This window comes from Chiloscyllium punctatum, chromosome 29 (genome assembly GCF_047496795.1).
Source record: "Chiloscyllium punctatum isolate Juve2018m chromosome 29, sChiPun1.3, whole genome shotgun sequence".
Taxonomy (NCBI): Eukaryota; Metazoa; Chordata; class Chondrichthyes; order Orectolobiformes; family Hemiscylliidae; genus Chiloscyllium; species Chiloscyllium punctatum.
In genome coordinates, this window is record NC_092767.1 from 9,733,048 (window position 1) to 9,805,136 (window position 72,089).

The following is a 72,089-nucleotide window of genomic DNA, read 5'->3' on the forward strand; positions in this document are numbered from 1 at the left end:
GATGCTGCACTTACATATCCGATAGTGTTGGGGCTTGAAGCAGCACTTACATATCCGATAGTGTTGGGGCTTGAAGCAGCACTTACATATCCAATAGTGCTGATGCTCGAAGCAGAACTTCCATATCCGAGACTGGTGGGACTTGAAGAAGCACTTACATATCCGATAGTGTTGGGGCTTGAAGCAGCACTTACATATCCGATAGTGTTGGGGCTTGAAGCAGCACTTACATATCCAATAGTGCTGGGGCTTGAAGCAGCCCTTACATATCCGATAGTGTTGGTGTTTGAAGCAGCACGTACATATCCGATCGTGCTGGTGCTCAAAGCAGCACTTACATATCCGATAGTGTTGGGGCTTGAAGCAGCACTTACATATCAGATCGTGTTGGGGCTTGAAGCAGCACATACATATCCGATAGTGCTGGGGCTCGAAGCAGCACTTACATATCCGATATTGTTTGGGCTTCAAGCAGCACTTACATATCCGATAGTGCTGGGGCTCGAGGCAGCACTAAACTATCCGATAGTGTTGGGGCTCGAAGCAGCACTTACATATCCGATAGTGTTGGGGCTAGATGCAGCACTTACATATCCGATAGTGCTGGGGTTCGAAGCAGCACTTACATATCCGATAGTGTTGGGGCTTGAAGCAGCACTTTCATTTCCGATAGTGCTGGTGCTCGAAGCAGAACTTCCATATCCGATAGTGGTGGGACTTGAAGCAGCACTTACATATCCGATAGTGTTGGGGCTTGAAGCAGCACTTATATATCCGATAGTGCTGGCGCTCGAGGCAGCACTAAACTATCCGATAGTATTGGGGCTCGAAGCAGCACTTACATATCCGATAGTGTTGGTGCTCGAAGCAGCACTTACGTATCCGATACTGCTGGGGTTCGAAGCAGCACTTACATATCCGATAGTGCTGGGAGTCGAAGCAGCACTTACATATCTGATAGTGGTGGGACTCGAAGCAGCACTTACTTATACGATAATGCTGGGGCTCGAAGCAGCACTTACTTATCCGATAGTGTAGGGGCTTGAAGCAGCAGTTACATATCCGATAATGTTGGGGCTTGAAGCAGCACTTACACATCCGATAGTGCTGGGGCTTGAAGCAGCACTTACATATCCGATCGTGTTGGGGCTTGAAGCAGCACATACATGTCCGATAGTGCTGGGGCTCGAAGCAGCACTTACATATCCGATCGTGTTGGGGCTTGAAGCAGCACATGCATATCCGATAGTGCTGGGGCTCGAAGCAGGACTTCCACATCCAATAGTGCTGGGGCTTGAAGCAGCACTTACGAATCCGATAGTGCTGCAGCTTGAAGCAGCACGTACATATCTGATAGTGTTGGGGCTCGAAGCAGCACTTACATATCCGATAGTGTTGGGGCTCGAAGCAGCACTTACATATCCGATAGTGTTGGGGCTCGAAGCAGCACTTACATATCCGATAGTGTTGGGGCTGGAAACAGCAATTACATATCCGATAGTGTTGGGGCTTGAAGCAGCACTTTCATATCCGATAGTGTTGTGGCATGAAGCAGCACTTACATATCCGATAGTGCTGGGGCTCGAAGCAGCACTTACATATCCGATATTGTTTGGGCTTGAAGCAGCACTGACATATCCGATAGTGCTGGGGCTCGAGGCAGCACTAAACTATCCGATAGTGTTGGGGCTCGAAGCAGCACTTACATATCCGATAGTGTTGGGGCTTGAAGCAGCACTTACATATCCGATATTGCTGGGGTTCGAAGCAGCACTTACATATCCGATAGTGTTGGGGCTTGAAGCAGCACTTTCATATCCGATAGTGCTGGTGCTCGAAGCAGAACTTCCATATCCGATAGTGGTGGGACTTGAAGCAGCACTTACATATCCGATAGTGCTGGCGCTCGAGGCAGCACTAAACTATCCGATAGTGTTGGGGCTCGAATCAGCACTTACATATCCGATAGTGTTGGTGCTCGAAGCAGCACTTACGAATCCAATACTGCTGGGGTTCGAAGCAGCACTTACATATACGATCGTGCTGGGGCTCAAAACAGCACGAACATATCCGATAGTGCTGGGGCTCGAAGCAGTACTTACTTATCCGATAGTGTTGGGGCTTGAAGCAGCAGTTACATATCCGATAATGTTGGGGCTTGAAGCAGCACTTACATATCCGATAGTGTTGGGGCTTGAAGCAGCACTTACATATCAGATCGTGTTGGGGCTTGAAGCAGCACATACATATCCGATAGTGCTGGGGCTCGAAGCAGCACTTACATATCCGATATTGTTTGGGCTTCAAGCAGCACTTACATATCCGATAGTGCTGGGGCTCGAGGCAGCACTAAACTATCCGATAGTGTTGGGGCTCGAAGCAGCACTTACATATCCGATAGTGTTGGGGCTAGATGCAGCACTTACATATCCGATAGTGCTGGGGTTCGAAGCAGCACTTACATATCCGATAGTGTTGGGGCTTGAAGCAGCACTTTCATTTCCGATAGTGCTGGTGCTCGAAGCAGAACTTCCATATCCGATAGTGGTGGGACTTGAAGCAGCACTTACATATCCGATAGTGTTGGGGCTTGAAGCAGCACTTATATATCCGATAGTGCTGGCGCTCGAGGCAGCACTAAACTATCCGATAGTATTGGGGCTCGAAGCAGCACTTACATATCCGATAGTGTTGGTGCTCGAAGCAGCACTTACGTATCCGATACTGCTGGGGTTCGAAGCAGCACTTACATATCCGATAGTGCTGGGAGTCGAAGCAGCACTTACATATCTGATAGTGGTGGGACTCGAAGCAGCACTTACTTATACGATAATGCTGGGGCTCGAAGCAGCACTTACTTATCTGATAGTGTTGGGGCTTGAAGCAGCAGTTACATATCCGATAATGTTGGGGCTTGAAGCAGCACTTACACATCCGATAGTGCTGGGGCTTGAAGCAGCACTAACATATCCGATCGTGTTGGGGCTTGAAGCAGCACATACATGTCCGATAGTGCTGGGGCTCGAAGCAGCACTTACATATCCGATCGTGTTGGGGCTTGAAGCAGCACATGCATATCCGATAGTGCTGGGGCTCGAAGCAGGACTTCCACATCCAATAGTGCTGGGGCTTGAAGCAGCACTTACGAATCCGATAGTGCTGCAGCTTGAAGCAGCACGTACATATCTGATAGTGTTGGGGCTCGAAGCAGCACTTACATATCCGATAGTGTTGGGGCTCGAAGCAGCACTTACATATCCGATAGTGTTGGGGCTCGAAGCAGCACTTACATATCCGATAGTGTTGGGGCTGGAAACAGCAATTACATATCCGATAGTGTTGGGGCTTGAAGCAGCACTTTCATATCCGATAGTGTTGTGGCATGAAGCAGCACTTACATATCCGATAGTGCTGGGGCTCGAAGCAGCACTTACATATCCGATATTGTTTGGGCTTGAAGCAGCACTGACATATCCGATAGTGCTGGGGCTCGAGGCAGCACTAAACTATCCGATAGTGTTGGGGCTCGAAGCAGCACTTACATATCCGATAGTGTTGGGGCTTGAAGCAGCACTTACATATCCGATATTGCTGGGGTTCGAAGCAGCACTTACATATCCGATAGTGTTGAGGCTTGAAGCAGCACTTTCATATCCGATAGTGCTGGTGCTCGAAGCAGAACTTCCATATCCGATAGTGGTGGGACTTGAAGCAGCACTTACATATCCGATAGTGCTGGCGCTCGAGGCAGCACTAAACTATCCGATAGTGTTGGGGCTCGAATCAGCACTTACATATCCGATAGTGTTGGTGCTCGAAGCAGCACTTACGAATCCAATACTGCTGGGGTTCGAAGCAGCACTTACATATACGATCGTGCTGGGGCTCAAAACAGCACGAACATATCCGATAGTGCTGGGGCTCGAAGCAGTACTTACTTATCCGATAGTGTTGGGGCTTGAAGCAGCAGTTACATATCCGATAATGTTGGGGCTTGAAGCAGCAGTTGCACATCCGATAGTGCTGGGGCTTGAAGCAGCACTTACATATCCATTCGTGTTGGGGCTTGAAGCAGCACGTACATATCCGATCATGCTGGGGCTCAAAGCAGCACTTACATATCCGATAGTGCTGGGGCTCGAAGCAGCACTTACATATCCGATCGTGTTGGGGCTTGAAGCAGCACATACATATCCGATAGTGCTGTGCCTCGAAGCAGGACTTCCATATCCAATAGAGCTGGGGCTTGAAGCAGTACTTACGAATCCGATAGTGCTGCAGCTTGAAGCAGCACTTACATATCTGATAGTGGTGGGACTCGAAGCAGCACTTACATATCCGATAGTGCTGGGGCTCGAAGCAGAACTTACACATCCGATAGTGCTGGGACTTGAAGCAGCACTTACATATCCGATAGTGTTGGGGTACGAAGCAGCAGTTACATATCCGATAGTGTTGGGGCTCGAACCAGCACTTATGTATCCGATCGTGTTGGGCCTGGAAGCAGCACTTACATATCCGATAGTGTTGGGGCTCGAAACAGCACTTACATATCCGATAGTGTTGGGGCTCGAAGCAGCACTTACATATCCGATAGTGCTGGGGCTTGAAGCAGCGCTTTCATATCCGATAGTGTTGGGGCATGAAGCAGCACTTACATATCCGATAGTGTTGGGGCTTGAAGCAGCACTTACATATCCGATAGTGTTGGGGCTTGAAGCAGTACTTACATATCCGATATTGTTGGGGTTTGAAGCAGCACTTACAAATCCAATAGTGCTGGGGCTTGAAGCAGCACTTTCATATCCGATAGTGTTGGGTCATGAAGCAGCACTTACATATCCGATAGTGTTGGGGCTTGACGCAGCCCTTACATATCCGACAGTGTTGGGGTTTGAAGCAGCACGTACATATCCGATCGTGCTGGGGCTCAAAGCAGCACTTACATATCCGATAGTGTTGGGGCTTGAAGCAGCACTTACGTATCCGATAGTGCTGGGGCTTGAAGCAGCACTTACATATCCGATAGTGCTGGTGCTTGAAGCAGCACTTACATATCCGATAGTGGTGGGACTCGAAGCAGCACTTACATATCCGATAGTGCTGGGGCTCGAAGCAGCACTTACATATCCGATAGTGCTGAGGCTTGAAGCAGCACTTACATATCCGATAGTGGTGGGACACGATGTAGCACTTATATATCCGATAGTGTTGGGGCTTGAAGCAGCACTTTCATATCCGATAGTGTTGGGTCATGAAGCAGCACTTACATTTCCGATAGTGTTGGGGCTTGAAGCAGCCCTTACATATCCGATAGTGTTGGGGTTTGAAGCAGCACTTACAAATCCGATCGTGCTGGGGCACAAAGCAGCACTTACATATCCGATCGTGCTGGGGCTTGAAGCAGCACTTACATATCAGATAGTGTTGGGGCTCGAAGCAGCACTTACATATCCGATAGTGTTGGGGCATGAAGCAGCACTTACATATCCGATAGAGTTGGGGCTCAAAGCAGCACTTACATATCCGATAGTGTCGGGGCTCGAAGCAGCACTTACATATCCGATAGTGTTGGGGCTTGAAGCAGCACTTACATATCCGATAGTGTTGCGGCTTGAAGCAGCACTTACATATCCGATAGTGTTGGGGTTTGAAGCAGCACTTACATATCCGATCGTGCTGGGGCTCAAAGCAGCACTTACATATCCGATCGTGTTGGGGCTTGAAGCAGCACATACATATCCGATAGTGCTGGGGCTTGAAGCAGCACTTAAATATCCAATAGTGGTGGGACTTGAAGCAGCACTTACATATCCGATAGTGGTGGGACACGAAGTAGCACTTACATATCCGATAGTGTTGGGGCTTGAAGCAGCACTTACATATCCAATAGCGCTGGGGCTTGAAGCAGCACTTTCATATCCGATAGTGTTGGGGCATGAAGCAGCACTTACTTATCCGATAGTGTTGGGACTTGAAGCAGCAGTTACATATCCGATAATGTTGGGTTACGAAGCAGCACTTACACATCCGATAGTGTTGGGGCTTGAAGCAGCACTGATATATCCGATAGTGTTGCGGCTTGAAGCAGCACTTACATATCCAATAGTGCTGGGGCTCGAGGCAGCACTTACTTATCCGATAGTGTTGGGGCTTGAAGCAGCAGTTACATATCCGATAATGTTGGGTTTCGAAGCAGCACTTACACATTCGATAGTGCTAGGGCTTGAAGCAGCACTATCATATCCGATAGTGTTGGGGCTGGAAGCAGCACTTACATATCCAATAGTGCTAGGGCTTGAAGCAGCACTATCATATCCGATAGTGTTGGGGCTGGAAGCAGCACTTACATATCCGATAGTGTTGGGGCTTGAAGCAGCCCTTACATATCCGATAGTGTTGGGGTTTGAAGCAGCACTTACATATCCAATAGTGCTAGGGCTTGAAGCAGCACTATCATATCCGATAGTGTTGGGGCTGGAAGCAGCACTTACATATCCGATAGTGTTGGGGCTTGAAGCAGCCCTTACATATCCGATAGTGTTGGGGTTTGAAGCAGCACGTACATATCCTATCGTGCTGGGGCTCAAAGCAGCACTTACATATCCGATAGTGTTGGGGCTTGAAGCAGCACATACATATCCGATCGTGTTGGGCCTTGAAGCAGCACATACATATCCGATAGTGCTGGGGCTTGAAGCAGCACTTACATATCCGATAGTGCTGTGGCTTGAAGCAGCACTGACATATCCGATAGTGGTGGGACTCGAAGCAGCACTTACATATCCGATAGTGCTGGGGCTCGAAGCAGCACTTACATATCCGATAGTGCTGGGGCTTGAAGCAGCACTTACATATCAGATAGTGTTGGGGCTCGAAGCAGCACTTACATATCCGATAGTGGTGGGACACGAAGTAGCACTTACATATCCGATAGTGTTGGGGCTTGAAGCAGCACTTACATATCCAATAGTGCTGGGGCTTGAAGCAGCACTTACATATCCGATAGTGTTGGGTCATGAAGCAGCACTTACAAATCCGATAGTGTTGGGGCTTGAAGCAGCACTTACATATCCGATAGTGTTGGGGTTTGAAGCAGCACTTACATATCCGATCGTGCTGGGGCTCAAAGCAGCACTTACATATCCGATAGTGTTGGGGATTGAGCAGCACTTACATATCCGATAGTGCTGGGGCTCAAAGCAGCACTTACATATCCGATCGTGCTGGGGCTTGAAGCAGCACTTACATATCCGACAGTGTTGGGGCTCGAAGCAGCACTTACATATCCGATAGTGTCGGGGCTCGAAGCAGCACTTACATATCCGATAGTGTTGGGGCTTGAAGCAGCACTTACATATCCGATAGTGTTGCGGCTTGAAGCAGCACTTACATATCCGATAGTGTTGCGGTTTGAAGCAGCACTTACATATCCGATCGTGCTGGGGCTCAAAGCAGCACTTACATATCCGATCGTGTTGGGGCTTGAAGCAGCACATACATATCCGATAGTGCTGGGGCTTGAAGCAGCACTTACATATCCGATAGTGCTGGGGCTTGAAGCAGAACTTAAATATCCAATAGTGGTGGGACTTGAAGCAGCACTTACATATCCGATAGTGTTGGGGCTTGAAGCAGCACTTACTTATCCGATAGTGTTGGGACTTGAAGCAGCAGTTACATATCCGATAATGTTGGGTTACGAAGCAGCACTTACACATCCGATAGTGTTGGGGCTTGAAGCAGCACTGATATATCCGATAGTGTTGCGGCTTGAAGCAGCACTTACATATCCAATAGTGCTGGGGCTCGAGGCAGCACTTACTTATCCGATAGTGTTGGGGCTGGAAGCAGCACTTACATATCCGATAGTGTTGGGGCTTGAAGCAGCCCTGACATATCCGATAGTGTTGGGGTTTGAAGCAGCACTTACATATCCAATAGTGCTAGGGCTTGAAGCAGCACTATCATATCCGATAGTGTTGGGGCTGGAAGCAGCACTTACATATCCGATAGTGTTGGGGCTTGAAGCAGCCCTTACATATCCGATAGTGTTGAGGTTTGAAGCAGCACGTACATATCCTATCGTGCTGGGGCTCAAAGCAGCCCTTACATATCTGATAGTGTTGGGGCTTGAAGCAGCACTTACATATCCGATCGTGTTGGGGCTTGAAGCAGCACATACATATCCGATAGTGCTGGGGCTTGAAGCAGCACTTACATATCCGAGAGTGCTGTGGCTTGAAGCAGCACTTACATATCCGATAGTAGTGGGACTCGAAGCAGCACTTACATATCCGATAGTGCTGGGGCTTGATGCAGCACTTACATATCAGATAGTGTTGGGGCTCGAAGCAGCACTTACATATCCGATAGTGGTGGGACACGAAGTAGCACTTACATATCCGATAGTGTTGGGGCTTGAAGCAACACTTACATATCCAATAGTGCTGGGGCTTGAAGCAGCACTTACATATCCGATAGTGTTGGGTCATGAAGCAGCACTTACATATCCGATAGTGTTGGGGCTTGAAGCAGCCCTTACATATCCGATAGTGTTGGGGTTTGAAGCAGCACTTACATATCCGATCGTGCTGGGGCTCAAAGCAGCACTTACATATCCGATAGTGTTGGGGATTGAGCAGCACTTACATATCCGATAGTGCTGGGGCTCAAAGCAGCACTTACATATCCGATCGTGCTGGGGCTTGAAGCAGCACTTACATATCCAATAGTGTTGGGGCTCGAAGCAGCACTTACATATCCGATAGTGTTGGGGCTCAAAGCAGCACTTACATATCCGATAGTGTCGGGGCTCGAAGCAGCACTTACATATCCGATAGTGTTGGGGACCGAAGCAGCACTTACATATCCGATAGTGTTGGGGCTTGAAGCTGCACTTACATATCCAATAATGCTGGGGCTCGAAGCAGCACTTACATATCCGATATTGCTTGGGCTTGAAACAGCATTTACATATCCGATAGTGCTGGGGCTTGAAGCTGCACTTACATATCCAATAATGCTGGGGCTCGAAGCAGCACTTACATATCCGATATTGCTTGGGCTTGAAACAGCATTTACATATCCGATAGTGCTGGGGCTCGAGGCAGCACTAAACTATCCGATAGTGTTGGTGCTTGAAGCAGCACTTACGTTTCCGATAGTGCTGGGGTTCGAAGCAGCACTTACATATCTGATAGTGCTGGGACTTGAAGCAGCACTAACATATCCGATAGTGTTGGGGCTCGAAGCAGCACTTACATATCCGATAGTGTTGGGGCTTGAGCAGCACTTCCATATCCGATAGTGTTGGGGCATGAAGCAGCACTTACATATCCGATAGTGTTGGGGCTTGAAGCTGCACTTACATATCAGATAGTGTTGGGGCTTGAAGCAGCACTTACATATCCGATAGTGTTGGGGTTTGAAGCAGCACTTACATATCCGATACTGCTGGGGCTCAAAGCAGCACTTACATATCCGATAGTGCTGGGGCTTGAAGCAGCACTTATATATCCGATCGTGTTGGGCCTGGAAGCAGCACTTACATATCCGATAGTGTTGCGGCTTGAAGCAGCACTTACATATCCAATAGTGCTGGGGCTCGAGGCAGCACTTACTTATCCGATAGTGTTGGGGCTTGAAGCAGCAGTTACATATCCGATAATGTTGGGTTTCGAAGCAGCACTTACACATCCGAAAGTGTTGGGGCTTGAAGCAGCACTTACATATCCGATAGTGTTGGGGCTCGAAGCAGCACTTACATATTCGATAGTGTTGGGGCTTGAAGCAGCACTTCCATATCAGATAGTGTTGGGGCATGAAGCAGCACTTACATATCCGATAGTGTTGGGGCATGAAGCAGCACTTACATATCCGATAGTGTTGGGGCTTCAAGCAGCACTTACATATCAGATAGTGTTGGGGCTTGAAGCAGCACTTACATATCCGATAGTGTTGGGGTTTGAAGCAGCACTTACATATCCGATAGTGTTGGGGCTTGAAGCAGCCCTTACATATCCGATAGTGTTGGGGTTTGAAGCAGCACTTACATATCCGATCGTGCTGGGGCTCAAAGCAGCACTTACATATCCGATAGTGTTGGGGATTGAGCAGCACTTACATATCCGATAGTGCTGGGGCTCAAAGCAGCACTTACATATCCGATCGTGCTGGGGCTTGAAGCAGCACTTACATATCCGATAGTGTTGGGGCTCGAAGCAGCACTTACATATCCGATAGTGTTGGGGCTCAAAGCAGCACTTACATATCCGATAGTGTCGGGGCTCGAAGCAGCACTTACATATCCGATAGTGTTGTGGACCGAAGCAGCACTTACATATCCGATAGTGTTGGGGCTTGAAGCTGCACTTACATATCCAATAATGCTGGGGCTCGAAGCAGCACTTACATATCCGATATTGCTTGGGCGTGAACCAGCATTTACATATCCGATAGTGCTGGGGCTTGAAGCTGCACTTACATATCCAATAATGCTGGGGCTCGAAGCAGCACTTACATATCCGATATTGCTTGGGCTTGAAACAGCATTTACATATCCGATAGTGCTGGGGCTCGAGGCAGCACTAAACTATCCGATAGTGTTGGTGCTTGAAGCAGCACTTACGTTTCCGATAGTGCTGGGGTTCGAAGCAGCACTTTCATATCTGATAGTGCTGGGACTTGAAGCAGCACTAACATATCCGATAGTGTTGGGGCTCGAAGCAGCACTTACATATCCGATAGTGTTGGGGCTTGAGCAGCACTTCCATATCCGATAGTGCTGGGGCATGAAGCAGCACTTACATATCCGATAGCGTTGGGGCTTGAAGCAGCACTTACATATCAGATAGTGTTGGGGCTTGAAGCAGCACTTACATATCCGATAGTGTTGGGGTTTGAAGCAGCACTTACATATCCGATACTGCTGGGGCTCCAAGCAGCACTTACATATCCGATAGTGCTGGGGCTTGAAGCAGCACTTACATATCCGATAGTGCTGTGGCTTGAAGCAGCACTTACATATCCGATAGTGGTGGGACTCGAAGCAGCACTTACATATCCGATAGTGCTGGGGCTCGAAGCAGCACTTACATATCCGATAGTGCTGGGGCTTGAAGCAGCACTTACATATCAGATAGTGTTGGGGCTCGAAGCAGCACTTACATATCCGATAGTGCTGATGCTCAATGCAGAACTTCCATATCCGATACTGGTGGGACTTGAAGATGCACTTACATATCCGATAGTGTTGGGGCTTGAAGCAGCACTTACGTTTCCGATAGTGCTGGGGTTCGAAGCAGCACTTACATATCTGATAGTGCTGGGACTTGAAGCAGCACTAACATATCCGATAGTGTTGGGGCTCGAAGCAGCACTTACATATCCGATAGTGTTGGGGCTTGAGCAGCACTTCCATATCCGATAGTGCTGGGGCATGAAGCAGCACTTACATATCCGATAGTGTTGGGGCTTGAAGCAGCACTTACATATCAGATAGTGTTGGGGCTTGAAGCAGCACTTACATATCCGATAGTGTTGGGGTTTGAAGCAGCACTTACATATCCGATACTGCTGGGGCTCCAAGCAGCGCTTACATATCCGATAGTGCTGGGGCTTGAAGCAGCACTTATATATCCGATCGTGTTGGGCCTGGAAGCAGCACTTACATATCCGATAGTGTTGGGGCTCGAAACAGCACTTACATATCCGATAGTGTTGGGGCTCGAAGCAGCACTTACATATCCGATAGTGTTGGGGCTTGAAGCAGCACTTTCATATCCGATAGGGTTGGGGCATGAAGCAGCACTTACATATCCGATAGTGTTGGGGCTTGAAGCAGCACTTTCATATCCGATAATGTTGGGGCTCGAAGCAGCAAATAGATATCCGATAGTGCTGGGTCTCAAAGCAGCACTTACATATCCGATAGTGTGGGGGCTTGAAGCAGCACTTACATATCCGATAGTGCTGGGGATTGAAGGAGCACTTACATATCCGATAGTGGTGGGACTCGAAGCTGCACTTACATATCCGATAGTGCTGATGCTCAATGCAGAACTTCCATATCCGATACTGGTGGGACTTGAAGATGCACTTACATATCCGATAGTGTTGGGGCTTGAAGCAGCACTTACATATACCATAGTGTTGGGGCTTGAAGCATCACTTACATATCCAATAGTGCTGGGGCTTGAAGCAGCACTATCATATCCGATAGTGCTGGGGCTTGAAGCAGCACTTACATATCAGATAGTGTTGGGGCTCGAAGCAGCACTTACATATCCGATAGTGGTGGGACACGAAGTAGCACTTACATATCCGATAGTGTTGGGGCTTGAAGCAGCACTTACACATCCAATAGTGCTGGGGCTTGAAGCAGCACTTACATATCCGATAGTGTTGGGTCATGAAGCAGCACTTACATATCCGATAGTGTTGGGGATTGAGCAGCACTTACATATCCGATAGTGCTGGGGCTTGAAGCAGCACTTACATATCCGATCGTGTTGGGGCTTGAAGCAGCACTTACATATCCGATACTGCTGGGGCTCCAAGCAGCACTTACATATCCGATAGTGCTGGGGCTTGAAGCAGCACTTATATATCCGATCGTGTTGGGCCTGGAAGCAGCACTTACATATCCGATAGTGTTGGGGCTCGAAACAGCACTTACATATCCGATAGTGCTGGGGCTTGAAGCAGCACTTATATATCCGATCGTGTTGGGCCTGGAAGCAGCACTTACATATCCGATAGTGTTGGGGCTTGAAACAGCACTTACATATCCGATAGTGTTGGGGCTCGAAGCAGCACTTACATATCCGATAGTGTTGGGGCTTGAAGCAGCACTTTCATATCCGATAGTGTTGGGGCTTGAAGCAGCACTTTCATATCCGATAATGTTGGGGCTCGAAGCAGCACTTAGATATCCGATAGTGCTGGGTCTCAAAGCAGCACTTACATATCCGATAGTGTGGGGGCTTGAAGCAGCACTTACATATCCGATAGTGCTGGGGATTGAAGGAGCACTTACATATCCGATAGTGGTGGGACTCGAAGCTGCACTTACATATCCGATAGTGCTGATGCTCAATGCAGAACTTCCATATCCGATACTGGTGGGACTTGAAGATGCACTTACATATCCGATAGTGTTGGGGCTTGAAGCAGCACTTCCATATACCATAGTGTTGGGGCTTGAAGCAGCACTTACATATCCAATAGTGCTGGGGCTTGAAGCAGCACTATCATATCCGATAGTGTTGGGGCTGGAAGCAGCACTTACATATCCGATAGTGTTGGGGCTTGAAGCAGCCCTTACATATCCGATAGTGTTGGGGTTTGAAGCAGCACGTACATATCCTATCGTGCTGGGGCTCAAAGCAGCACTTACATATCCGATAGTGTTGGGGCTTGAAGCAGCACTTACATATCCGATCGTGTTGGGGCTTGAAGCAGCACATACATATCCGATAGTGCTGGGGCTTGAAGCAGCACTTACATATCCGATAGTGCTGTGGCTTGAAGCAGCACTTACATATCCGATAGTGGTGGGACTCGAAGCAGCACTTACATATCCGATAGTGCTGGGGCTCGAAGCAGCACTTACATATCCGATAGTGCTGGGGCTTGAAGCAGCACTTACATATCAGATAGTGTTGGGGATCGAAGCAGCACTTACATATCCGATAGTGGTGGGACACGAAGTAGCACTTACATATCCGATAGTGTTGGGGCTTGAAGCAGCACTTACATAACCAATAGTGCTGGGGTTTGAAGCAGCACTTACATATCCGATAGTGTTGGGTCATGAAGCAGCACGTACATATCCGATAGTGTTGGGGCTTGAAGCAGCCCTTACATATCCGATAGTGTTGGGGTTTGAAGCAGCACGTACATATCCTATCGTGCTGGGGCTCAAAGCAGCACTTACATATCCGATAGTGTTGGGGCTTGAAGCAGCACTTACATATCCGATCGTGTTGGGGCTTGAAGCAGCACATACATATCCGATAGTGCTGGGGCTTGAAGCAGCACTTACAAATCCGATAGTGCTGTGGCTTGAGGCAGCACTTACATATCCGATAGTGCTGGGGCTCGAAGCAGCACTTACATATCCGATAGTGCTGGGGCTTGAAGCAGCACTTACCTATCAGATAGTGTTGGGGCTCGAAGCAGCACTTACATATTCGATAGTGGTGGGACACGAAGTAGCACTTACATATCCGATAGTGTTGGGGCTTGAAGCAGCACTTACATATCCAATAGTGCTGGGGCTTGAAGCAGCACTTACATATCCGATAGTGTTGGGTCATGAAGCAGCACTTACATATCCGATAGTGTTGGGGCTTGAAGCAGCCCTTACATATCCGATAGTGTTGGGGTTTGAAGCAGCACTTACATATCCGATCGTGCTGGGGCTCAAAGCAGCACTTACATGTCCGATAGTGTTGGGGATTGAGCAGCACTTACATATCCGATAGTGCTGGGGCTCAAAGCAGCACTTACATATCCGATCGTGCTGGGGCTTGAAGCAGCACTTACATATCCGATAGTGTTGGGGCTCGAAGCAGCACTTACATATCCGATAGTGTTGGGGCTCAAAGCAGCACTTACATATCCGATAGTGTCGGGGCTCGAAGCAGCACTTACATATCCGATAGTGTTGTGGACCGAAGCAGCACTTACATATCCGATAGTGTTGGGGCTTGAAGCTGCACTTACATATCCAATAATGCTGGGGCTCGAAGCAGCACTTACATATCCGATATTGCTTGGGCTTGAAACAGCATTTACATATCCGATAGTGCTGGGGCTTGAAGCTGCACTTACATATCCAATAATGCTGGGGCTCGAAGCAGCACTTACATATCCGATATTGCTTGGGCTTGAAACAGCATTTACATATCCGATATTGCTGGGGCTCGAGGCAGCACTAAACTATCCGATAGTGTTGGGGCTTGAAGCAGCACTTACGTATCCGATAGTGCTGGGGCTTGAAGCAGCACTTACATATCCGATAGTGCTGGGGCTTGAAGCAGCACTTACATATCCGATAGTGGTGGGACCCGAAGCAGCACTTACATATCCGATAGTGCTGGGGCTCGAAGCAGCACTTACATATCCGATAGTGCTGGGGCTTGAAGCAGCACTTACATATCCGATAGTGGTGGGACACGAAGTAGCACTTACATATCCGATAGTGTTGGGGCTTGAAGCAGCACTTTCATATCCGATAGTCTTGGGTCATGAAGCAGCACTTACATATCCGATAGTGTTGGGGCTTGAAGCAGCCCTTACATATCCGATAGTGTTGGGGTTTGAAGCAGCAATTACATATCCGATCGTGCTGGGGCACAAAGCAGCACTTACATATCCGATCGTGCTGGGGCTTGAAGCAGCACTTACATATCCGATAGTGTTGGGGCTAGAAGCAGCACTTACATATCCGATAGTGTTGGGGCATGAAGCAGCACTTACATATCCGATAGAGTTGGGGCTCAAAGCAGCACTTACATATCCGATAGTGTCGGGGCCCGAAGCAGCACTTACATATCCGATAGTGTTGGGGCTTGAAGCAGCACTTACATATCCGATAGTGTTGCGGCTTGAAGCAGCACTTACATATCCGATAGTGTTGGGGTTTGAAGCAGCACTTACATATCCGATCGTGCTGGGGCTCAAAGCAGCACTTACATATCCGATCGTGTTGGGGCTTGAAGCAGCACATACATATCCGATAGTGCTGGGGCTTGAAGCAGCACTTACATATCCGATAGTGCTGGGGCTTGAAGCAGAACTTAAATATCCAATAGTGGTGGGACTTGAAGCAGCACTTACATATCCGATAGTGTTGGGGCTTGAAGCAGCACTTACTTATCCGATAGTGTTGGGACTTGAAGCAGCAGTTACATATCCGATAATGTTGGGTTACGAAGCAGCACTTACACATCCGATAGTGTTGGGGCTTGAAGCAGCACTGATATATCCGATAGTGTTGCGGCTTGAAGCAGCACTTACATATCCAATAGTGCTGGGGCTCGAGGCAGCACTTACTTATCCGATAGTGTTGCGGCTTGAAGCAGCAGTTACATATCCGATAATGTTGGGTTTCGAAGCAGCACTTACACATCCGATAGTGCTAGGGCTTGAAGCAGCACTATCATATCCGATAGTGTTGGGGCTGGAAGCAGCACTTACATATCCAATAGTGCTAGGGCTTGAAGCAGCACTATCATATCCGATAGTGTTGGGGCTGGAAGCAGCACTTACATATCCGATAGTGTTGGGGCTTGAAGCAGCCCTGACATATCCGATAGTGTTGGGGTTTGAAGCAGCACTTACATATCCAATAGTGCTAGGGCTTGAAGCAGCACTATCATATCCGATAGTGTTGGGGCTGGAAGCAGCACTTACATATCCGATAGTGTTGGGGCTTGAAGCAGCCCTTACATATCCGATAGTGTTGAGGTTTGAAGCAGCACGTACATATCCTATCGTGCTGGGGCTCAAAGCAGCCCTTACATATCTGATAGTGTTGGGGCTTGAAGCAGCACTTACATATCCGATCGTGTTGGGGCTTGAAGCAGCACATACATATCCGATAGTGCTGGGGCTTGAAGCAGCACTTACATATCCGAGAGTGCTGTGGCTTGAAGCAGCACTTACATATCCGATAGTGGTGGGACTCGAAGCAGCACTTACATATCCGATAGTGCTGGAGCTCGAAGCAGCACTTACATATCCGATAGTGCTGGGGCTTGATGCAGAACTTACATATCAGATAGTGTTGGGGCTCGAAGCAGCACTTACATATCCGATAGTGCTGGGACACGAAGTAGCACTTACATATCCGATAGTGTTGGGGCTTGAAGCAGCACTTACATATCCAATAGTGCTGGGGCTTGAAGCAGCACTTTCATATCCGATAGTGTTGGGTCATGAAGCAGCACTTACATATCCGATAGTGTTGGGGCTTGAAGCAGCCCTTACATATCCGATAGTGTTGGGGTTTGAAGCAGCACTTACATATCCGATCGTGCTGGGGCTCAAAGCAGCACTTACATATCCGATAGTGTTGGGGATTGAGCAGCACTTACATATCCGATAGTGCTGGGGCTCAAAGCAGCACTTACATATCCGATCGTGCTGGGGCTTGAAGCAGCACTTACATATCCGATAGTGTTGGGGCTCGAAGCAGCACTTACATATCCGATAGTGTTGGGGCTCAAAGCAGCACTTACATATCCGATAGTGTTGAGGCTTGAAGCAGCACTTACATATCCGATAGTGTTGGGGACCGAAGCAGCACTTACATATCCGATAGTGTTGGGGCTTGAAGCTGCACTTACATATCCAATGATGCTGGGGCTCGAAGCAGCACTTACATATCCGATATTGCTTGGGCTTGAAACAGCATTTACTTATCCGATAGTGCTGGGGCTTGAAGCTGCACTTACATATCCAATAATGCTGGGGCTCGAAGCAGCACTTACATATCCGATATTGCTTGGGCTTGAAACAGCATTTACATATCCGATAGTGCTGGGGCTCGAGGCAGCACTAAACTATCCGATAGTGTTGGTGCTTGAAGCAGCACTTACGTTTCCGATAGTGCTGGGGTTCGAAGCAGCACTTACATATCTGATAGTGCTGGGACTTGAAGCAGCACTAACATATCCGATAGTGTTGGGGCTCGAAGCAGCACTTACATATCCGATAGTGTTGGGGCTTGAGCAGCACTTACATATCCGATAGTGCTGGGGATTGAAGGAGCACTTACATATCCGATAGTGGTGGGACTCGAAGCTGCACTTACATATCCGATAGTGCTGATGCTCAATGCAGAACTTCCATATCCGATACTGGTGGGACTTGAAGATGCACTTACATATCCGATAGTGTTGGGGCTTGAAGCAGCACTTACATATACCATAGTGTTGGGGCTTGAAGCAGCACTTATATATCCGATCGTGTTGGGCCTGGAAGCAGCACTTACATATCCGATAGTGTTGCGGCTTGAAGCAGCACTTACATATCCAATAGTGCTGGGGCTCGAGGCAGCACTTACTTATCCGATAGTGTTGGGGCTTGAAGCAGCAGTTACATATCCGATAATGTTGGGTTTCGAAGCAGCACTTACACATCCGATAGTGTTGGGGCTTGAAGCAGCACTTACACATCCGATAGTGTTGGGGCTTGAAGCAGCACTTACATATCCGATAGTGATGGGGCTCGAAGCAGCACTTACATATCCGATAGTGTTGGGGCTTGAAGCAGCACTTCCATATCCGATAGTGTTGGGGCATGAAGCAGCACTTACATATCCGATAGTGTTGGGGCTTCAAGCAGCACTTACATATCAGATAGTGTTGGGGCTTGAAGCAGCACTTACATATCCGATAGTGTTGGGGTTTGAAGCAGCACTTACATATCCGATAGTGTTGGGGCTTGAAGCAGCCCTTACATATCCGATAGTGTTGGGGTTTGAAGCAGCACTTACATATCCGATCGTGCTGGGGCTCAAAGCAGCACTTACATATCCGATAGTGATGGGGATTGAGCAGCACTTACATATCCGATAGAGCTGGGGATTGAAGGAGCACTTACATATCCGATAGTGGTGGGACTCGAAGCTGCACTTACATATCCGATAGTGCTGATGCTCAATGCAGAACTTCCATATCCGATACTGGTGGGACTTGAAGATGCACTTACATATCCGATAGTGTTGGGGCTTGAAGCAGCACTTACATATACCATAGTGTTGGGGCTTGAAGCAGCACTTACATATCCAATAGTGCTGGGGCTTGAAGCAGCACTATCATATCCGATAGTGCTGGGGCTTGAAGCAGCACTTACATATCAGATAGTGTTGGGGCTCGAAGCAGCACTTACATATCCGATAGTGGTGGGACACGAAGTAGCACTTACATATCCGATAGTGTTGGGGCTTGAAGCAGCACTTACATATCCAATAGTGCTGGGGCTTGAAGCAGCACTTACATATCCGATAGTGTTGGGTCATGAAGCAGCACTTACATATCCGATAGTGTTGGGGATTGAGCAGCACTTACATATCCGATAGTGCTGGGGCTTGAAGCAGCACTTACATATCCGATCGTGTTGGGGTTTGAAGCAGCACTTACATATCCGATCGTGCTGGGGCTCAAAGCAGCACTTACATATCCGATAGTGTTGGGGATTGAGCAGCACTTACATATCCGATAGTGCTGGGGCTCAAAGCAGCACTTACATATCCGATCGTGCTGGGGCTTGAAGCAGCACTTACATATCCGATAGTGTTGGGGCTCGAAGCAGCACTTACATATCCGATAGTGTTGGGGCTCAAAGCAGCACTTACATATCCGATAGTGTCGGGGCTCGAAGCAGCACTTACATATCCGATAGTGTTGTGGACCGAAGCAGCACTTACATATCCGATAGTGTTGGGGCTTGAAGCTGCACTTACATATCCAATAATGCTGGGGCTCGAAGCAGCACTTACATATCCGATATTGCTTGGGCGTGAACCAGCATTTACATATCCGATAGTGCTGGGGCTTGAAGCTGCACTTACATATCCAATAATGCTGGGGCTCGAAGCAGCACTTACATATCCGATATTGCTTGGGCTTGAAACAGCATTTACATATCCGATAGTGCTGGGGCTCGAGGCAGCACTAAACTATCCGATAGTGTTGGTGCTTGAAGCAGCACTTACGTTTCCGATAGTGCTGGGGTTCGAAGCAGCACTTACATATCTGATAGTGCTGGGACTTGAAGCAGCACTAACATATCCGATAGTGTTGGGGCTCGAAGCAGCACTTACATATCCGATAGTGTTGGGGCTTGAGCAGCACTTCCATATCCGATAGTGCTGGGGCATGAAGCAGCACTTACATATCCGATAGCGTTGGGGCTTGAAGCAGCACTTACATATCAGATAGTGTTATGGGCTTGAAGCAGCACTTACATATCCGATAGTGTTGGGTTTGAAGCAGCACTTACATATCCGATACTGCTGGGGCTCCAAGCAGCACATACATATCCGATAGTGCTGGGGCTTGAAGCAGCACTTACATATCCGATAGTGCTGTGGCTTGAAGCAGCACTTACATATCCGATAGTGGTGGGACTCGAAGCAGCACTTACATATCCGATAGTGCTGGGGCTCGAAGCAGCACTTACATATCCGATAGTGCTGGGGCTTGAAGCAGCACTTACATATCAGATAGTGTTGGGGCTCGAAGCAGCACTTACATATCCGATAGTGGTGGGACACGAAGTAGCACTTACATATCCGATAGTGTTGGGGCTTGAAGCAGCACTTACATATCCAATAGTGCTGGGGTTTGAAGCAGCACTTATATATCCGATCGTGTTGGGCCTGGAAGCAGCACTTACATATCCGATAGTGTTGGGGCTCGAAACAGCACTTACATATCCGATAGTGTTGGGGCTCGAAGCAGCACTTACATATCCGATAGTGTTGGGGCTTGAAGCAGCACTTTCATATCCGATAGGGTTGGGGCATGAAGCAGCACTTACATATCCGTTAGTGTTGGGGCTTGAAGCAGCACTTTCATATCCGATAATGTTGGGGCTCGAAGCAGCATTTAGATATCCGATAGTGCTGGGTCTCAAAGCAGCACTTACATATCCGATAGTGTGGGGGCTTGAAGCAGCACTTACATATCCGATAGAGCTGGGGATTGAAGGAGGACTTACATATCCGATAGTGGTGGGACTCGAAGCTGCACTTACATATCCGATAGTGCTGATGCTCAATGCAGAACTTCCATATCCGATACTGGTGGGACTTGAAGATGCACTTACATATCCGATAGTGTTGGGGCTTGAAGCAGCACTTACATATACCATAGTGTTGGGGCTTGAAGCAGCACTTACATATCCAATAGTGCTGGGGCTTGAAGCAGCACTATCATATCCGATAGTGCTGGGGCTTGAAGCAGCACTTACATATCAGATAGTGTTGGGGCTCGAAGCAGCACTTACATATCCGATAGTGGTGGGACACGAAGTAGCACTTACATATCCGATAGTGTTGGGGCTTGAAGCAGCACTTACATATCCAATAGTGCTGGGGCTTGAAGCAGCACTTACATATCCGATAGTGTTGGGTCATGAAGCAGCACTTACATATCCGATAGTGTTGGGGATTGAGCAGCACTTACATATCCGATAGTGCTGGGGCTTGAAGCAGCACTTACATATCCGATCGTGTTGGGGCTTGAAGCAGCACTTACATATCCGATACTGCTGGGGCTCCAAGCAGCACTTACATATCCGATAGTGCTGGGGCTTGAAGCAGCACTTATATATCCGATCGTGTTGGGCCTGGAAGCAGCACTTACATATCCGATAGTGTTGGGGCTCGAAACAGCACTTACATATCCGATAGTGCTGGGGCTTGAAGCAGCACTTATATATCCGATCGTGTTGGGCCTGGAAGCAGCACTTACATATCCGATAGTGTTGGGGCTTGAAACAGCACTTACATATCCGATAGTGTTGGGGCTCGAAGCAGCACTTACATATCCGATAGTGTTGGGGCTTGAAGCAGCACTTTCATATCCGATAGTGTTGGGGCTTGAAGCAGCACTTTCATATCCGATAATGTTGGGGCTCGAAGCAGCACTTAGATATCCGATAGTGCTGGGTCTCAAAGCAGCACTTACATATCCGATAGTGTGGGGGCTTGAAGCAGCACTTACATATCCGATAGTGCTGGGGATTGAAGGAGCACTTACATATCCGATAGTGGTGGGACTCGAAGCTGCACTTACATATCCGATAGTGCTGATGCTCAATGCAGAACTTCCATATCCGATACTGGTGGGACTTGAAGATGCACTTACATATCCGATAGTGTTGGGGCTTGAAGCAGCACTTCCATATACCATAGTGTTGGGGCTTGAAGCAGCACTTACATATCCAATAGTGCTGGGGCTTGAAGCAGCACTATCATATCCGATAGTGTTGGGGCTGGAAGCAGCACTTACATATCCGATAGTGTTGGGGCTTGAAGCAGCCCTTACATATCCGATAGTGTTGGGGTTTGAAGCAGCACGTACATATCCTATCGTGCTGGGGCTCAAAGCAGCACTTACATATCCGATAGTGTTGGGGCTTGAAGCAGCACTTACATATCCGATCGTGTTGGGGCTTGAAGCAGCACATACATATCCGATAGTGCTGGGGCTTGAAGCAGCACTTACATATCCGATAGTGCTGTGGCTTGAAGCAGCACTTACATATCCGATAGTGGTGGGACTCGAAGCAGCACTTACATATCCGATAGTGCTGGGGCTCGAAGCAGCACTTACATATCCGATAGTGCTGGGGCTTGAAGCAGCACTTACATATCAGATAGTGTTGGGGCTCGAAGCAGCACTTACATATCCGATAGTGGTGGGACACGAAGTAGCACTTACATATCCGATAGTGTTGGGGCTTGAAGCAGCACTTACATATCCAATAGTGCTGGGGTTTGAAGCAGCACTTACATATCCGATAGTGTTGGGTCATGAAGCAGCACTTACATATCCGATAGTGTTGGGGCTTGAAGCAGCCCTTACATATCCGATAGTGTTGGGGTTTGAAGCAGCACTTACATATCCGATCGTGCTGGGGCTCGAAGCAGCACTTACATATCCGATAGTGTTGGGGATTGAGCAGCACTTACATATCCGATAGTGCTGGGGCTCAAAGCAGCACTTACATATCCGATCGTGCTGGGGCTTGAAGCAGCACTTACATATCCGATAGTGTTGGGGCTCGAAGCAGCACTTACATATCCGATAGTGTTGGGGACCGAAGCAGCACTTACATATCCGATAGTGTTGGGGCTTGAAGCAGCACTTATATATCCGATAGTGCTGGCGCTCGAGGCAGCACTAAACTATCCGATAGTATTGGGGCTCGAAGCGGCACTTACATATCCGATAGTGTTGGTGCTCGTAGCAGCACTTACGTATCCGATACTGCTGGGGTTCGAATTAGCACTTACATATCCGATAGTGCTGGGAGTCGAAGCAGCACTTACATATCTGATAGTGGTGGGACTCGAAGCAGCACTTACTTATACGATAATGCTGGGGCTCGAAGCAGCACTTACTTATCCGATAGTGTTGGGGCTTGAAGCAGCAGTTACATATCCGATAATGTTGGGGCTTGAAGCAGCACTTACACATCCGATAGTGCTGGGGCTTGAAGCAGCACTTACATATCCGATCGTGTTGGGGCTTGAAGCAGCACATACATGTCCGATAGTGCTGGGGCTCGAAGCAGCACTTACATATCCGATCGTGTTGGGGCTTGAAGCAGCACATTCATATCCGATAGTGCTGGGGCTCGAAGCAGGACTTCCACATCCAATAGTGCTGGGGCTTGAAGCAGCACTTACGAATCCGATAGTGCTGCAGCTTGAAGCAGCACGTACATATCTGATAGTGGTGGGGCTCGAAGCAGCACTTACATATCCGATAGTGTTGGGGCTCGAAGCAGCACTTACATATCCGATAGTGTTGGGGCTCGAAGCAGCACTTACATATCCGATAGTGTTGGGGCTGGAAACAGCAATTACATATCCGATAGTGTTGGGGCTTGAAGCAGCACTTTCATATCCGATAGTGTTGGGGCATGATGCAGCACTTACATATCCGATAGTGCTGGGGCTCGAAGCAGCACTTACATATCCGATATTGTTTGGGCTTGAAGCAGCACTTACATATCCGATAGTGCTGGGGCTCGAGGCAGCAATAAACTATCCGATAGTGTTGGGGCTCGAAGCAGCACTTACATATCCGATAGTGTTGGGGCTAGATGCAGCACTTACATATCCGATAGTGCTGGGGTTCGAAGCAGCACTTACATATCCGATAGTGTTGGGGCTTGAGGCAGCACTTACATATCCGATAGTGTTGGGGTTTGGAGCAGCACTTTCATATCCGATACTGCTGGGGCTCAAAGCAGCACTTACATATCCGATAGTGCTGGGGCTTGAAGCAGCACTTATATATCCGATCGTGTTGTGCCTGGAACCAGCACTTACATATCCGATAGTGTTGGGGCTCGAAACAGCACTTACATATCCGATAGTGTTGGGGCTTGAAGCAGCACTTTCATATCCGATAGTGTTGGGGCTTGAAGCAGCACTTACATATCCGATAGTGTTGGGGCTTGAAGCTGCACTTTCATATCCGATAGTGTTGGGGCTCGAAGCAGCACTTACATATCCGATAGTGTCGCGGCTCGAAGCAGCACTTACATATCCGATAGTGCTGCGTCTCAAAGCAGCACTTACATATCCGATAGTGTTGGGGCTTGAAGCAGCACTTACATATCCGATCGTGCTGGGGATTGAAGGAGCACTTACATATCAAATAGTGGTGGGACTCGAAGCTGCACTTACATATCCGATAATGCTGATGCTCGAAGCAGAACTTCCATATCCGATACTGGTGGGACTTGAAGAAGCACTTACATATCCGATAGTGTTGGGGCTTGATGCTGCACTTACATATCCGATAGTGTTGGGGCTTGAAGCAGCACTTACATATCCGATAGTGTTGGAGCTTGAAGCAGCACTTACATATCCAATAGTGCTGATGCTCGAAGCAGAACTTCCATATCCGATACTGGTGGGACTTGAAGAAGCACTTACATATCCGATAGTGTTGGGGCTTGAAGCAGCACTTACATATCCGATAGTGTTGGGGCTTGAAGCAGCACTTACATATCCAATAGTGCTGGGGCTTGAAGCAGCCCTTACATATCCGATAGTGTTGGTGTTTGAAGCAGCACGTACATATCCGATCGTGCTGGTGCTCAAAGCAGCACTTACGTATCCGATAGTGTTGGGGCTTGAAGCAGCACTTACATATCAGATCGTGTTGGGGCTTGAAGCAGCACATACATATCCGATAGTGCTGCGGCTCGAAGCAGCACTTACATATCCGATATTGTTTGGGCTTCAAGCAGCACTTACATATCCGATAGTGCTGGGGCTCGAGGCAGCACTAAACTATCCGATAGTGTTGGGGCTCGAAGCAGCACTTACATATCCGATAGTGTTGGGGCTAGATGCAGCACTTACATATCCGATAGTGCTGGGGTTCGAAGCAGCACTTACATATCCGATAGTGTTGGGGCTTGAAGCAGCACTTTCATTTCCGATAGTGCTGGTGCTCGAAGCAGAACTTCCATATCCGATAGTGGTGGGACTTGAAGCAGCACTTACATATCCGATAGTGTTGGGGCTTGAAGCAGCACTTACATATCCGATAGTGTTGGGGCTTGAAGCAGCACTTATATATCCGATAGTGCTGGCGCTCGAGGCAGCACTAAACTATCCGATAGTATTGGGGCTCGAAGCAGCACTTACATATCCGATAGTGTTGGTGCTCGAAGCAGCACTTACGTATCCGATACTGCTGGGGTTCGAAGCAGCACTTACATATCCGATAGTGCTGGGAGTCGAAGCAGCACTGACATATCTGATAGTGGTGGGACTCGAAGCAGCACTTACTTATACGATAATGCTGGGGCTCGAAGCAGCACTTACTTATCCGATAGTGTTGGGGCTTGAAGCAGCAGTTACATATCCGATAATGTTGGGGCTTGAAGCAGCACTTACACATCCGATAGTGCTGGGGCTTGAAGCAGCACTTACATATCCGATCGTGTTGGGGCTTGAAGCAGCACATACATGTCCGATAGTGCTGGGGCTCGAAGCAAAACTTACATATCCGATCGTGTTGGGGCTTGAAGCAGCACATACATATCCGATAGTGCTGGGGCTCGAAGCAGGACTTCCACATCCAATAGTGCTGGGGCTTGAAGCAGCACTTACGAATCCGATAGTGCTGCAGCTTGAAGCAGCACGTACATATCTGATAGTGGTGGGGCTCGAAGCAGCACTTACATATCCGATAGTGTTGGGGCTCGAAGCAGCACTTACATATCCGATAGTGTTGGGGCTCGAAGCAGCACTTACATATCCGATAGTGTTGGGGCTGGAAACAGCAATTACATATCCGATAGTGTTGGGGCTTGAAGCAGCACTTTCATATCCGATAGTGTTGTGGCATGAAGCAGCACTTACATATCCGATAGTGCTGGGGCTCGAAGCAGCACTTACATATCCGATATTGTTTGGGCTTGAAGCAGCACTTACATATCCGATAGTGCTGGGGCTCGAGGCAGCACTAAACTATCTGATAGTGTTGGGGCTCGAAGCAGCACTTACATATCCGATAGTGTTGGGGCTTGAAGCAGCACTTACATATCCGAAGGTGCTGGGGTTCGAAGCAGCACTTACATATCCGATAGTGTTGGGGCTTGAAGCAGCACTTTCATATCCGATAGTGCTGGTGCTCGAAGCAGAACTTCCATATCCGATAGTGGTGGGACTTGAAGCAGCACTTACATATCCGATAGTGCTGGCGCTCGAGGCAGCACTAAACTATCCGATAGTGTTGGGGCTCGAAGCAGCACTTACATATCCGATAGTGTTGGTGCTCGAAGCAGCACTTACGAATCCAATACTGCTGGGGTTCGAAGCAGCACTTACATATACGATAGTGCTGGGGCTCAAAACAGCACGAACATATCCGATAGTGCTGGGGCTCGAAGCAGCACTTACTTATCCGATAGTGTTGGGGCTTGAAGCAGCAGTTACATATCCGATAATGTTGGGGCTTGAAGCAGCACTTACACATCCGATAGTGCTGATGCTCGAAGCAGAACTTCCATATCCGATACTGGTGGGACTTGAAGAAGCACTTACATATCCGATAGTGTTGGGGCTTGAAGCAGCACTTACATATCCGATAGTGTTGGGGCTTGAAGCAGCACTTACATATCCGATAGTGTTGGGGCTTGAAGCAGCACTTACATATCCAATAGTGCTGATGCTCGAAGCAGAACTTCCATATCCGATACTGGTGGGACTTGAAGAAGCACTTACATATCCGATAGTGTTGGGGCTTGAAGCAGCACTTACATATCCGATAGTGTTGGGGCTTGAAGCAGCACTTACATATCCAATAGTGCTGGGGCTTGAAGCAGCCCTTACATATCCGATAGTGTTGGTGTTTGAAGCAGCACGTACATATCCGATCGTGCTGGTGCTCAAAGCAGCACTTACGTATCCGATAGTGTTGGGGCTTGAAGCAGCACTTACATATCAGATCGTGTTGGGGCTTGAAGCAGCACATACATATCCGATAGTGCTGCGGCTCGAAGCAGCACTTACATATCCGATATTGTTTGGGCTTCAAGCAGCACTTACATATCCGATAGTGCTGGGGCTCGAGGCAGCACTAAACTATCCGATAGTGTTGGGGCTCGAAGCAGCACTTACATATCCGATAGTGTTGGGGCTAGATGCAGCACTTACATATCCGATAGTGCTGGGGTTCGAAGCAGCACTTACATATCCGATAGTGTTGGGGCTTGAAGCAGCACTTTCATTTCCGATAGTGCTGGTGCTCGAAGCAGAACTTCCATATCCGATAGTGGTGGGACTTGAAGCAGCACTTACATATCCGATAGTGTTGGGGCTTGAAGCAGCACTTACATATCCGATAGTGTTGGGGCTTGAAGCAGCACTTATATATCCGATAGTGCTGGCGCTCGAGGCAGCACTAAACTATCCGATAGTATTGGGGCTCGAAGCAGCACTTACATATCCGATAGTGTTGGTGCTCGAAGCAGCACTTACGTATCCGATACTGCTGGGGTTCGAAGCAGCACTTACATATCCGATAGTGCTGGGAGTCGAAGCAGCACTGACATATCTGATAGTGGTGGGACTCGAAGCAGCACTTACTTATACGATAATGCTGGGGCTCGAAGCAGCACTTACTTATCCGATAGTGTTGGGGCTTGAAGCAGCAGTTACATATCCGATAATGTTGGGGCTTGAAGCAGCACTTACACATCCGATAGTGCTGGGGCTTGAAGCAGCACTTACATATCCGATCGTGTTGGGGCTTGAAGCAGCACATACATGTCCGATAGTGCTGGGGCTCGAAGCAAAACTTACATATCCGATCGTGTTGGGGCTTGAAGCAGCACATACATATCCGATAGTGCTGGGGCTCGAAGCAGGACTTCCACATCCAATAGTGCTGGGGCTTGAAGCAGCACTTACGAATCCGATAGTGCTGCAGCTTGAAGCAGCACGTACATATCTGATAGTGGTGGGGCTCGAAGCAGCACTTACATATCCGATAGTGTTGGGGCTCGAAGCAGCACTTACATATCCGATAGTGTTGGGGCTCGAAGCAGCACTTACATATCCGATAGTGTTGGGGCTGGAAACAGCAATTACATATCCGATAGTGTTGGGGCTTGAAGCAGCACTTTCATATCCGATAGTGTTGTGGCATGAAGCAGCACTTACATATCCGATAGTGCTGGGGCTCGAAGCAGCACTTACATATCCGATATTGTTTGGGCTTGAAGCAGCACTTACATATCCGATAGTGCTGGGGCTCGAGGCAGCACTAAACTATCTGATAGTGTTGGGGCTCGAAGCAGCACTTACATATCCGATAGTGTTGGGGCTTGAAGCAGCACTTACATATCCGATAGTGCTGGGGTTCGAAGCAGCACTTACATATCCGATAGTGTTGGGGCTTGAAGCAGCACTTTCATATCCGATAGTGCTGGTGCTCGAAGCAGAACTTCCATATCCGATAGTGGTGGGACTTGAAGCAGCACTTACATATCCGATAGTGCTGGCGCTCGAGGCAGCACTAAACTATCCGATAGTGTTGGGGCTCGAAGCAGCACTTACATATCCGATAGTGTTGGTGCTCGAAGCAGCACTTACGAATCCAATACTGCTGGGGTTCGAAGCAGCACTTACATATACGATAGTGCTGGGGCTCAAAACAGCACGAACATATCCGATAGTGCTGGGGCTCGAAGCAGCACTTACTTATCCGATAGTGTTGGGGCTTGAAGCAGCAGTTACATATCCGATAATGTTGGGGCTTGAAGCAGCACTTACACATCCGATAGTGCTGGGGCTTGAAGCACCACTTACATATCCATTCGTGTTGGGGCTTGAAGCAGCACGTACATATCCGATCATGCTGGGGCTCAAAGCAGCACTTACATATCCGATCGTGTTGGGGCTTGAAGCAGCACATACATATCCGATAGTGCTGTGCCTCGAAGCAGGACTTCCATATCCAATAGAGCTGGGGCTTGAAGCAGCACTTACGAATCCGATAGTGCTGCAGCTTGAAGCAGCACTTACATATCTGATAGTGGTGGGACTCGAAGCAGCACTTACATATCCGATAGTGCTGGGGCTCGAAGCAGAACTTACACATCCGATAGTGCTGGGACTTGAAGCAGCACTTACATATCCGATAGTGTTGGGGTACGAAGCAGCAGTTACATATCCGATAGTGTTGGGGCTCGAACCAGCACTTATATATCCGATCGTGTTGGGCCTGGAAGCAGCACTTACATATCCGATAGTGTTGGAGCTCGAAAAAGCACTTACATATCCGATTGTGTTGGGGCTTGAAGCAGCGCTTTCATATCCGATAGTGTTGGGGCATGAAGCAGCACTTACATATCCGATAGTGTTGGGGCTTGAAGCAGCACTTACATATCCGATAGTGTTGGGGCTTGAAGCAGTACTTACATATCCGATAGTGTTGGGGTTTGAAGCAGCACTTACATATCCGATAGTGCTGGGGCTTGAAGCAGCACTTATATATCCGATCGTGTTGGGCCTGGAAGCAGCACTTACATATCCGATAGTGTTGGGGCTCGAAACAGCACTTACATATCCGATAGTGTTGGGGATCGAAGCAGCACTTACATATCCGATAGTATTGGGGCTTGAAGCAGCACTTTCATATCCGATAATGTTGGGGCATGAAGCAGCACTTACATATCCGATAGTGTTGGGGCTTGAAGCAGCACTTACATATCCGATAGTGTTGGGGCTTGAAGCATCACTGACATATCCGATAGTGTTGGGGCTCGAAGCAGCACTTACATATCCGATAGTGTTGGGGCTCGAAGCAGCACTTTCATATCCGATAGTGCTGGGTCGCAAAGCAGCACTTACATATCCGATAGTGTTGGGGCTTGAAGCAGCACTTACATATCCGATAGTGCTGGGGATTGAAGGAGCACTTACATATCCGATAGTGGTGGGACTTGAAGAAGCAATTACATATCTGATAGTGTTGGGGCTTGAAGCAGCACTTACATATCACATAGTGTTGGGGCTTGAAGCAGCACTTACAAATCCAATAGTGCTGGGGCTTGAAGCAGCACTTTCATATCCGATAGTGTTGGGTCATGAAGCAGCACTTACATATCCGATAGTGTTGGGGCTTGACGCAGCACTTACATACCCGATAGTGTTGGGTCATGAAGCTGCACTTACATATCCGATCGTGCTGGGGCTCAAAGCAGCACTTACATATCCGATAGTGTTGGGGCTTGAAGCAGCACTTACGTATCCGATAGTGCTGGGGCTTGAAGCAGCACTTACATATCCGATAGTGCTGGGGCTTGAAGCAGCACTTACATATCCGATAGTGGTGGGACTCGAAGCAGCACTTACATATCCGATAGTGCTGGGGCTCGAAGCAGCACTTACATATCCGATAGTGCTGGGGCTTGAAGCAGCACTTACATATCCGATAGTGGTGGGACACGAAGTAGCACTTATATATCCGATAGTGTTGGGGCTTGAAGCAGCACTTTCATATCCGATAGTGTTGGGTAATGAAGCAGCACTTACATATCCGATAGTGTTGGGGCTTGAAGCAGCACTTACATATCCGATAGTGTTGGGGTTTGAAGCAGCACTTACATATCCGATCGTGCTGTGGCACAAAGCAGCACTTACATATCCGATCGTGCTGGGGCTTGAAGCAGCACTTACATATCCGATAGTGTCGGGGCTCGAAGCAGCACTTACATATCCGATAGTGTTGGGGCTTGAAGCAGCACTTACATATCCGATAGTGTTGCGGCTTGAAGCAGCACTTACATATCCGATAGTGTTGGGGTTTGAAGCAGCACTTACATATCCGATCGTGCTGGGGCTCAAAGCAGCACTTACATATCCGATCGTGTTGGGGCTTGAAGCAGCACATGCATATCCGATAGTGCTGGGGCTTGAAGCAGCACTTACATATCCGATAGTGCTGGGGCTTGAAGCAGCACTTAAATATCCAATAGTGGTGGGACTTGAAGCAGCACTTACATATCCGATAGTGGTGGGACACGAAGTAGCACTTACATATCCGATAGTGTTGGGGCTTGAAGCAGCACTTACATATCCAATAGCGCTGGGGCTTGAAGCAGCACTTTCATATCCGATAGTGTTGGGGCATGAAGCAGCACTTACTTATCCGATAGTGTTGGGACTTGAAGCAGCAGTTACATATCCGATAATGTTGGGTTACGAAGCAGCACTTACACATCCGATAGTGTTGGGGCTTGAAGCAGCACTGATATATCCGATAGTGTTGCGGCTTGAAGCAGCACTTACATATCCAATAGTGCTGGGGCTCGAGGCAGCACTTACTTATCCGATAGTGTTGGGGCTTGAAGCAGCAGTTACATATCCGATAATGTTGGGTTTCGAAGCAGCACTTACACATCCGATAGTGCTAGGGCTTGAAGCAGCACTATCATATCCGATAGTGTTGGGGCTGGAAGCAGCACTTACATATCCAATAGTGCTAGGGCTTGAAGCAGCACTATCATATCCGATAGTGTTGGGGCTGGAAGCAGCACTTACATATCCGATAGTGTTGGAGCTTGAAGCAGCCCTTACATATCCGATAGTGTTGGGGTTTGAAGCAGCACTTACATATCCAATAGTGCTAGGGCTTGAAGCAGCACTATCATTCCGATAGTGTTGGGGCTGGAAGCAGCACTTACATATCCGATAGTGTTGGGGCTTGAAGCAGCCCTTACATATCCGATAGTGTTGGGGTTTGAAGCAGCACGTACATATCCTATCGTGCTGGGGATCAAAGCAGCACTTACATATCCGATAGTGTTGGGGCTTGAAGCAGCACTTACATATCCGATCGTGTTGGGGCTTGATGCAGCACATACATATCCGATAGTGCTGGGGCTTGAAGCAGCACTTACATATCCGATAGTGCTGTGGCTTGAAGCAGCACTTACATATCCGATAGTGGTGGGACTCGAAGCAGCACTTACATATCCGATAGTGCTGGGGCTCGAAGCAGCACTTACATATCCGATAGTGCTGGGGCTTGAAGCAGCACTTACATATCAGATAGTGTTGGGGCTCGAAGCAGCACTTACATATCCGATAGTGGTGGGACACGAAGTAGCACTTACATATCCGATAGTGTTGGGGCTTGAAGCAGCACTTACATATCCAATAGTGCTGGGGCTTGAAGCAGCACTTACATATCCGATAGTGTTGGGTCATGAAGCAGCACTTACATATCCGATAGTGTTGGGGCTTGAAGCAGCACTTACATATCCGATAGTGTTGGGGCTTGACGCAGCCCTTACATATCCGATAGTGTTGGGGTTTGAAGCAGCACGTACATATCCGATCGTGCTGGGGCTCAAAGCAGCACTTACATATCCGATAGTGTTGGGGCTTGAAGCAGCACTTACGTATCCGATAGTGCTGGGGCTTGAAGCAGCACTTACATATCCGATAGTGCTGGGGCTTGAAGCAGCACTTACATATCCGATAGTGGTGGGACTCGAAGCAGCACTTACATATCCGATAGTGCTGGGGCTCGAAGCAGCACTTACATATCCGATAGTGCTGGGGCTTGAAGCAGCACTTACATATCAGATAGTGTTGGGGCTCGAAGCAGCACTTACATATCCGGTAGTGGTGGGACACGAAGTAGCACTTACATATCCGATAGTGTTGGGGCTTGAAGCAGCACTTACATATCCAATAGTGCTGGGGCTTGAAGCAGCACTTACATATCCGATAGTGTTGGGTCATGAAGCAGCACTTACATATCCGATAGTGTTGGGGCTTGAAGCAGCACTTACATATCCGATAGTGTTGGGGCTTGACGCAGCCCTTACATATCCGATAGTGTTGGGGTTTGAAGCAGCACGTACATATCCGATCGTGCTGGGGCTCAAAGCAGCACTTACATATCCGATAGTGTTGGGGCTTGAAGCAGCACTTACGTATCCGATAGTGTTGGGGCTTGAAGCAGCACTTACATATCCAATAGTGCTGGGGCTTGAAGCAGCACTTACATATCCGATAGTGTTGGGTCATGAAGCAGCACTTACATATCCGATAGTGTTGGGGCTTGAAGCAGCACTTACATATCCGATAGTGTTGGGGCTTGACGCAGCCCTTACATATCCGATAGTGTTGGGGTTTGAAGCAGCACGTACATATCCGATCGTGCTGGGGCTCAAAGCAGCACTTACATATCCGATAGTGCTGGGGTTCGAAGCAGCACTTACATATCCGATAGTGTTGGGGCTTGAAGCAGCACTTTCATATCCGATAGTGCTGGTGCTCGAAGCAGAACTTCCATATCCGATAGTGGTGGGACTTGAAGCAGCACTTACATATCCGATAGTGCTGGCGCTCGAGGCAGCACTAAACTATCCGATAGTGTTGGGGCTCGAAGCAGCACTTACATATCCGATAGTGTTGGTGCTCGAAGCAGCACTTACGAATCCAATACTGCTGGGGTTCGAAGCAGCACTTACATATACGATAGTGCTGGGGCTCAAAACAGCACGAACATATCCGATAGTGCTGGGGCTCGAAGCAGCACTTACTTATCCGATAGTGTTGGGGCTTGAAGCAGCAGTTACATATCCGATAATGTTGGGGCTTGAAGCAGCACTTACACATCCGATAGTGCTGGGGCTTGAAGCACCACTTACATATCCATTCGTGTTGGGGCTTGAAGCAGCTTGTACATATCCGATCATGCTGGGGCTCAAAGCAGCACTTACATATCCGATCGTGTTGGGGCTTGAAGCAGCACATACATATCCGATAGTGCTGTGCCTCGAAGCAGGACTTCCATATCCAATAGAGCTGGGGCTTGAAGCAGCACTTACGAATCCGATAGTGCTGCAGCTTGAAGCAGCACTTACATATCTGATAGTGGTGGGACTCGAAGCAGCACTTACATATCCGATAGTGCTGGGGCTCGAAGCAGAACTTACACATCCGATAGTGCTGGGACTTGAAGCAGCACTTACATATCCGATAGTGTTGGGGTACGAAGCAGCAGTTACATATCCGATAGTGTTGGGGCTCGAACCAGCACTTATATATCCGATCGTGTTGGGCCTGGAAGCAGCACTTACATATCCGATAGTGTTGGAGCTCGAAAAAGCACTTACATATCCGATTGTGTTGGGGCTTGAAGCAGCGCTTTCATATCCGATAGTGTTGGGGCATGAAGCAGCACTTACATATCCGATAGTGTTGGGGCTTGAAGCAGCACTTACATATCCGATAGTGTTGGGGCTTGAAGCAGTACTTACATATCCGATAGTGTTGGGGTTTGAAGCAGCACTTACATATCCGATAGTGCTGGGGCTTGAAGCAGCACTTATATATCCGATCGTGTTGGGCCTGGAAGCAGCACTTACATATCCGATAGTGTTGGGGCTCGAAACAGCACTTACATATCCGATAGTGTTGGGGCTCGAAGCAGCACTTACATATCCGATAGTATTGGGGCTTGAAGCAGCACTTTCATATCCGATAATGTTGGGGCATGAAGCAGCACTTACATATCCGATAGTGTTGGGGCTTGAAGCAGCACTTACATATCCGATAGTGTTGGGGCTTGAAGCATCACTGACATATCCGATAGTGTTGGGGCTCGAAGCAGCACTTACATATCCGATAGTGTTGGGGCTCGAAGCAGCACTTTCATATCCGATAGTGCTGGGTCGCAAAGCAGCACTTACATATCCGATAGTGTTGGGGCTTGAAGCAGCACTTACATATCCGATAGTGCTGGGGATTGAAGGAGCACTTACATATCCGATAGTGGTGGGACTTGAAGAAGCAATTACATATCTGATAGTGTTGGGGCTTGAAGCAGCACTTACATATCACATAGTGTTGGGGCTTGAAGCAGCACTTACAAATCCAATAGTGCTGGGGCTTGAAGCAGCACTTTCATATCCGATAGTGTTGGGTCATGAAGCAGCACTTACATATCCGATAGTGTTGGGGCTTGACGCAGCACTTACATACCCGATAGTGTTGGGTCATGAAGCTGCACTTACATATCCGATCGTGCTGGGGCTCAAAGCAGCACTTACATATCCGATAGTGTTGGGGCTTGAAGCAGCACTTACGTATCCGATAGTGCTGGGGCTTGAAGCAGCACTTACATATCCGATAGTGCTGGGGCTTGAAGCAGCACTTACATATCCGATAGTGGTGGGACTCGAAGCAGCACTTACATATCCGATAGTGCTGGGGCTCGAAGCAGCACTTACATATCCGATAGTGCTGGGGCTTGAAGCAGCAATTACATATCCGATAGTGGTGGGACACGAAGTAGCACTTATATATCCGATAGTGTTGGGGCTTGAAGCAGCACTTTCATATCCGATAGTGTTGGGTAATGAAGCAGCACTTACATATCCGATAGTGTTGGGGCTTGAAGCAGCACTTACATATCCGATAGTGTTGGGGTTTGAAGCAGCACTTACATATCCGATCGTGCTGTGGCACAAAGCAGCACTTACATATCCGATCGTGCTGGGGCTTGAAGCAGCACTTACATATCCGATAGTGTCGGGGCTCGAAGCAGCACTTACATATCCGATAGTGTTGGGGCTTGAAGCAGCACTTACATATCCGATAGTGTTGCGGCTTGAAGCAGCACTTACATATCCGATAGTGTTGGGGTTTGAAGCAGCACTTACATATCCGATCGTGCTGGGGCTCAAAGCAGCACTTACATATCCGATCGTGTTGGGGCTTGAAGCAGCACATGCATATCCGATAGTGCTGGGGCTTGAAGCAGCACTTACATATCCGATAGTGCTGGGGCTTGAAGCAGCACTTAAATATCCAATAGTGGTGGGACTTGAAGAAGCACTTACATATCCGATAGTGGTGGGACACGAAGTAGCACTTACATATCCGATAGTGTTGGGGCTTGAAGCAGCACTTACATATCCAATAGCGCTGGGGCTTGAAGCAGCACTTTCATATCCGATAGTGTTGGGGCATGAAGCAGCACTTACTTATCCGATAGTGTTGGGACTTGAAGCAGCAGTTACATATCCGATAATGTTGGGTTACGAAGCAGCACTTACACATCCGATAGTGTTGGGGCTTGAAGCAGCACTGATATATCCGATAGTGTTGCGGCTTGAAGCAGCACTTACATATCCAATAGTGCTGGGGCTCGAGGCAGCACTTACTTATCCGATAGTGTTGGGGCTTGAAGCAGCAGTTACATATCCGATAATGTTGGGTTTCGAAGCAGCACTTACACATCCGATAGTGCTAGGGCTTGAAGCAGCACTATCATATCCGATAGTGTTGGGGCTGGAAGCAGCACTTACATATCCAATAGTGCTAGGGCTTGAAGCAGCACTATCATATCCGATAGTGTTGGGGCTGGAAGCAGCACTTACATATCCGATAGTGTTGGAGCTTGAAGCAGCCCTTACATATCCGATAGTGTTGGGGTTTGAAGCAGCACTTACATATCCAATAGTGCTAGGGCTTGAAGCAGCACTATCATTCCGATAGTGTTGGGGCTGGAAGCAGCACTTACATATCCGATAGTGTTGGGGCTTGAAGCAGCCCTTACATATCCGATAGTGTTGGGGTTTGAAGCAGCACGTACATATCCTATCGTGCTGGGGATCAAAGCAGCACTTACATATCCGATAGTGTTGGGGCTTGAAGCAGCACTTACATATCCGATCGTGTTGGGGCTTGATGCAGCACATACATATCCGATAGTGCTGGGGCTTGAAGCAGCACTTACATATCCGATAGTGCTGTGGCTTGAAGCAGCACTTACATATCCGATAGTGGTGGGACTCGAAGCAGCACTTACATATCCGATAGTGCTGGGGCTCGAAGCAGCACTTACATATCCGATAGTGCTGGGGCTTGAAGCAGCACTTACATATCAGATAGTGTTGGGGCTCGAAGCAGCACTTACATATCCGATAGTGGTGGGACACGAAGTAGCACTTACATATCCGATAGTGTTGGGGCTTGAAGCAGCACTTACATATCCAATAGTGCTGGGGCTTGAAGCAGCACTTACATATCCGATAGTGTTGGGTCATGAAGCAGCACTTACATATCCGATAGTGTTGGGGCTTGAAGCAGCACTTACATATCCGATAGTGTTGGGGCTTGACGCAGCCCTTACATATCCGATAGTGTTGGGGTTTGAAGCAGCACGTACATATCCGATCGTGCTGGGGCTCAAAGCAGCACTTACATATCCGATAGTGTTGGGGCTTGAAGCAGCACTTACGTATCCGATAGTGCTGGGGCTTGAAGCAGCACTTACATATCCGATAGTGCTGGGGCTTGAAGCAGCACTTACATATCCGATAGTGGTGGGACTCGAAGCAGCACTTACATATCCGATAGTGCTGGGGCTCGAAGCAGCACTTACATATCCGATAGTGCTGGGGCTTGAAGCAGCACTTACATATCAGATAGTGTTGGGGCTCGAAGCAGCACTTACATATCCGGTAGTGGTGGGACACGAAGTAGCACTTACATATCCGATAGTGTTGGGGCTTGAAGCAGCACTTACATATCCAATAGTGCTGGGGCTTGAAGCAGCACTTACATATCCGATAGTGTTGGGTCATGAAGCAGCACTTACATATCCGATAGTGTTGGGGCTTGAAGCAGCACTTACATATCCGATAGTGTTGGGGCTTGACGCAGCCCTTACATATCCGATAGTGTTGGGGTTTGAAGCAGCACGTACATATCCGATCGTGCTGGGGCTCAAAGCAGCACTTACATATCCGATAGTGTTGGGGCTTGAAGCAGCACTTACGTATCCGATAGTGTTGGGGCTTGAAGCAGCACTTACATATCCAATAGTGCTGGGGCTTGAAGCAGCACTTACATATCCGATAGTGTTGGGTCATGAAGCAGCACTTACATATCCGATAGTGTTGGGGCTTGAAGCAGCACTTACATATCCGATAGTGTTGGGGCTTGACGCAGCCCTTACATATCCGATAGTGTTGGGGTTTGAAGCAGCACGTACATATCCGATCGTGCTGGGGCTCAAAGCAGCACTTACATATCCGATAGTGTTGGGGCTTGAAGCAGCACTTACGTATCCGATAGTGCTGGGGCTTGAAGCAGCACTTACATATCCGATAGTCCTGTGGCTTGAAGCAGCACTTACATATCCGATAGTGGTGGGACTCGAAGCAGCACTTACATATCCGATAGTGCTGGGGCTCGAAGCAGCACTTACATATCCGATAGTGCTGGGGCTTGAAGCAGCACTTACATATCAGATAGTGTTGGGGCTCGAAGCAGCACTTACATATCCGGTAGTGGTGGGACACGAAGTAGCACTTACATATCCGATAGTGTTGGGGCTTGAAGCAGCACTTACATATCCAATAGTGCTGGGGCTTGAAGCAGCACTTACATATCCGATAGTGTTGGGTCATGAAGCAGCACTTACATATCCGATAGTGTTGGGGCTTGAAGCAGCCCTTACATATCCGATAGTGTTGGGGTTTGAAGCAGCACTTACATATCCGATCGTGCTGGGGCTCAAAGCAGCACTTACATATCCGATAGTGTTGGGGATTGAGCAGCACTTACATATCCGATAGTGCTGGGGCTCAAAGCAGCACTTACATATCCGATCGTGCTGGGGCTTGAAGCAGCACTTACATATCCGATAGTGTTGGGGCTCGAAGCAGCACTTACATATCCGATAGTGTTGGGGCTCAAAGCAGCACTTACATATCCGATAGTGTCGGGCCTCGAAGCAGCACTTACATATCCGATAGTGTTGTGGACCGAAGCAGCACTTACATATCCGATAGTGTTGGGGCTTGAAGCTGCACTTACATATCCAATAATGCTGGGGCTCGAAGCAGCACTTACATATCCGATAGTGCTGGGGCTCGAAGCAGCACTTACATATCCGATAGTGCTGGGGCTTGAAGCAGCACTTACATATCAGATAGTGTTGGGGCACGAAGCAGCACTTACATATCCGATAGTGGTGGGACACGAAGTAGCACTTACATATCCGATAGTGTTGGGGCTTGAAGCAGCACTTACATATCCAATAGTGCTGGGGCTTGAAGCTGCACTTACATATCCAATAATGCTGGGGCTCGAAGCAGCACTTACAAATCCGATATTGCTTGGGCTTGAAACAGCATTTACATATCCGATAGTGCTGGGGCTCGAGGCAGCACTTACATATCCGATAGTGTGGGGGCTTGAAGCAGCACTTACATATCCGATAGTGCTGGGGATTGAAGGAGCACTTACATATCCGATAGTGGTGGGACTCGAAGCTGCACTTACATATCCGATAGTGCTGATGCTCATGCAGAACTTCCGTATCCGATACTGGTGGGACTTGAAGATGCACTTACATATCCGATAGTGTTGGGGCTTGAAGCAGCACTTACATATACCATAGTGTTGGGGCTTGAAGCAGCACTTACATATCCAATAGTGCTGGGGCTTGAAGCAGCACTTACATATCAGATAGTGTTGGGGCTCGAAGCAGCACTTACATATCCGATAGTGGTGGGACACGAAGTAGCACTTACATATCCGATAGTGTTGGGGCTTGAAGCAGCACTTACATATCCAATAGTGCTGGGGCTTGAAGCAGCACTTACATATCCGATAGTGTTGGGTCATGAAGCAGCACTTACATATCCGATAGTGTTGGGGCTTGAAGCAGCACTTACATATCCGATAGTGTTGGGGTTTGAAGCAGCACTTACATATCCGATCGTGCTGGGGCTCAAAGCAGCACTTACATATCCGATAGTGTTGGGGATTGAGCAGCACTTACATATCCGATTGTGCTGGGGCTCAAAGCAGCACTTACATATCCGATCGTGCTGGGGCTTGAAGCAGCACTTACATATCCGATAGTGTTGGGGCTCGAAGCAGCACTTACATATCCGATAGTGTTGGGGCTCAAAGCAGCACTTACATATCCGATAGTGTCGGGGCTCGAAGCAGCACTTACATATCCGATAGTGTTGGGGACCGAAGCAGCACTTACATATCCGATAGTGTTGGGGCTTGAAACTGCACTTACATATCCAATAATGCTGGGGCTCGAAGCAGCACTTACATATCCGATATTGCTTGGGCTTGAAACAGCATTTACATATCCGATAGTGCTGGGGCTTGAAGCTGCACTTACATATCCAATAATGCTGGGGCTCGAAGCAGCACTTTCATATCCGATATTGCTTGGGCTTGAAACAGCATTTACATATCCGATAGTGCTGGGGCTCGAGGCAGCACTAAACTATCCGATAGTGTTGGTGCTTGAAGCAGCACTTACGTTTCCGATAGTGCTGGGGTTCGAAGCAGCACTTACATATCTGATAGTGCTGGGACTTGAAGCAGCACGAACATATCCGATAGTGTTGGGGCTCGAAGCAGCACTTACATATCCGATAGTGTTGGAGCTTGAGCAGCACTTCCATATCCGATAGTGTTGGGGCATGAAGCAGCACTTACATATCCGACAGTGTTGGGGCTTGAAGCAGCACTTACATATCAGATAGTGTTGGGGCTTGAAGCAGCACTTACATATCCGATAGTGTTGGGGTTTGAAGCAGCACTTACATATCCGATACTGCTGGGGCTCAAAGCAGCACTTACATATCCGATAGTGCTGGGGCTTGAAGCAGCACTTATATATCCGATCGTGTTGGGCCTGGAAGCAGCACTTACATATCCGATAGTGTTGCGGCTTGAAGCAGCACTTACATATCCAATAGTGCTGGGGCTCGAGGCAGCACTTACTTATCCGATAGTGTTGGGGCTTGAAGCAGCAGTTACATATCCGATAATGTTGGGTTTCGAAGCAGCACTTACACATCCGATAGTGTTGGGGCTTGAAGCAGCACTTACATATCCGATAGTGTTGGGGCTTGAAGCAGCACTTCCATATCCGATAGTGTTGGGGCATGAAGCAGCACTTACATATCCGATAGTGTAGGGGCTTGAAGCAGCACTTACATATCCGATAGTGCTGTGGCTTGAAGCAGCACTTACATATCCGATAGTGGTGGGACTCGAAGCAGCACTTACATATCCGATAGTGCTGGGGCTCGAAGCAGCACTTACATATCCGATAGTGCTGGGGCTTGAAGCAGCACTTACATATCAGATAGTGTTGGGGCTCGAAGCAGCACTTACATATCCGATAGTGGTGGGACACGAAGTAGCACTTACATATCCGATAGTGGTGGGACACGAAGTAGCACTTACATATCCGATAGTGTTGGGGCTTGAAGCAGCACTTACATATCCAATAGTGCTGGGGCTTGAAGCAGCACTTACATATCCGATAGTGTTGGGGCTTGAAGCAGCACTTACGTATCCGATAGTGTTGGGGCTTGAAGCAGCACTTACATATCCAATAGTGCTGGGGCTTGAAGCAGCACTTACATATCCGATAGTGTTGGGTCATGAAGCAGCACTTACATATCCGATAGTGTTGGGGCTTGAAGCAGCACTTACATATCCGATAGTGTTGGGGCTTGACGCAGCCCTTACATATCCGATAGTGTTGGGGTTTGAAGCAGCACGTACATATCCGATCGTGCTGGGGCTCAAAGCAGCACTTACATATCCGATAGTGTTGGGGCTTGAAGCAGCACTTACGTATCCGATAGTGCTGGGGCTTGAAGCAGCACTTACATATCCGATAGTGGTGGGACTCGAAGCAGCACTTACATATCCGATAGTGCTGGGGCTCGAAGCAGCACTTACATATCCGATAGTGCTGGGGCTTGAAGCAGCACTTACATATCAGATAGTGTTGGGGCTCGAAGCAGCACTTACATATCCGATAGTGGTGGGACACGAAGTAGCACTTACATATCCGATAGTGGTGGGACACGAAGTAGCACTTACATATCCGATAGTGTTGGGGCTTGAAGCAGCACTTACATATCCAATAGTGCTGGGGCTTGAAGCAGCACTTACATATCCGATAGTGTTGGGGCTTGAAGCAGCACTTACGTATCCGATAGTGTTGGGGCTTGAAGCAGCACTTACATATCCAATAGTGCTGGGGCTTGAAGCAGCACTTACATATCCGATAGTGTTGGGTCATGAAGCAGCACTTACATATCCGATAGTGTTGGGGCTTGAAGCAGCACTTACATATCCGATAGTGTTGGGGCTTGACGCAGCCCTTACATATCCGATAGTGTTGGGGTTTGAAGCAGCACGTACATATCCGATCGTGCTGGGGCTCAAAGCAGCACTTACATATCCGATAGTGTTGGGGCTTGAAGCAGCACTTACGTATCCGATAGTGCTGGGGCTTGAAGCAGCACTTACATATCCGATAGTCCTGTGGCTTGAAGCAGCACTTACATATCCGATAGTGGTGGGACTCGAAGCAGCACTTACATATCCGATAGTGCTGGGGCTCGAAGCAGCACTTACATATCCGATAGTGCTGGGGCTTGAAGCAGCACTTACATATCAGATAGTGTTGGGGCTCGAAGCAGCACTTACATATCCGGTAGTGGTTGGACACGAAGTAGCACTTACGTATCCGATAGTGTTGGGGCTTGAAGCAGCACTTACATATCCAATAGTGCTGGGGCTTGAAGCAGCACTTACATATCCGATAGTGTTGGGTCATGAAGCAGCACTTACATATCCGATAGTGTTGGGGCTTGAAGCAGCCCTTACATATCCGATAGTGTTGGGGTTTGAAGCAGCACTTACATATCCGATCGTGCTGGGGCTCAAAGCAGCACTTACATATCCGATAGTGTTGGGGATTGAGCAGCACTTACATATCCGATAGTGCTGGGGCTCAAAGCAGCACTTACATATCCGATCGTGCTGGGGCTTGAAGCAGCACTTACATATCCGATAGTGTTGGGGCTCGAAGCAGCACTTACATATCCGATAGTGTTGGGGCTCAAAGCAGCACTTACATATCCGATAGTGTCGGGCCTCGAAGCAGCACTTACATATCCGATAGTGTTGTGGACCGAAGCAGCACTTACATATCCGATAGTGTTGGGGCTTGAAGCTGCACTTACATATCCAATAATGCTGGGGCTCGAAGCAGCACTTACATATCCGATAGTGCTGGGGCTCGAAGCAGCACTTACATATCCGATAGTGCTGGGGCTTGAAGCAGCACTTACATATCAGATAGTGTTGGGGCTCGAAGCAGCACTTACATATCCGATAGTGGTGGGACACGAAGTAGCACTTACATATCCGATAGTGTTGGGGCTTGAAGCAGCACTTACATATCCAATAGTGCTGGGGCTTGAAGCTGCACTTACATATCCAATAATGCTGGGGCTCGAAGCAGCACTTACAAATCCGATATTGCTTGGGCTTGAAACAGCATTTACATATCCGATAGTGCTGGGGCTCGAGGCAGCACTTACATATCCGATAGTGTGGGGGCTTGAAGCAGCACTTACATATCCGATAGTGCTGGGGATTGAAGGAGCACTTACATATCCGATAGTGGTGGGACTCGAAGCTGCACTTACATATCCGATAGTGCTGATGCTCATGCAGAACTTCCGTATCCGATACTGGTGGGACTTGAAGATGCACTTACATATCCGATAGTGTTGGGGCTTGAAGCAGCACTTACATATACCATAGTGTTGGGGCTTGAAGCAGCACTTACATATCCAATAGTGCTGGGGCTTGAAGCAGCACTTACATATCAGATAGTGTTGGGGCTCGAAGCAGCACTTACATATCCGATAGTGGTGGGACACGAAGTAGCACTTACATATCCGATAGTGTTGGGGCTTGAAGCAGCACTTACATATCCAATAGTGCTGGGGCTTGAAGCAGCACTTACATATCCGATAGTGTTGGGTCATGAAGCAGCACTTACATATCCGATAGTGTTGGGGCTTGAAGCAGCACTTACATATCCGATAGTGTTGGGGTTTGAAGCAGCACTTACATATCCGATCGTGCTGGGGCTCAAAGCAGCACTTACATATCCGATAGTGTTGGGGATTGAGCAGCACTTACATATCCGATTGTGCTGGGGCTCAAAGCAGCACTTACATATCCGATCGTGCTGGGGCTTGAAGCAGCACTTACATATCCGATAGTGTTGGGGCTCGAAGCAGCACTTACATATCCGATAGTGTTGGGGCTCAAAGCAGCACTTACATATCCGATAGTGTCGGGGCTCGAAGCAGCACTTACATATCCGATAGTGTTGGGGACCGAAGCAGCACTTACATATCCGATAGTGTTGGGGCTTGAAACTGCACTTACATATCCAATAATGCTGGGGCTCGAAGCAGCACTTACATATCCGATATTGCTTGGGCTTGAAACAGCATTTACATATCCGATAGTGCTGGGGCTTGAAGCTGCACTTACAAATCCAATAATGCTGGGGCTCGAAGCAGCACTTTCATATCCGATATTGCTTGGGCTTGAAACAGCATTTACATATCCGATAGTGCTGGGGCTCGAGGCAGCACTAAACTATCCGATAGTGTTGGTGCTTGAAGCAGCACTTACGTTTCCGATAGTGCTGGGGTTCGAAGCAGCACTTACATATCTGATAGTGCTGGGACTTGAAGCAGCACTAACATATCCGATAGTGTTGGGGCTCGAAGCAGCACTTACATATCCGATAGTGTTGGAGCTTGAGCAGCACTTCCATATCCGATAGTGTTGGGGCATGAAGCAGCACTTACATATCCGACAGTGTTGGGGCTTGAAGCAGCACTTACATATCAGATAGTGTTGGGGCTTGAAGCAGCACTTACATATCCGATAGTGTTGGGGTTTGAAGCAGCACTTACATATCCGATACTGCTGGGGCTCAAAGCAGCACTTACATATCCGATAGTGCTGGGGCTTGAAGCAGCACTTATATATCCGATCGTGTTGGGCCTGGAAGCAGCACTTACATATCCGATAGTGTTGCGGCTTGAAGCAGCACTTACATATCCAATAGTGCTGGGGCTCGAGGCAGCACTTACTTATCCGATAGTGTTGGGGCTTGAAGCAGCAGTTACATATCCGATAATGTTGGGTTTCGAAGCAGCACTTACACATCCGATAGTGTTGGGGCTTGAAGCAGCACTTACATATCCGATAGTGTTGGGGCTTGAAGCAGCACTTCCATATCCGATAGTGTTGGGGCATGAAGCAGCACTTACATATCCGATAGTGTAGGGGCTTGAAGCAGCACTTACATATCCGATAGTGCTGTGGCTTGAAGCAGCACTTACATATCCGATAGTGGTGGGACTCGAAGCAGCACTTACATATCCGATAGTGCTGGGGCTCGAAGCAGCACTTACATATCCGATAGTGCTGGGGCTTGAAGCAGCACTTACATATCAGATAGTGTTGGGGCTCGAAGCAGCACTTACATATCCGATAGTGGTGGGACACGAAGTAGCACTTACATATCCGATAGTGTTGGGGCTTGAAGCAGCACTTACATATCCAATAGTGCTGGGGCTTGAAGCAGCACTTACATATCCGATAGTGTTGGGTCATGAAGCAGCACTTACATATCCGATAGTGTTCGGGCTTGAAGCAGCACTTACATATCCGATAGTGTTGGGGCTTGACGCAGCCCTTACATATCCGATAGTGTTGGGGTTTGAAGCAGCACGTACATATCCGATCGTGCTGGGGCTCAAAGCAGCACTTACATATCCGATAGTGTTGGGGCTTGAAGCAGCACTTAAGTATCCGATAGTGCTGGGGCTTGAAGCAGCACTTACATATCCGATAGTGCTGGGGCTTGAAGCAGCACTTACATATCCGATAGTGGTGGGACTCGAAGCAGCACTTACATATCCGATAGTGCTGGGGCTCGAAGCAGCACTTACATATCCGATAGTGCTGGGGCTTGAAGCAGCACTTACATATCCGATAGTGGTGGGACACGAAGTAGCACTTATATATCCGATAGTGTTGGGGCTTGAAGCAGCACTTTCATATCCGATAGTGTTGGGTCATGAAGCAGCACTTACATATCCGATAGTGTTGGGGCTTGAAGCAGCCCTTACATATCCGATAGTGTTGGGGTTTGAAGCAGCACTTACATATCCGATCGTGCTGGGGCACAAAGCAGCACTTACATATCCGATCGTGCTGGGGCTTGAAGCAGCACTTACATATCCGATAGTGTCGGGGCTCGAAGCAGCACTTACATATCCGATAGTGTTGGGGCTTGAAGCAGCACTTACATATCCGATAGTGTTGGGGTTTGAAGCAGCACTTACATATCCGATCGTGCTGGGGCTCAAAGCAGCACTTACATATCCGATCGTGTTGGGGCTTGAAGCAGCACATACATATCCGATAGTGCTGGGGCTTGAAGCAGCACTTACATATCCGATAGTGCTGGGGCTTGAAGCAGCACTTAAATATCCAATAGTGGTGGGACTTGAAGCAGCACTTACATATCCGATAGTGGTGGGACACGAAGTAGCACTTACATATCCGATAGTGTTGGGGCTTGAAGCAGCACTTACATATCCAATAGCGCTGGGGCTTGAAGCAGCACTTTCATATCCGATAGTGTTGGGGCATGAAGCAGCACTTACTTATCCGATAGTGTTGGGACTTGAAGCAGCAGTTACATATCCGATAATGTTGGGTTACGAAGCAGCACTTACACATCCGATAGTGTTGGGGCTTGAAGCAGCACTATCATATCCGATAGTGTTGGGGCTGGAAGCAGCACTTACATATCCAATAGTGCTAGGGCTTGAAGCAGCACTATCATATCCGATAGTGTTGGGGCTGGAAGCAGCACTTACATATCCGATAGTGTTGGGGCTTGAAGCAGCCCTTACATATCCGATAGTGTTGGGGTTTGAAGCAGCACGTACATATCCTATCGTGCTGGGGATCAAAGCAGCACTTACATATCCGATAGTGTTGGGGCTTGAAGCAGCACTTACATATCCGATCGTGTTGGGGCTTGAAGCAGCACATACATATCCGATAGTGCTGGGGCTTGAAGCAGCACTTACATATCCGATAGTGCTGTGGCTTGAAACAGCACTTACATATCCGATAGTGGTGGGACTCGAAGCAGCACTTACATATCCGATAGTGCTGGGGCTCGAAGCAGCACTTACATATCCGATAGTGCTGGGGCTTGAAGCAGCACTTACATATCAGATAGTGTTGGGGCTCGAAGCAGCACTTACATATCCGATAGTGGTGGGACACGAAGTAGCACTTACATATCCGATAGTGTTGGGGCTTGAAGCAGCACTTACATATCCAATAGTGCTGGGGCTTGAAGCAGCACTTACATATCCGATAGTGTTGGGTCATGAAGCAGCACTTACATATCCGATAGTGTTGGGGCTTGAAGCAGCACTTACATATCCGATAGTGTTGGGGTTTGAAGCAGCACTTACATATCCGATCGTGCTGGGGCTCAAAGCAGCACTTACATATCCGATAGTGTTGGGGATTGAGCAGCACTTACATATCCGATAGTGCTGGGGCTCAAAGCAGCACTTACATATCCGATCGTGCTGGGGCTTGAAGCAGCACTTACATTTCCGATAGTGTTGGGGCTCGAAGCAGCACTTACATATCCGATAGTGTTGGGGCTCAAAGCAGCACTTACATATCCGATAGTGTCGGGGCTCGAAGCAGCACTTACATATCCGATAGTGTTGGGGACCGAAGCAGCACTTACATATCCGATAGTGTTGGGGCTTGAAACTGCACTTACATATCCAATAATGCTGGGGCTCGAAGCAGCACTTACATATCCGATATTGCTTGGGCTTGAAACAGCATTTACATATCCGATAGTGCTGGGGCTTGAAGCTGCACTTACATATCCAATAATGCTGGGGCTCGAAGCAGCACTTTCATATCCGATATTGCTTGGGCTTGAAACAGCATTTACATATCCGATAGTGCTGGGGCTCGAGGCAGCACTAAACTATCCGATAGTGTTGGTGCTTGAAGCAGCACTTACGTTTCCGATAGTGCTGGGGTTCGAAGCAGCACTTACATATCTGATAGTGCTGGGACTTGAAGCAGCACGAACATATCCGATAGTGTTGGGGCTCGAAGCAGCACTTACATATCCGATAGTGTTGGGGCTTGAGCAGCACTTCCATATCCGATAGTGTTGGGGCATGAAGCAGCACTTACATATCCGATAGTGTTGGGGCTTGAAGCAGCACTTACATATCAGATAGTGTTGGGGCTTGAAGCAGCACTTACATATCCGATAGTGTTGGGGTTTGAAGCAGCACTTACATATCCGATACTGCTGGGGCTCAAAGCAGCACTTACATATCCGATAGTGCTGGGGCTTGAAGCAGCACTTATATATCCGATCGTGTTGGGCCTGGAAGCAGCACTTACATATCCGATAGTGTTGCGGCTTGAAGCAGCACTTACATATCCAATAGTGCTGGGGCTCGAGGCAGCACTTACTTATCCGATAGTGTTGGGGCTTGAAGCAGCAGTTACATATCCGATAATGTTGGGTTTCGAAGCAGCACTTACACATCCGATAGTGTTGGGGCTTGAAGCAGCACTTACATATCCGATAGTGTTGGGGCTTGAAGCAGCACTTCCATATCCGATAGTGTTGGGGCATGAAGCAGCACTTACATATCCGATAGTGTTGGGGCTTGAAGCAGCACTTACATATCAGATAGTGTTGGGGCTTGAAGCAGCACTTACATATCCGATAGTGTTGGGGTTTGAAGCAGCACTTACATATCCGATACTGCTGGGGTTCAAAGCAGCACTTACATATCCGATAGTGCTGGGGCTTGAAGCAGCACTTATATACCCGATCGTGTTGGGCCTGGAAGCAGCACTTACATATCCGATAGTGTTGGGGCTCGAAACAGCACTTACATATCCGATAGTGTTGGGGCTCGAAGCAGCACTTACATATCCGATAGTGTTGGGGCTTGAAGCAGCACTTTCATATCCGATAGGGTTGAGGCATGAAGCAGCACTTTCATATCCGATAGTGTTGGGGCTTGAAGCAGCACTTTCATATCCGATAATGTTGGGGCTCGAAGCAGCACTTAGATATCCGATAGTGCTGGGTCTCAAAGCAGCACTTACATATCCGATAGTGTGGGGGCTTGAAGCAGCACTTACATATCCGATAGTGCTGGGGATTGAAGGAGCACTTACATATCCGATAGTGGTGGGGCTTGAAGCAGCACTTACATATCCGATAGTGCTGTGGCTTGAAGCAGCACTTACATATCCGATAGTGCTGGGGCTCGAAGCAGCACTTACATATCCGATAGTGCTGGGGCTTGAAGCAGCACTTACCTATCAGATAGTGTTGGGGCTCGAAGCAGCACTTACATATTCGATAGTGGTGGGACACGAAGTAGCACTTACATATCCGATAGTGTTGGGGCTTGAAGCAGCACTTACATATCCAATAGTGCTGGGGCTTGAAGCAGCACTTACATATCCGATAGTGTTGGGTCATGAAGCAGCACTTACATATCCGATAGTGTTGGGGCTTGAAGCAGCCCTTACATATCCGATAGTGTTGGGGTTTGAAGCAGCACTTACATATCCGATCGTGCTGGGGCTCAAAGCAGCACTTACATATCCGATAGTGTTGGGGATTGAGCAGCACTTACATATCCGATAGTGCTGGGGCTCAAAGCAGCACTTACATATCCGATCGTGCTGGGGCTTGAAGCAGCACTTACATATCCGATAGTGTTGGGGCTCGAAGCAGCACTTACATATCCGATAGTGTTGGGGCTCAAAGCTGCACTTACATATCCGATAGTGTCGGGCCTCGAAGCAGCACTTACATATCCGATAGTGTTGTGGACCGAAGCAGCACTTACATATCCGATAGTGTTGTGGCTTGAAGCTGCACTTACATATCCAATAATGCTGGGGCTCGAAGCAGCACTTACATATCCGATATTGCTTGGGCTTGAAACAGCATTTACATATCCGATAGTGCTGGGGCTTGAAGCTGCACTTACATATCCAATAATGCTGGGGCTCGAAGCAGCACTTTCAAATCCGATATTGCTTGGGCTTGAAACAGCATTTACATATCCGATAGTGCTGGGGCTCGAGGCAGCACTAAACTATCCGATAGTGTTGGTGCTTGAAGCAGCACTTACGTATCCGATAGTGCTGGGGCTTGAAGCAGCACTTACATATCCGATAGTGCTGGGGCTTGAAGCAGCACTTACATATCCGATAGTGGTGGGACCCGAAGCAGCACTTACATATCCGATAGTGCTGGGGCTCGAAGCAGCACTTACATATCCGATAGTGCTGGGGCTTGAAGCAGCACTTACATATCCGATAGTGGTGGGACACGAAGTAGCACTTACATATCCGATAGTGTTGGGGCTTGAAGCAGCACTTTCATATCCGATAGTGTTGGGTCATGAAGCAGCACTTACATATCCGATAGTGTTGGGGCTTGAAGCAGCCCTTACATATCCGATAGTGTTGGGGTTTGAAGCAGCACTTACATATCCGATCGTGCTGGGGCACAAAGCAGCACTTACATATCCGATCGTGCTGGGGCTTGAAGCAGCACTTACATATCCGATAGTGTTGGGGTTTGAAGCAGCACTTACATATCCGATCGTGCTGGGGCTCAAAGCAGCACTTACATATCCGATCGTGTTGGGGCTTGAAGCAGCACATACATATCCGATAGTGCTGGGGCTTGAAGCAGCACTTACATATCCGATAGTGCTGGGGCTTGAAGCAGCACTTAAATATCCAATAGTGGTGGGACTTGAAGCAGCACTTACATATCCGATAGTGTTGGGGCTTGAAGCAGCACTTACTTATCCGATAGTGTTGGGACTTGAAGCAGCAGTTACATATCCGATAATGTTGGGTTACGAAGCAGCACTTACACATCCGATAGTTTTGGGGCTTGAAGCAGCACTGATATATCCGATAGTGTTGGGGCTGGAAGCAGCACTTACATATCCAATAGTGCTAGGGCTTGAAGCAGCACTATCATATCCGATAGTGTTGGGGCTGGAAGCAGCACTTACATATCCGATAGTGTTGGGGCTTGAAGCAGCCCTGACATATCCGATAGTGTTGGGGTTTGAAGCAGCACTTACATATCCAATAGTGCTCGGGCTTGAAGCAGCACTATCATATCCGATAGTGTTGGGGCTCGAAGCAGCACTTACTTATCCGATAGTGTTGGGGACCGAAGCAGCACTTACATATCCGATAGTGTTGGGGCTTGAAGCTGCACTTACATATCCAATAATGCTGGGGCTCGAAGCAGCACTTACATATCCGATATTGCTTGGGCTTGAAACAGCATTTACATATCCGATAGTGCTGGGGCTCGAGGCAGCACTAAACTATCCGATAGTGTTGGTGCTTGAAGCAGCACTTACGTTTCCGATAGTGCTGGGGTTCGAAGCAGCACTTACATATCTGATAGTGCTGGGACTTGAAGCAGCACTAACATATCCGATAGTGTTGGGGCTCGAAGCAGCACTTACATATCCGATAGTGTTGGGGCTTGAGCAGCACTTCCATATCCGATAGTGTTGGGGCATGAAGCAGCACTTACATATCCGATAGTGTTGGGGCTTGAAGCAGCACTTACATATCAGATAGTGTTGGGGCTTGAAGCAGCACTTACATATCCGATAGTGTTGGGGTTTGAAGCAGCACGTACATATCCGATACTGCTGGGGCTCAAAGCAGCACTTACATATCCGATAGTGCTGGGGCTTGAAGCAGCACTTATATATCCGATCGTGTTGGGCCTGGAAGCAGCACTTACATATCCGATAGTGTTGCGGCTTGAAGCAGCACTTACATATCCAATAGTACTGGGGCTCGAGGCAGCACTTACTTATCCGATAGTGTTGGGGCTTGAAGCAGCAGTTACATATCCGATAATGTTGGGTTTCGAAGCAGCACTTACACATCCGATAGTGTTGGGGCTTGAAGCAGCACTTACACATCCGATAGTGTTGGGGCTTGCAGCAGCACTTAGATATCCGATAGTGTTGGGGCTCGAAGCAGCACTTACATATCCGATAGTGTTGGGGCTTGAAGCAGCACTTCCATATCCGATAGTGTTGGGGCATGAAGCAGCACTTACATGTCCGATAGTGTTGGGGCTTGAAGCAGCACTTACATATCAGATAGTGTTGGGGCTTGAAGCAGCACTTACATATCCGATAGTGTTGGGGTTTGAAGCAGCACTTACATATCCGATACTGCTGGGGTTCAAAGCAGCACTTACATCTCCGATAGTGCTGGGGCTTGAAGCAGCACTTATATATCCGATCGTGTTGGGCCTGGAAGCAGCACTTACATATCCGATAGTGTTGGGGCTCGAAACAGCACTTACATATCCGATAGTGTTGGGGCTCGAAGCAGCACTTACATATCCGATAGTGTTGGGGCTTGAAGCAGCACTTTCATATCCGATAGGGTTGGGGCATGAAGCAGCACTTACATATCCGATAGTGTTGGGGCTTGAAGCAGCACTTTCATATCCGATAATGTTGGGGCTCGAAGCAGCACTTAGATATCCGATAGTGCTGGGTCTCAAAGCAGCACTTACATATCCGATAGTGTGGGGGCTTGAAGCAGCACTTACATATCCGATAGTGCTGGGGATTGAAGGAGCACTTACATATCCGATAGTGGTGGGACTCGAAGCTGCACTTACATATCCGATAGTGCTGATGCTCAATGCAGAACTTCCATATCCGATACTGGTGGGACTTGAAGATGCACTTACATATCCGATAGTGTTGGGGCTTGAAGCAGCACTTACATATACCATAGTGTTGGGGCTTGAAGCAGCACTTACATATCCAATAGTGCTGGGGCTTGAAGCAGCACTATCATATCCGATAGTGTTGGGGCTGGAAGCAGCACTTACATATCCGATAGTGTTGGGGCTTGAAGCAGCCCTTACATATCCGATAGTGTTGGGGTTTGAAGCAGCACGTACATATCCTATCGTGCTGGGGCTCAAAGCAGCACTTACATATCCGATAGTGTTGGGGCTTGAAGCAGCACTTACATATCCGATCGTGTTGGGGCTTGAAGCAGCACATACATATCCGATAGTGCTGGGGCTTGAAGCAGCACTTACATATCCGATAGTGCTGTGGCTTGAAGCAGCACTTACATATCCGATAGTGCTGGGGCTCGAAGCAGCACTTACATATCCGATAGTGTTGGGGCTTGAAGCAGCACTTACATATCCGATAGAGTTGGGGCTCAAAGCAGCACTTACATATCCGATAGTGTCGGGGCTCGAAGCAGCACTTACATATCCGATAGTGTTGGGGACCGAAGCAGCACTTACATATCCGATAGTGTTGGGGCTTGAAGCAGCACTTACATATCCAATAATGCTGGGGCTCCAAGCAGCACTTACATATCCGATAGTGTTGGGGCTTGAAGCAGCATTTACATATCCGATAGTGCTGTGGCTCGAGACAGCACTAAACTATCCGATAGTGTTGGTGATTGAAGCAGCACTTACGTTTCCGATAGTGCTGGGGTTCGAAGCAGCACTTACATATCTGATAGTGCTGGGACTTGAAGCAGCACTTACATATCCGATAGTGCTGGGGCTCGAAACAGCACTTGCATATCCGATAGTGCTGGGGCTCGAAGCAGCACTTACTTATCCGATAGTGTTGGGGCTTGAAGCAGCAGTTACATATCCGATAATGTTGGGTTTCGAAGCAGCACTTACACATCCGATAGTGTTGGGGCTTGAAGCAGCACTTACATATCCGATAGTGTTGGGGCTCGAAGCAGCACTTACATATCCGATAGTGTTGGGGCTTGAAGCAGCACTTCCATATCCGATAGTGTTGGGGCATGAAGCAGCACTTACATATCCGATAGTGTTGGGGCTTGAAGCAGCACTTATATATCCGATAGTGTTGGGGCTTGAAGCAGCACTTACATATCCGATAGTGTTGGGGTTTGAAGCAGCACTTACATATCCGATACTGCTGGGGCTCAAAGCAGCACTTACATATCCGATAGTGCTGGGGCTTGAAGCAGCACTTATATATACGATCGTGTTGGGCCTGGAAGCAGCACTTACATATCCGATAGCGTTGGGGCTTGAAGCAGCACTTTCATATCCGACAGGGTTGGGGCATGAAGCAGCACTTACATATCCGATAGTGTTGGGGCTTGAAGCAGCACTTTCTTATCCGATACTGTTGGGGCTTGAAGCATCACTTACATATCCGATAGTGTTGGGGCTCGAAGCAGCACTTACATATCCGATAGTGTTGGGGCTCGAAGCAGCACTTACATATCCGATATTGCTGGGTCTCAAAGCAGCACTTTCATATCCGATAGTGTTGGGGCTTGAAGCAGCCCTTACACATCCGATAGTGTTGGGGTTTGAAGCAGCACTTACATATCCGATCGTGCTGGGGCTCAAAGCAGCACTTACATATCCGATAGTGTTGGGGATTGAGCAGCACTTACATATCCGATAGTGGTGGGACTCGAAGCTGCACTTACATATCCGATAGTGCTGATGCTCAAAGCAGAACTTCCATATCCGATACTGGTGGGACTTGAAGATGCACTTACATATCCGATAGTGTTGGGGCTTGAAGCAGCACTTACATATCCCATAGTGTTGGGGCTTGAAGCAGCACTTACATATCCAATAGTGCTGGGGCTTGAAGCAGCACTTCCATATCCCATAGTGTTGGGGCATGAAGCAGCACTTACATATCCGATAGTGTTGGGGCTTGAAGCAGCACTTTCATATCCGATACTGTTGGGGCTTGAAGCATCACTTACATATCCGATAGTGTTGGGGCTCGAAGCAGCACTTACATATCCGATAGTGTTGGGGCGCGAAGCAGCAGTTACATATCCGATAGTGCTGGGTCTCAAAGCAGCACTTTCATATCCGATAGTGTTGGGGCTTGAAGCAGCGCTTACATATCCGAAAGTGTTGGGGTTTGAAGCAGCACTTACATATCCAATCGTGCTGGGGCTCAAAGCAGCACTTACATATCCGATAGTGCTGGGGCTTGAAGCAGCACTTACATATCAGATAGTGTTGGGGCTCGAAGCAGCACTTACATATCCGATAGTGCTGGGACACGAAGTAGCACTTACGTATCCGATAGTGTTGGGGCTTGAAGCAGCACTTACATATCCAATAGTGCTGGGGCTTGAAGCAGCACTTACATATCCGATAGTGTTGGGTCGTGAAGCAGCACTTACATATCCGATAGTGTTGGGGCTTGAAGCAGCCCTTACATATCCGATAGTGTTGGGGTTTGAAGCAGCACTTACATATCCGATCGTGCTGGGGCTCAAACCAGCACTTACATATCCAATAGTGTTGGGGATTGAGCAGCACTTACATATCCGATAGTGCTGGGGCTCAAAGCAGCACTTACATATCCGATCGTGCTGGGGCTTGAAGCAGCACTTACATATCCGATAGTGTTGGGGCTCGAAGCAGCACTTACATATCCGATAGTGTTGGGGCTTGAAGCAGCACTTACATATCCGATAGTGTTGGGGCTCAAAGCAGCACTTACATATCCGATAGTGTCGGGGCTCGAAGCAGCACTTACATATCCGATAGTGTTGGGGACCGAAGCAGCACTTACATATCCGATAGTGTTGGGGCTTGAAGCAGCACTTACATATCCAATAATGCTGGGGCTCCAAGCAGCACTTACATATCCGATAGTGTTGGGGCTTGAAGCAGCATTTACATATCCGATAGTGCTGTGGCTCGAGACAGCACTAAACTATCCGATAGTGTTGTTGATTGAAGCAGCACTTACGTTTCCGATAGTGCTGGGGTTCGAAGCAGCACTTACATATCTGATAGTGCTGGGACTTGAAGCAGCACTTACATATCCGATAGTGCTGGGGCTCGAAACAGCACTTGCATATCCGATAGTGCTGGGGCTCGAAGCAGCACTTACTTATCCGATAGTGTTGGGGCTTGAAGCAGCAGTTACATATCCGATAATGTTGGGTTTCGAAGCAGCACTTACACATCCGATAGTGTTGGGGCTTGAAGCAGCACTTACATATCCGATAGTGTTGGGGCTCGAAGCAGCACTTACATATCCGATAGTGTTGGGGCTTGAAGCAGCACTTCCATATCCGATAGTGTTGGGGCATGAAGCAGCACTTACATATCCGATAGTGTTGGGGCTTGAAGCAGCACTTATATATCCGATAGTGTTGGGGCTTGAAGCAGCACTTACATATCCGATAGTGTTGGGGTTTGAAGCAGCACTTACATATCCGATACTGCTGGGGCTCAAAGCAGCACTTACATATCCGATAGTGCTGGGGCTTGAAGCAGCACTTATATATACGATCGTGTTCGGCCTGGAAGCGGCACTTACATATCCGATAGCGTTGGGGCTTGAAGCAGCACTTTCATATCCGACAGGGTTGGGGCATGAAGCAGCACTTACATATCCGATAGTGTTGGGGCTTGAAGCAGCACTTTCTTATCCGATACTGTTGGGGCTTGAAGCATCACTTACATATCCGATAGTGTTGGGGCTCGAAGCAGCACTTACATATCCGATAGTGTTGGGGCTCGAAGCAGCACTTACATATCCGATATTGCTGGGTCTCAAAGCAGCACTTTCATATCCGATCGTGTTGGGGCTTGAAGCAGCCCTTACATATCCGATAGTGTTGGGGTTTGAAGCAGCACTTACATATCCGATCGTGCTGGGGCTCAAAGCAGCACTTATATATCCGATAGTGTTGGGGATTGAGCAGCACTTACATATCCGATAGTGGCGGGACTCGAAGCTGCACTTACATATCCGATAGTGCTGATGCTCAAAGCAGAACTTCCATATCCGATACTGGTGGGACTTGAAGATGCACTTACATATCCGATAGTGTTGGGGCTTGAAGCAGCACTTACATATCCCATAGTGTTGGGGCTTGAAGCAGCACTTACATATCCAATAGTGCTGGGGCTTGAAGCAGCACTTCCATATCCGATAGTGTTGGGGCTGGAAGCAGCACTTACATATCCGATAGTGTTGGGGCTTGAAGCAGCCCTTACATATCCGATAGTGTTGGGGTTTGAAGCAGCACGTACATATCCGATCGTGCTGGGGCTCAAAGCAGCACTTACATATCCGATAGTGTTGGGGCTTGAAGCAGCACTTACATATCAGATCGTGTTGGGGCTTGAAGCAGCACATACATATCCGATAGTGCTGGGGCTTGAAGCAGCACTTACATGTCCGATAGTGCTGGGGCTTGAAGCAGCACTTACATATCCGATAGTGGTGGGACTCGATGCAGCACTTACATGTCCGATAGTGCTGGGACTCGAAGCAGCACTTACATATCCGATAGTGTTGGGGCTTTAAGCAGCACTTACATATCCGATAGTGTTGGGGCTTGAAGCAGCACTTACATATCCGATAGTGTTGGGGTTTGAAGCAGCACTTACATATCTGATACTGCTGGGGCTCAAAGCAGCACTTACATATCCGATAGTGCTGGGGCTTGAAGCAGCACTTATATATACGATCGTGTTGGGCCTGGAAGCAGCACTTACATATCCGATAGTGTTGGGGCTTGGAGCAGCACTTTCATATCCGATAGGGTTGGGGCATGAAGCAGCACTTACATATCCGAAAATGTTCGGGCTTGAAGCAGCACTTTCATATCCGATACTGTTGGGGCTTGAAGCATCACTTACATATCCGATAGTGTTGGGGCTCGAAGCAGCACTTACATATCCGATAGTGTTGGGGCTCGAAGCAGCACTTACATATCCTATAGTGCAAAATCTCAAAGCAGCACTTTCATATCCGATAGTGTTGGGGCTTGAAGCAGCGCTTACATCTCCGATAGTGTTGGGGTTTGAAGCAGCACGTACATATCCGATCGTGCTGGGGCTCAAAGCAGCACTTACATATCCGATAGTGTTGGGGATTGAGCAGCACTTACATATCCGATAGTGGTGGGACTCGAAGCTGCACTTACATATCCGATAGTGCTGATGCTCAAAGCAGAACTTCCATGTCCGATACTGGTGGGACTTGAAGATGCACTTACATATCCGATAGTGTTGGGGTTTGAAGCAGCACTTACATATCCCATAGTGTTGGGGCTTGAAGCAGCACTTACATATCCAATAGTGCTGGGGCTTGAAGCAGCACTTCCATATCCGATAGTGTTGGGGCTGGAAGCAGCACTTACATATCCGATAGTGTTGGGGCTTGAAGCAGCCCTTACATATCCGATAGTGTTGGGGTTTGAAGCAGCACGTACATATCCGATCGTGCTGGGGCTCAAAGCAGCACTTACATATCCGATAGTGTTGGGGCTTGAAGCAGCACTTACATATCCGATCGTGTTGGGGCTTGAAGCAGCACATACATATCCGATAGTGCTGGGGCTTGAAGCAGCACTTACATATCCGATAGTGCTGGGGCTTGAAGCAGCACTTACATATCCGATAGTGGTGGGACTTGATGCAGCACTTACATATCCGATAGTGCTGGGACTCGAAGCAGCACTTACATATCCGATAGTGCTGGGGCTTGAAGCAGCACTTACATATCAGATAGTGTTGGGGCTCGAAGCAGCACTTACATATCCGATCGTGGTGGGACACGAAGTAGCACTTACATGTCCGATAGTGTTGTGGCTTGAAGCAGCACTTACATATCCAATAGTGCTGGGGCTTGAAGCAGCACTTACATATCCGATAATGTTGGGTCATGGAGCAGCACTTACACATCCGATAGTGTTGGGGCTTGAAGCAGCCCTTACATATCCGATCGTGTTGGGGTTTGAAGCAGCACTTACATATCCGATCGTGCTGGGGCTCAAAGCAGCACTTACATATCCGATAGTGTTGGGGATTGAGCAGCACTTACATATCCGATAGTGCTGGGGCTCAAAGCAGCACTTACATATCCGATCGTGCTGAGGCTTGAAGCAGCACTTACATATCCGATAGTGTTGGGGCTCGAAGCAGCACTTACATATCCGATAGTGTTGGGGCTTGAAGCAGCACTTACATATCCGATAGTGTTGGGGCTCAAAGCAGCACTTACATATCCGATAGTGTCAGGGCTCGAAGCAGCACTTACATATCCGATAGTGTTGGGGCTTGAAGCAGCACTTACATATCCAATAGTGTTGCGGCTTGAAGCAGCACTTACATATCCGATAGTGTTGCGGCTTGAAGCAGCACTTACATATCCGATAGTGGTGGGACACGAAGTAGCACTTACATCTCCGATAGTGTTGGGGCTTGAAGCAGCACTTACATATCCAATAGTGCTGGGGCTTGAAGCAGCACTTTCGTATCCGATAGTGTTGGGGCATGAAGCAGCACTTACATATCCGATAGTGTTGGGGCTTGAAGAAGCACTTACACATCCGATTGTGTTGGGGTTTGAAGCAGCACTTACATATCCGATAGTGCTGGTACTCGAAGCAGAACTTCCATATCCGATAGTGGTGGGACTTGAAGCAGCACTTACATATCCGATAGTCTTGGGGATCGAAGCAGCACTTACATATCCGATAGTGTTGGGGCTTGAAGCAGCACTTGCATATCCAATAATGCTGGGGCTCGAAGCAGCACTTACATATCCGATATTGCTTGGGCTTGAAGCAGGATTTACATATCCAATAGTGCTGGGGCTTGAAGCAGCACTTACTTTTCCGATAGTGTTGGGTCTCAAAGCAGCACTTTCATATCCGATAGTGTTGGGGCTTGAAGCAGCGCTTACATATCCGATAGTGTTGGGGTTTGAAGCAGCACTTACATATCCGATCGTGCTGGGGCTCGAAACAGCACTTACATATCCGATAGTGCTGGGGCTCGAAGCAGCACTTACTTATCCGATAGTGTTGGGGCTTGAAGCAGCAGTTACATATCCGATAATGTTGGTTTTCGAAGCAGCACTTACACATCCGATAGTGTTGGGGCTTGAAGCAGCACTTACATATCGGATAGTGTTGGGGCTCGAAGCAGCACTTACATATCCGATAGTGTTGGGGCTTGAAGCAGCACTTCCATATCCGATAGTGTTGGGGCATGAAGCAGCAATTACATATCCGATAGTGTTGGGTCTTGAAGCAGCACTTACATATCCGATAGTGTTGGGGCTTGAAGCAGCACTTACCTATCCGATACTGCTGGGGCTCAAAGCAGCACTTACATATCCGATAGTGCTGGGGCTTGAAGCAGCACTTATATATACGATCGTGTTGGGCCTGGAAGCAGCACTTACATATCCGATAGTGTTGGGGCTTGAAGCAGCACTTTCATATCCGATAGGGTTGGGGCATGAAGCAGCACTTACATATCCGATAGTGTTGGGGCTTGAAGTAGCACTTTCATATCCGATACTGTTGGGGCTTGAAGCATCACTTACATATCCGATAGTGTTGGGGCTCGAAGCAGCACTTACATATCCGATAGTGTTGGGGCTCGAAGCAACAGTTACATATCCGATAGTGCTGGGTCTCAAAGCAGCACTTTCATATCCGATAGTGTTGGGGCTTGAAGCAGCGCTTACATATCCGAAAGTGTTGGGGTTTGAAGCAGCACTTACATATCCAATCGTGCTGGGGCTCAAAGCAGCACTTACATATCCGATAGTGCTGGGGCTTGAAGCAGCACTTACATATCAGATAGTGTTGGGGCTCGAAGCAGCACTTACATATCCGATAGTGGTGGGACACGAAGTAGCACTTACATATCCGATAGTGTTGGGGCTTGAAGCAGCACTTACATATCCAATAGTGCTGGGGCTTGAAGCAGCACTTACATATCCGATAGTGTTGGGTCGTGAAGCAGCACTTACATATCCGATAGTGTTGGGGCTTGAAGCAGCCCTTACATATCCGATAGTGTTGGGGTTTGAAGCAGCACTTACATATCCGATCGTGCTGGGGCTCAAACCAGCACTTACATATCCGATAGTGTTGGGGATTGAGCAGCACTTACATATCCGATAGTGCTGGGCTCAAAGCAGCACTTACATATCCGATCGTGCTGGGGCTTGAAGCAGCACTTACATATCCGATAGTGTTGGGGCTCGAAGCAGCACTTACATATCCGATAGTGTTGGGGCTTGAAGCAGCACTTACATATCCGATAGTGTTGGGGCTCAAAGCAGCACATACATATCCGATAGTGTCGGGGCTCGAAGCAGCACTTACATATCCGATAGTGTTGGGGACCGAAGCAGCACTTACATATCCGATAGTGTTGGGGCTTGAAGCAGCACTTACATATCCAATAATGCTGGGGCTCGAAGCAGCACTTACATATCCGATATTGCTTGGGCTTGAAGCAGCATTTACATATCCGATAGTGCTGTGGCTCGAGACAGCACTAAACTATCCGATAGTGTTGGTGCTTGAAGCAGCACTGACGTATCCGATAGTGCTGGGGTTCGAAGCAGCACTTACATATCTGATAGTGCTGGGACTTGAAGCAGCACTTACATATCCGATAGTGCTGGGGCTCGAAACAGCACTTACATATCCGATAGTGCTGGGGCTCGAAGCAGCACTTACTTATCCGATAGTGTTGGGGCTTGAAGCAGCAGTTACATATCCGATAATGTTGGGTTTCGAAGCAGCACTTACACATCCGATAGTGTTGGGGCTTGAAGCAGCACTTACATATCTGATAGTGTTGGGGCTCGAAGCAGCACTTACATATCCGATAGTGTTGGGGCTTGAAGCAGCACTTCCATATCCGATAGTGTTGGGGCATGAAGCAGCACTTACATATCCGATAGTGTTGGGGCTTGAAGCAGCACTTACATATCCGATAGCGTTGGGGCTTGAAGCAGCACTTACATATCCGATAGTGTTGGGGTTTGAAGCAGCACTTACATATCCGATACTGCTGGGGCTCAAAGCAGCACTTACATATCCGATAGTGCTGGGGCTTGAAGCAGCACTTATATATACGATCGTGTTGGGCCTGGAAGCAGCACTTACATATCCGATAGCGTTGGAGCTTGAAGCAACACTTTCATATCCGATAGGGTTGGGGCATGAAGCAGCACTTACATATCCGATAGTGTTGGGGCTTGAAGCAGCACTTTCATATCCGATACTGTTGGGGCTTGAAGCATCACTTACATATCCGATAGTGTTGGGGCTCGAAGCAGCACTTACATATCCGATAGTGTTGGGGCTCGAAGCAGCACTTACATATCCGATATTGCTGGGTCTCAAAGCAGCACTTTCATATCCGATAGTGTTGGGGCTTGAAGCAGCCCTTACATATCCGATAGTGTTGGGGTTTGAAGCAGCACTTACATATCCGATCGTGCTGGGGCCCAAAGCAGCACTTACATATCCGATAGTGTTGGGGATTGAGCAGCACTTACATATCCGATAGTGGTGGGACTCGAAGCTGCACTTACATATCCGATAGTGCTGATGCTCAAAGCAGAACTTCCATATCCGATACTGGTGGGACTTGAAGATGCAGTTACATATCCGATAGTGTTGGGGCTTGAAGCAGCACTTACATATCCCATAGTGTTGGGGCTTGAAGCAGCACTTACATATCCAATAGTGCTGGGGCTTGAAGCAGCACTTCCATATCCGATAGTGTTGGGGCTGGAAGCAGCACTTACATATCCGATAGTGTTGGGGCTTGAAGCAGCCCTTACGTATCCGATAGTGTTGGGGTTTGAAGCAGCACGTATATATCCGATCGTGCTGGGGCTCAAAGCAGCACTTACATATCCGATAGTGTTGGGGCTTGAAGCAGCACTTACATATCCGATCGTGTTGGGGGCTTGAAGCAGCACATACATATCCGATAGTGCTGGGGCTTGAAGCAGCACTTACATATCCGATAGTGCTGGGGCTTGAAGCAGCACTTACATATCCGATAGTGGTGGGACTCGATGCAGCACTTACATGTCCGATAGTGCTGGGACTCGAAGCAGCACTTACATATCCGATAGTGTTGCGGCTTGAAGCAGCACTTACATATCCGATAGTGTTGGGGCTTGAAGCAGCACTTACATATCCGATAGTGTTGGGGTTTGAAGCAGCACTTACATATCTGATACTGCTGGGGCTCAAAGCAGCACTTACATATCCGATAGTGCTGGGGCTTGAAGCAGCACTTATATATACGATCGTGTTGGGCCTGGAAGCAGCACTTACATATCCGATAGTGTTGGGGCTTGGAGCAGCACTTTCATATCCGATAGGGTTGGGGCATGAAGCAGCACTTACATATCCGAAAATGTTGGGGCTTGAAGCAGCACTTTCATATCCGATACTGTTGGGGCTTGAAGCATCACTTACAGATCCGATAGTGTTGGGGCTCGAAGCAGCACTTACATATTCGATAGTGTTGGGGCTTGGAGCAGCACTTTCATATCCGATAGGGTTGGGGCATGAAGCAGCACTTACATATCCGAAAATGTTGGGGCTTGAAGCAGCACTTTCATATCCGATACTGTTGGGGCTTGAAGCATCACTTACATATCCGATAGTGTTGGGGTTTGAAGCAGCACGTACATATCCGATCGTGCTGGGGCTCAAAGCAGCACTTACATATCCGATAGTGTTGGGGCTTGAAGCAGCACTTACATATCCGATCGTGTTGGGGGCTTGAAGCAGCACATACATATCCGATAGTGCTGGGGCTTGAAGCAGCACTTACATATCCGATAGTGCTGGGGCTTGAAGCAGCACTTACATATCCGATAGTGGTGGGACTCGATGCAGCACTTACATGTCCGATAGTGCTGGGACTCGAAGCAGCACTTACATATCCGATAGTGCTGGGGCTTGAAGCAGCACTTACATATCCGATAGTGTTGGGGCTCGAAGCAGCACTTACATATCCGATAGTGGTGGGACACGAAGTAGCACTTACATGTCCGATAGTGTTGGGGCTTGAAGCAGCACTTACATATCCAATAGTGCTGGGGCTTGAAGCAGCACTTACATATCCGATAATGTTGGGGCATGGAGCAGCACTTACATATCCGATAGTGTTGGGGCTGGAAGCAGCCCTTACATATCCGATAGTGTTGGGGTTTGAAGCAGCTCTTACATATCCGATCGTGCTGGGGCTCAAAGCAGCACTTACATATCCGATAGTGTTGGGGATTGAGCAGCACTTACATATCCGATAGTGCTGGGGCTCAAAGCAGCACTTACATATCCGATCGTGCTGAGGCTTGAAGCAGCACTTACATTTCCGATAGTGTTGGGGCTCGAAGCAGCACTTACATATCCGATAGTGTTGGGGCTTGATGCAGCACTTACATATCCGATAGTGTTGGGGCTCAAAGCAGCATTACATATCCGATAGTGTCGGGGCTCGAAGCAGCACTTACATATCCGATAGTGTTGGGGCTTGAAGCAGCACTTACATATCCGATAGTGTTGCGGCTTGAAGCAGCATTTACATATCCGATAGTGTTGCGGCTTGAAGCAGCACTTACATATCCGATCGTGCTCGGGCTCAAAGCAGCACTTACATATGCGATAGTGCTGGGGCTTGAGGCAGCACTTACATATCCGATCGTGTTGGGGCTTGAAGCAGCACATACATATCCGATAGTGCTGGGGCCTGAAGCAGCACTTACATATCCGATCGTGCTGGGGCTTGAAGCAGCACTTACATATCCAATAGTGGTGGGACTTGAAGCAGCACTTACATATCCGATAGTGGTGGGACACGAAGTAGCACTTACATATCCGATAGTGTTGGGGCTTGAAGCAGCACTTACATATCCAATAGTGCTGGGGCTTGAAGCAGCACTTTCATATCCGATAGTGTTGGGGCATGAAGCAGCACTTACATATCCAATAGTGTTGGGGCTTGAAGCAGCACTTACACATCCGATTGTGTTGGGGTTTGAAGCAGCACTTACATATCCGATAGTGCTGGTACTCGAAGCAGAACTTCCATATCCGATAGTGGTGGGACTTGAAGCAGCACTTTCATATCCGATAGTCTTGGGTATCGAAGCAGCACTTACATATCCGAAAGTGTTGAGGCTTGAAGTAGCACTTGCATATCCAATAATGCTGGGGCTCGAAGCAGCACTTACATATCCGATATTGCTTGGGCTTGAAGCAGGATTTACATATCCAATAGTGCTGGTGCTCGAGGCAGCACTAAACTATCCGATAGTGTTGGTGCTTGAAGCAGCACTTACGTATCCGATAGTGCTGGGGTTCGAAGCAGCACTTACATATCTGATAGTGCTGGGACTTGAAGCAGCACTTGCATATCCGATAGTGCTGGGGCTCGAAACAGCACTTACATATCCGATAGTGGTGGGACTCGATGCAGCACTTACATGTCCGATAGTGCTGGGACTCGAAGCAGCACTTACATATCCGATAGTGCTGGGGCTTGAAGCAGCACTTACATATCAGATAGTGTTGGGGCTCGAAGCAGCACTTACATATCCGATAGTGGTGGGACACGAAGTAGCACTTACATGTCCGATAGTGTTGGGGCTCGAAGCAGCACTTACATATCCAATAGTGCTGGGGCTTGAAGCAGCACTTACATATCCGATAATGTTGGGTCATGGAGCAGCACTTACATATCCGATAGTGTTGGGGCTGGAAGCAGCCCTTACATATCCGATCGTGTTGGGGTTTGAAGCAGCTCTTACGTATCCGATCGTGCTGGGGCTCAAAGCAGCACTTACATATCCGATAGTGTTGGGGATTGAGCAGCACTTACATATCCGATAGTGCTGGGGCTCAAAGCAGCACTTACATATCCGATCGTGCTGAGGCTTGAAGCAGCACTTACATTTCCGATAGTGTTGGGGCTCGAAGCAGCACTTACATATCCGATAGTGTTGGGGCTTGAAGCAGCACTTACATATCCGATAGTGTTGGGGCTCAAAGCAGCACTTACATATCCGATAGTGTCGGGGCTCGAAGCAGCACTTACATATCCGATAGTGTTGGGGCTTGAAGCAGCACTTACATATTTGATAGTGTTGCGGCTTGAAGCAGCACTTACATATCCGATAGTGTTGCGTCTTGAAGCAGCACTTACATATCCGATCGTGCTCGGGCTCAAAGCAGCACTTACATATCCGATAGTGCTGGGGCTTGAGGCAGCACTTACATATCCGATCGTGTTGGGGCTTGAAGCAGCACATACATATCCGATAGTGCTGGGGCTTGAAGCAGCACTTACATATCCGATCGTGCTGGGGCTTGAAGCAGCACTTACATATCCAATAGTGGTGGGACTTGAAGCAGCACTTACATATCCGATAGTGGTGGGACACGAAGTAGCACTTACATATCCGATAGTGTTGGGGCTTGAAGCAGCACTTACATATCCAATACTGCTGGGGCTTGAAGCAGCACTTTCATATCCGATAGTGTTGGGGCATGAAGCAGCACTTACATATCCAATAGTGTTGGGGCTTGAAGCAGCACTTACACATCCGATTGTGTTGGGGTTTGAAGCAGCACTTACATATCCGATAGTGCTGGTACTCGAAGCAGAACTTCCATATCCGATAGTGGTGGGACTTGAAGCAGCACTTACATATCCGATAGTCTTGGGTATCGAAGCAGCACTTACATATCCGAAAGTGTTGAGGCTTGAAGTAGCACTTGCATATCCAATAATGCTGGGGCTCGAAGCAGCACTTACATATCCGATATTGCTTGGGCTTGAAGCAGGATTTACATATCCAATAGTGCTGGTGCTCGAGGCAGCACTAAACTATCCGATAGTGTTGGTGCTTGAAGCAGCACTTACGTATCCGATAGTGCTGGGGTTCGAAGCAGCACTTACATATCTGATAGTGCTGGGACTTGAAGCAGCACTTGCATATCCGATAGTGCTGGGGCTCGAAACAGCACTTACATATCCGATAGTGCTGGGGCTCGAAGCAGCACGAACTTCTCCGATAGTGTTGGGGCTTGAAGCAGCATTTACATATCCAATAGTGCTGGGGCTTGAAGCAGCACTTTCATATCCGATAGTGTTGGGGCTCGAAGCAGCACTTACATATCCGATAGTGTTGGGGCTTGAAGCAGCACTTACATATCCGATAGTGTTGGGGCTCAAAGTAGCACTTACATATCCGATAGTGTCGGGGCTCGAAGCAGCACTTACATATCCGATAGTGTTGGGGCTTGAAGCAGCACTTACATATCCGATAGTGTTGCGGCTTGAAGCAGTACTTACATATCCGATAGTGTTGGGGTTTGAAGCAGCACTTACATATCCGATCGTGCTGGGGCTCAAAGCAGCACTAACATATCCGATAGTGCTGGGGCTTGAAGCAGCACTTACATATCCGATCGTGTTGGGTCATGAAGCAGCACTTACATATCCGACAGTGTTGGGGCTTGAAGCAGCCCTTACATATCCGATAGTGTTGGGGTTTGAAGCAGCACTTACATATCCGATCGTGCTGGGGCTCAAAGCAGCACTTACATATCCGATAGTGTTGGGGCTTGAGCAGCAATTACATATCCTATAGTGCTGGGGCTCAAAGCAGCACTTACATATCCGATCGTGCTGGGGCTTGAAGCAGCACTTACATATCCGATAGTGTTGGGGCTCGAAGCAGCACTTACATATCCGATTGTGTTGGGGCTTGAAGCAGCACTTACATATCCGAAAGTGTTGTGGCTCAAAGCAGCACTTACATATCCGATAGTGTCGGGGCGCGAAGCAGCACTTACATATCCGATAGTGTTGGGGCTTGAAGCAGCACTTACATATCCGATAGTGTTGCGGCTTTAAGCAGCACTTACATATCCGATAGTGTTGGGGACCGAAGCAGCACTTACATATCCGATAGTGTTGGGGCTCGAAGCAGCACTTACATATCCGATAGTGTTGGGGCTTGAAGCAGCACTTTCATATCCGATAGGGTTGGGGCATGAAGCAGCACTTACATATCCGATAGTGTTGGGGCTTGAAGCAGCACTTTCACATCCGATAGTGTTGGGGCTTGAAGCATCACTTCCGTATCCGATAGTGTTGGGGCTCGAAGCAGCACTTACGTATCCGATAATGTTGGTGCTCGAAGCAGCACTTACATATCCAATAGTGCTGGGTCTCAAAGCAGCACTTACATATCCGATAGTGTTGGGGCTTGAAGCAGCACTTACATATCCGAATGTGCTGGGGATTGAAGGAGCACTTACATATCCGATAGTGGTGGGACTCGAAGCTGCACTTACATATCCGATAGTGCTGGTGCTCAATGCAGAACTTCCATATCCGATACTGGTCGGACTTGAAGATGCACTTACATATCCGATAGTGTTGGGGCTTGAAGCAGCACTTACATATCCCATAGTGTTGGGGCTTGAAGCAGCACTTACATATCCAATAGTGCTGGGGCTTGAAGCAGCACTTTCATATCCGATAGTGTTGGGGCTGGAAGCAGCACTTACATATCCGATAGTGTTGGGGCTTGAAGCAGCCCTGACATATCCGATAGTGTTGGGGTTTGAAGCAGCACGTACATATCCGATCGTGCTGGGGCTCAAAACAGCACTTACATATCCGATAGTGTTGGGGCTTGAAGCAGCACTTACATATCCGATCGTGTTGGGGCTTGAAGCAGCACATACATATCCGATAGTGCTGGGGCTTGAAGCAGCACTTACATATCCGATAGTGCTGGGGCTTGAAGCAGCACTTACATATCCGATAGTGGTGGGACTCGAAGCAGCACTTACATATCCGATAGTGCTGGGGCTCGAAGCAGCACTTACATATCCGATAGTGCTGGGGCTTGAAGCAGCACTTACATATCAGATAGTGTTGGGGCTCGAAGCAGCACTTACATATCCGATAGTGGTGGGACACGAAGTAGCACTTACATTTCCGAAAGTGTTGGGGCTTGAAGCAGCACTTACATATCCGATAGTGTTGGGTGATGAAGCAGCACTTACATATCCGATAGTGTTGGGGTTGAAGCAGCCCTTACATATCCGATAGTGTTGGGGTTTGAAGCAGCACTTACATATCCGATCGTGCTGGGGCTCAAAGCAGCACTTACATATCCGATAGTGTTGGGGTTTGAAGCAGCACTTACATATCCGATCGTGCTGGGGCTCAAAGCAGCACTTACACATCCGATAGTGTTGGGGCTTGAAGCAGCACTTACATATCCGATAGTGTTGGGGCTCAAAGCAGCACGAACATATCCGATAGTGTCGGGGCTCGAAGCAGCACTTACATATCCGATAGTGTTGGGGACCGAAGCAGCACTGACATATCCGATAGTGTTGGGGCTTGAAACAGCACTTACATATCCAATAATGCTGGGGCTCGAAGCAGCACTTACATATCCGATATTGCTTGGGCTTGAAGCAGCATTTAAATATCCGATAGTGCTGCGGCTCGAGGCAGCATTAAACTATCCGATAATGTTGGTGCTTGAAGCAGCACTTACGTTTCCGATAGTGCTGGGGTTCGAAACAGCACTTACATATCCCATAGTGTTGGGGCTTGAAACAGCACTTACATATCCAATAGTGCTGGGGCTTGAAGCAGCACTTTCATATCCGATAGTGTTGTGTCATGAAGCAGCACTTACATATCCGATAGTGTTGGGGCTTGAAGCAGCCCTTACATATCCGATAGTGTTGGGGTTTGAAGCAGCACGTACATATCCGATCGTGCTGGGGCTCAAAGCAGCACTTACATATCCGATAGTGTTGGGGCTTGAAGCAGCACTTACATATCCGATCGTGTTGGGGCTTGAAGCAGCACATACATATCCGATAGTGCTGGGGCTTGAAGCAGCACTTACATATCCAATAGTGCGGGGGCTTGAAGCAGGATTTACATATCCGATAGTGGTGGGACTCGAAGCAGCACTTACATATCCGATAGTGCTGGGGCTCGAAGCAGCACTTACATATCCGATAGTGCTGGGGCTTGAAGCAGCACTTTACATATCAGATAGTGTTGGGGCTCGAAGCAGCACTTACATATCCGATAGTGGTGGGACACGAAGTAGCACTTACATATCCGATAGTGTTGGGGCTTGAAGCAGCACTTACATATCCAATAGTGCTGGGGCTTGAAGCAGCACTTACATATCCGATAGTGTTGGGTCATGAAGCAGCACTTACATATCCGATAGTGTTGGGGCTTGAAGCAGCCGTTACATATCCGATAGTGTTGGGGTTTGAAGCAGCACTTACATATCCGATCGTGCTGGGGCTCAAAGCAGCACTTACATATCCGATAGTGTTGGGGATTGAGCAGCACTTACATATCCGATAGTGTTGGGTCATGAAGCAGCACTTACATATCCGATAGTGTTGGGGCTTGAAGCAGCCGTTACATATCCGATAGTGTTGGGGTTTGAAGCAGCACTTACATATCAGATCGTGCTGGGGCTTGAAGCAGCACTTACATATCCGATAGTGTTGGGGCTTGAAGCAGCACTGACATATCCGATAGTGTTGGGGCTCGAAGCAGCACTTACATATCCGATAGTGTCGGGGCTCGAAGCAGCACTTACATATCCGATAGTGTTGGGGCTTGAAGCAGCACTTACATATCCGATAGTGTTGGGTGATGAAGCAGCACTTACATATCCGATAGTGTTGGGGCTTGAAGCAGCCCTTACATATCCGATAGTGTTGGGGTTTGAAGCAGCACTTACATATCCGATCGTGCTGGGGCTCAAAGCAGCACTTACATATCCGATAGTGTTGGGGTTTGAAGCAGCACTTACATATCCGATCGTGCTGGGGCTCAAAGCAGCACTTACATATCCGATCGTGCTGGGGCTTGAAGCAGCACTTACATATCCGATAGTGTTGGGGCTCGAAGCAGCACTTACACATCCGATAGTGTTGGGGCTTGAAGCAGCACTTACATATCCGATAGTGTTGGGGCTCAAAGCAGCACGAACATATCCGATAGTGTCGGGGCTCGAAGCAGCACTTACATATCCGATAGTGTTGGGGACCGAAGCAGCACTGACATATCCGATAGTGTTGGGGCTTGAAACAGCACTTACATATCCAATAATGCTGGGGCTCGAAGCAGCACTTACATATCCGATATTGCTTGGGCTTGAAGCAGCATTTAAATATCCGATAGTGCTGCGGCTCGAGGCAGCATTAAACTATCCGATAATGTTGGTGCTTGAAGCAGCACTTACGTTTCCGATAGTGCTGGGGTTCGAAACAGCACTTACATATCCCATAGTGTTGGGGCTTGAAGCAGCACTTACATATCCGATAGTGCTGGGGCTCGAAACAGCACTTACATATCCAATAGTGCTGGGGCTTGAAGCAGCACTTACATATCCGATAGTGTTGGGTCATGAAGCAGCACTTACATATCCGATAGTGTTGGGGCTTGAAGCAGCCGTTACATATCCGATAGTGTTGGGGTTTGAAGCAGCACTTACATATCCGATCGTGCTGGGGCTCAAAGCAGCACTTACATATCCGATAGTGTTGGGGATTGAGCAGCACTTACATATCCGATAGTGTTGGAGCTCAAAGCAGCACTTACATATCAGATCGTGCTGGGGCTTGAAGCAGCACTTACATATCCGATAGTGTTGGGGCTTGAAGCAGCACTGACATATCCGATAGTGTTGGGGCTCGAAGCAGCACTTACATATCCGATAGTGTCGGGGCTCGAAGCAGCACTTACATATCCGATAGTGTTGGGGCTTGAAGCAGCACTTACATATCCGATAGTGTTGCGGCTTGAAGCAGCACTTACATATCCGATAGTGTTGGGGTTTGAAGCAGCACTTACATATCCGAT